Source organism: Notothenia rossii, assembly GCF_949606895.1.
Source record: "Notothenia rossii genome assembly, chromosome: 1".
Taxonomy (NCBI): domain Eukaryota; kingdom Metazoa; phylum Chordata; class Actinopteri; order Perciformes; family Nototheniidae; genus Notothenia; species Notothenia rossii.
Window position 1 is genome coordinate 70558983 of NC_136912.1, and position 72089 is coordinate 70631071.

The 72089-nt window shown below is 40.9% G+C and overlaps 3 protein-coding genes and 2 long non-coding RNA genes across 6 annotated transcripts in view; 3 read left to right on the forward strand and 2 right to left on the reverse strand.

Moving 5' to 3' along the window:
- Positions 1-398: 398 nt before the first annotated feature.
- On the reverse strand, positions 399-5918 carry fetub (fetuin B). The gene is made up of 7 exons (XM_079676777.1): positions 5652-5918; positions 4463-4576; positions 3508-3595; positions 3167-3333; positions 2688-2795; positions 2331-2417; positions 399-1640 (listed from the first exon to the last, which is right to left on the reverse strand). Exons 1-7 carry the CDS (start codon positions 5859-5861, stop codon positions 888-890), a joined length of 1527 nt encoding a protein of 508 aa, XP_079532903.1. The 5' UTR covers positions 5862-5918; the 3' UTR covers positions 399-887.
- Positions 5919-31116: 25198 nt separating this feature from the next.
- Positions 31117-34812, forward strand: LOC307042596 (uncharacterized protein). Its single transcript, XM_079686561.1, has 3 exons — positions 31117-31722; positions 32669-33921; positions 34191-34812. Exons 1-3 carry the CDS (start codon positions 31378-31380, stop codon positions 34591-34593), a joined length of 2001 nt encoding a protein of 666 aa, XP_079542687.1. The 5' UTR covers positions 31117-31377; the 3' UTR covers positions 34594-34812.
- Positions 33594-38748, reverse strand: LOC307042601. The gene is made up of 2 exons (XR_013809195.1): positions 38421-38748; positions 33594-34411 (listed from the first exon to the last, which is right to left on the reverse strand). It is a non-coding gene; the product is annotated as an uncharacterized lncRNA (long non-coding RNA).
- A 12419-nt stretch (positions 38749-51167) lies between these two features.
- Positions 51168-52805, forward strand: LOC307021750. Its single transcript, XR_013803238.1, has 3 exons — positions 51168-51554; positions 52077-52233; positions 52339-52805. It is a non-coding gene; the product is annotated as an uncharacterized lncRNA (long non-coding RNA).
- Positions 52806-65280: 12475 nt separating this feature from the next.
- The window catches only part of rgs4 (regulator of G protein signaling 4), an 8213-nt gene continuing 1404 nt past the window's right edge, over positions 65281-72089 (forward strand). Inside the window, exons 1-5 of one of the 2 annotated variants that reach the window (XM_079676931.1) lie at positions 65281-66942; positions 67217-67324; positions 69124-69188; positions 70593-70756; positions 71333-72089. The exon at positions 71333-72089 is cut by the window's right edge and continues 1403 nt beyond it. In XM_079676931.1, coding sequence (XP_079533057.1) covers positions 66899-66942; positions 67217-67324; positions 69124-69188; positions 70593-70756; positions 71333-71572 — 621 coding nt within the window. In that variant the 5' untranslated portion in view covers positions 65281-66898 and the 3' untranslated portion in view covers positions 71573-72089. Of the gene's footprint in view, positions 67325-69123; positions 69189-70592; positions 70757-71332 lie in introns of both variants that reach the window. The other variant, XM_079676930.1, reaches the window with a different exon arrangement.

Genomic DNA, 72089 nt, shown 5'->3' on the forward strand with positions numbered 1-72089 from the left:
TTTTTCTACAGGCCACTCGTGCCTTTATTGAAGAGAAAGAGTTGAAAGGGCGAGACATACTGTAGGGATGTCATGAGGAAAATTGTCCCAGGCCAGATTCAAACCTCAGTCCTCCGCACGGGGACCAAACTCCAGTAAATAGGCCGCCAGCACGTGAACTATACGGCAGCCCTATTTTCACTTGTTTTGTTGTACTTCAGTACATTTTAGCAAATTAACAAAATAGCCACCATGGGCAGTTAGTAACATGGCCAAAAACATTTTAGGATTATTTCATGCTGTTTCGTTTGAAGCCATTGACAGTGAGAGGTCAGTGACAGGAAACACAGCAATGCTGGGAGTCATCACAACATGGATTAACCTGGTCTTAAACAATACAAAAAACAAACACCAGATGGTTATCTGTGGAAGCATTTATTATGTTGTGCAGCCAAACACTGATATCAGTCAAATGTCATGTTTACCGGTTTGGTTAAACAGCGACTCATTATGAAGATCAATAACGTTGATGGTTCCCCTATGTAAATGTTGCCATTGTGTGGTCAGTTTCAACAATTTTGTCATCTTCAAGGATTGTAAACAGGAAATTACCAGTTTGCTGACTTTATTATTGATGACCATTTCCCACAAAAATGGGGGGAACATTGTGTTTTAACATGAACGTAGTGTTTTTTTATCCTCTTGCCATTTATCAGATGGTTGAACAAAAGAGAGACAGGAAATATTACATGTAATGTGCTTTTATCAAACCATCATGACGCCCAAAGAAGCTATAGTAAGCAGTCATGGCGTGTCTGAAGCAAATGTGTAAAATGTTTTTCTGTCTTCTCTTCAATCCATGTCTTTGTGTGATTTTTTCAGTTCCATTGTGAGTCCCAAGGGCCGACTTATGCGGATCTTTTGAACTGGGGGTCCTCAGCGAAGAGTTTCTCTGCCAGGGTTGTTCCAGCTGCTGCAGGGACGCACTGAGCCGAGAATGCGGTGGGATAGGCCTCGATGGTGGGCTCTGATTGTTCGGGGATCTGGGGGTCGGGCTTGAGGTTCAGGGTGACTCCCACCTCACCAGGGGGGACTTCGGGGAAAATAGGCAGGGTCATGGGCTGGTCCACTGCGGGAATCATCTTCACCATGCCCTCTGGGTGGTCGTGGGATGCATTCTCGTGCTGATGTTCGTGGTGATGGTGGTGGTGCTCATGCTCGTGCAGGTGGGCGTGCTTGTGGTCGTGATCCAGAGCCACCTCGTGGTCGTGCTCGTGGGTGTGCTCGCTGTCGGCGTGCTTGTAGTTGTGGTGCTGGTTGGGCACATCGTCGCTATGGTTGTGCGCCTTGCTGTGGTGAGTGTGCACGTGATCGTGGCCATGCCCGTGGTCGTGGGAGTGGGCGTGAGCGTGCCTGTGGCCGCCGTGGTCGTGTTCGTGGTCGTGCGTGTGGTGGTGGTCGCTGTTGTCTCCGTGCTGCTTGGTTTTGTCGTGATTGTCGTGGCTCTTGGTGTGGTCGTGGGCGTGGTCGTGTGTGTGTGCGTCGTCGACGACGACGTGGTCGACGGCGTGGTCATGGTCGTGGCTGTGTGGATGTTTGTCTGTGTGGCTGTGGTCGGTCTCTCCGCCCAGCTCATGGTGTTTCTTCTCTCTGTCAGCAGCCTTGAGAACACGTAAAAGATAAAATGAGTAATGTTGGGGACATAGAAAAAGTGGTAAATAAATTGGTGGAATTTAAGCTATATTCATATATTGTACAGTACATACTGTTTTTTTGCTGTATTTTTCACATTTTATCGGAATTTTCTTCAACTATGTCTTCTAAAGACCAAACATTAAGTTCATAATGCGAATTCATAGTTGTATTTTGATTCAAATTGTGAAGCAGAATTGGCATTTCAGTACAACTTGCATCTTATTTGTATAGGTTAAGTCATTGTGTCCATATGATATCATTGTTATCACTAGATGATTGTTATAGTCATAATTTTAAATAATATTATGTTATTATATAATTGAATGCCAAAACTATGAAAATCAGTTGTAATAACTGTCATGCTACTGCTGGCTAGTGCTCCAACACATTGGACATGATAGGCTAGAAGGTAAGCAATTGACCCATCATAACAGCGCTGCCCAGTGTACCAATCAGAGCAGACTGGGCTCTAGTTTCAGACAGATATAGAAATACAGACCCTTTTAAACATTAAATAAGAATATAAACCTGAAAATGAGCATAATAGGTCCCCTTTAAATCAAATAATCCATGCGTGCATTTTCCTTTTGCTACAGAAAGACTTTATAAAATGAAATCAATGTGACACTTTGTATTTGGTCCTGGCTTAATCTTACCTCTGGCTCATAGATCTCACAATCTTCACTTGGCAAAGCTTCCCCAGTGGGAGAATAAAAGAGGCTGGCCTTACAGTGTCCTTTGTGCTGAGGGGAGAATACCATGATAAATAAGTTAGAGAATTGTAATACTTTAAAAGAGAAGTTGTTGCACAAAAGGTACTGATCCAGAGATTTACATGAGAAAAGCAGAATTCATACTGGAGCATTTAAAATCTTTCAAATGAATCCTGATTTATTACAGGAATTCCAAAATAAAAACTTTATTTTAATTTAAAACAAAACAAATGAAATAAACAATCCATATAACTAAGTTGAAATGTTGTATGTTGAAAAATAAATGTTTTCATGACTCACAGCGAACTCGCAATCCATGAAGGGGCAGTCATCAGATGCTGCAGAGCTCCTGGGGCAGGTGGTCTCCTGGATGGTGTAGTCTGCATTGTAATACATCGACATGGCCATCTGGTGACAAACACACACATAACAAAAGAAGTTGGTCAACTCGCAAGTGAATGCATTACAATAAGATGATTGTTCAAAGCGGCGGTCGGTCATGGGGATAGAGAGGGAATTAGTGTATGTAGTCAGATTCTGGAAACCTTGATACTCTGGATGATTAGAGGATAATTTAATAATGGAAATTTGAATCAATTGGTGACATAAATCCAAGGTGTCAACAGGATTATGCTTTTACCCTCCCCCAAGGAGACAATGTCTGTTTCTCAGTAGGATTCATAAACCAAGGAAGGACCCATTACATTTTGGATCATGCATGCATTATTCAACTTTTTGAACATTACAACATAGGAAGTTTGGCCTCGTCTTAAACGTACCCCGGCTTTAGCGCGGTTGATTTTGAGCAGAGCGAAGCGATTGGACAGCCCGCTCATTTTGTTGAACTTCTCCAGTGAAAGAGACACAGTCTTCTTAATCTCAGCATGTTCCATGTCCGTAGGAGTAGGACAGTCAGGACATAGCTCTGCCACGCGAGCTGAAGGAACTGAGCAGAGAGAAAAATCACGAAATGTCAAAAGACTGTTTTGCACTGAACAAAATATCAGGCTCATTTTACCACATTTTGAGGCTTATAGGTTCACTTCTGCTTAGAAATCTGGCAAACTTATTAAGATTCAATTAAATAAAGTAGAACTTAACGGTTGTAAAAAATATTTACCTGGTCTGACGACACACTGGTATTTGTAGAGGCGCACCACCCTGTGCACCTTGCTGATGAAGATGACAACCTTGCATTGTCCATACACCTGCAGAGACCAATACAACAATAATTTATTATACTGGAAACATTAAATAGACTCGACTCATATTGAGATTTTTTTGTATTATAGTCATTTAAGGTTCATAATATAATAACTACTTTTTATGGAGCAACAGGAAAGTATAATGTGAGTCTTGACGTAACAAAACACTGATAAAACAAGGCTGGACAGCACACAACTTGCATACATGTGGAATTTTGTGTTATCCCTTTTCAGTGGTGGAAAGTAAATAAGTACATGTGCTCAAGTATTGTACTTAAGTACTTTTTTCACATATTTAAAATTTACCTAAGTATTTCCATTTATTTCTACTTAATACTTTTACTCCACCTAATTTTAGAGGTGAATATCATACTTTTTACTCCATTACATTTATTTTCACAGTTACTGTGGACATATTAACACGTACTGTATAAGCTGATGCGATATAATAAATAAATACTGTACTTTTAATGTACACAGTATCTAATTTGGTCCACATGAACCAACAGCAACACTAAAAATGCTTTTACATGTAAAATACAAATAATATAATACAGTGAAAAGATACATTCTGCCTAAAGAGTGCTTTACTTTGATACTTTAACTACATTTAGCTGATACTTTTTCTGTACTTTATATCATTCTGAAATGGGCCATTGTGCAGAATGAGTACTTTTACTTTTTGTACTCTGAATACATTTTTGTACCTGTACTAAAGTTACATTTTGTAATCACGACATTTGCTTGCATTTGAGAATTTTAAGACCATAGTGTTTGTACGTAAAGGATCAGATTACTTCTTTCAACACTGTCACTGTTTAGAGAGGGGTGTGCATGTAAAAGTGTGTGCGTCAACGAGTGTTTTCTGACCGGTGTGTCCTCGTCGGGGCGAGCCTCACAGGACTTCCAATCGCTCCTGCTCAGAACACTGCAGTTGGTCTCCACGACATCCAGAGTCAGGTAGAAAACCACGCCGGTCTCTCCCTGTAACACACACACAGACACACACAGAACTCATTATCAAAACGTCATTATGCAAATGATCTTCCAGTGGTTAGAAGGTTGGGTTATTGTGTGATAGTACACGTGGCTGGTGATAAATGAAGACCCTAAAAAAAGTTGTTCTTATCAGGTACCGATGCTTACATGACAAATGTATCCATCCAATAACTTTGGTATCACCTGATGTCTTTAACACAATCAATCTGTCTGCTACTACACAGCAGACACATCATTTATCTCTGGCTTAAATGTCTGATGTCTGAAATGTAATTGCTCTCATAACTTATTCATAATGAATATAAATACATAAGGAAAATTACAGATTCTTATCATCTGAGTCTTTTGTTAAGTGCTAGAGGTTATCAGATTTATGGGACCATACAGATGAGCTCCGGCAGACTGATTGATTGTTTTTCAAAAGAAATATCCCATGTAGTCATTTTCTTTTTATCATCTCTTTTGACTTTTTCTTGCCTCAGCATTTCCTTTATTTTCAATTATAATAAGCAATCTCTTAGCACATGTTTGAAGACAGTTTGAGATAAAAACCTTCTTTTTTTCAGGTTATATTCATTATTTAATTGTCAACTTAATTGTAGACAGACACTCTATTACCATTGCCATCCGACATGATTGCAACCTTATTTAAAGTATTAATTTCTAAGTTAAAACTACATTTAACATTTATATAGATATAATATATATTAATGTCACATTTTCATATATTTGAAAATAAATATTAAGAAGAAAATCTAGATTATTACATTTCAAATATTTTTGACATCGAAGCACTTTCGTGGATTCCAATTATGGAACACCAACTTGTACAAACAAAACATCATCCATATCATGTACAACAACATGTACATGTTAATGAGTTGCCTTGTTTTGGTATAAAACCAAATGTATAGAGGTTGCTTCTGATTGTGTCTCTACATTACATCTAAGAAATGTAGATGATGTTGATGGATTTTGTCCATGATAATATAATATAACAAATATAATAATAATATAACCTTCTGTTAACCTCACTTATTATATCTTCATATGGACTCACATGTTTGCTCATATGCACGTTGGACAGGCGGTGCAGAGCGAAGATGTAGCCCTCCTGCCGGTCCTGGTTGATTTTAGTGATGGCGAGTCCTGCAGCCCCCTTCGCAGATGCGTCTTCACACGATCCTTCCTCGATGCCAACAGTCTCCACTGGTGCAGCGCGGACGCATCCCAACGCCAACAGCAGCGACAACAACACACAGTGCTTCATGGTTAAAGGCCTGGTCAAAAAACACGCACAGGTTAGTGGGAAAGATGAGAGGAGGCCTTTTATATCCTGCTACTGTTCAATGTAAGAACACCCTCACTCCCACAAACACAAAACCACTGCCCCTTGTGTCATATCAGGTAAACATAACCATTGAACCCTTCCCTTAAACGCATGGTCATATCTTGGATCCTGCATCGGTTGATATATATCCCAACCAATCAGCTACTGTGGTGACTTGCACAGTGGAGCTTATCATGTTTGTTAGATAATGGGCCCTGCAGTCCCGCCACTTTGGATCAACAGGGACAGTGAGGGGGCTTAAAGTCCCTTGATACAATCTTGGCCCCCATTCCCTGTTCAATAACGCACTACAAACAAGATTGGATAACACAGTGGTCATCATCTAGAAGTTAATAATGATAAATAATCAAACTGAGTTGTTAGAAGTCCATTCAAACACATTCAACAGCTGTAGTAGATACTGTATCAGGTCACCATTGTCTTTAAATGCTTTCACACCTCAGGGGCAGATACGCCATGATTGTATCACAATATCATAGCCAGTCACATTGCTGTTGTCTTGCATCTCATAGCATCTCTAGCTCTGGTGTTTGGATCTAACTTTGAAAAGGGTGATGTTTATGTTTATTAAGGATCCCCATTAGCTTTTGGTCTCCACAAAAGCTACTCTTCCTGTGGTCCAGATGTTAGTTTCCCCTTTTTATGTTTTCATACAGCACACAAAAACAAACAGGTTTTGGACCAAACTTCTTCACAAAGACAGAAAAAAACATTTATGTACATAGAATATTTGGATATAAAAGGAGCTTCAAGAAGAAACACAACACATATTCTGCAGTACCACCAAGGTACAAGACAGCATATGACTTTATGAAGACTCCTGTACTTTTACTTAAGTAGGATTTTGAACACAGGAAATAATTGCTCATATTACTCATTAAAAAAAGTGTCTTTGCATTGATGTTTGATACTTTTAATCACAGTAAGTCAAGGATCTGAGTACTATAACTACACAAACCATCGTAATTTAATTATTTATTTACTTTTTGTTCAATGGCAACTTTCTTTGGACATGCAGCTATCTGCAGTATTGTGATGCCTCATTTTTCTCCTTGTCCTTTTTGAATATTTGAATACAAGCTGTCCCTACCTTTCCTTAGCTAACAGTTTTCAATTGTTTAGGATTAAGACTAAATATTTAAGAAATACTTTATAAATCTACAAGGGGAAATTACATTTGTCCTGACACTTTTCACTCTGTTGTTATTGACATGACATCACACACATACTTTAACCACACTCTATTCATGTTTTGGTAGCCAAGTGCATATACTGGTATGATAATTATATTCTGATTCTGATTCTGATAACTGTTTGTTTTAAAAAGAATCACATGATTGAATGTTAAACAGGGTTTTCAGTAATTAACACTTTGGTTTAAAGCATCATACTCATTCTAAACAACTTTTTAAACTATGTATTGGAAGCTGTGGGGAATTAAAGCAGAAGACATGAGCGGAGAAGTATTTTGTGTTGGCTCTTTCCTGAACTTCAGTTGTTAGTGCTCCCATATCAACTGCTGAACTGATGGTTAACTTTCTGCTGAGAAACATTTGACCTTTGTTATAACAAAATAAACAATCCATGGAATCACACGGCTACAAATCGATAGTTCTCTTGCAGCTGCTGTGTTGCAATAATCAGATACACTTACGTAAGATACAGAATTGTTGGGATACTAAAACCCATACCATACATGTCAATCTGAATTAAAAGCTTGAAATAACTGATAAAGATTACACAAGATGATAAGTGAAAAACAAGTTAAGGTTTAGCAGCCGAAAGAAGTGAAACTTACTTACAGAAATTTGTGTTCCAAACCAGAAGTCATCATGCCAATGGCAATGATCTTATTTTTGACTGATTCAACATGATGTTTTGTGTCCGAGAAAAACAAATATGACATGCTTCTGTTACACGTTGGTAGCTTAAATACAAATACAAAATATTTGAGATTATGCAAGGGAAGACCATGTGGCAAGACTGTCTATGTATGCAGTAGGGCGAGGTGACACTGACAACCGCTGTCATATTTAAAATGATTTGATCTTAAGGCAGTAGAGGTGTAATACTGTATTATTCAAAGTTAGGATCTTCACATATGAATTGCCAAAAGGACATTAAAGTTACTTTACAATGCTTTCAAGATGGAAAAATGGGCATGCATTGGGTTCATTTCGTAGATGATTAACGTAACATTGTGGAGCCTGGTGTATTTTGTTTTATTTGTGAGGCTCTGCTTAGTCAGTCAGTAATGACTTTGAGGGCATTGACCCAGATCACTGGAACTCAGCTAAAACTCAGTACACAGCTAAAGATGAGAACTAAGACGTGTGGATCTACAGTAAGAACCTTCATTGTTCTGGTTCTGAAGTATATAAATGTATATATTTTTGCATGGTAATTGCCTGTGATAAAGCAAACAGAGAACACACAGGCAGACTACTACAATAGTGTGCTTACAGGCTTCATTGGGGCAAGGGTGAAAATGTAGAAAGAGCCACCTCTACACTGTACAGGTTTGTGTAACCTTTAGGGTTAGGGTTCAACTTCAGCCACATTTATTCACAGACTGGGCTTAAGAACAATTCTGAACACTTTAAACTGCTTCTACGCCGCAAGATTTCAGAGAGAAATTAGACTTATACCATTTACTTGACAATTATATTTATGGGACAGATGTAGTAGTAGTAGTAGTAGTAGTATAGTAGAACCTTTATTTAGCCAGGAAATTCAATTAAGAACAAATTCTTATTTTCAATGATGACCTGACAGGAGGCAAAAGGCTTCCTGAGGGGATGGGGGTTGGGAGGAAGAAAATAAAAAGACAGACTCCGGGCAGTACAGAAGCCAGGAGACAACACAATGACACAGAGCAGAGATGACAGGTATAGCAGTTAAACATAACATCTCTAAAACAATACTGCTGGAGTTCATTCAGTCATTAAAATAATATAGAACATTCATCCATTCAAACATTCATTCATTCATCCATTCATTCCTTCATGGCAATGCATACTATATGAGAGGTCAAGACAGTGAGCATCAGGCAAAGCAGTTGCATGTGTGTACCAGGGTGTTTGTAATAGTGTCCCTGAAGGTGCGGGGGGAGATAAAGGTCTCCATCTGCAAGGTTTTTTGTATGATATTCCAGCTATCAGCTGCTGCAAACTGAAAGTCAGAGCGGCCAAAGGATGTATGGGCTTTGGAGATCTTTGGCAGGATGTTTATAGTTGACCGGGTGTTGTGCGTCGGGGGGAGTGGCATTTTCTCCTAGAGGCCAAGGGAAGCCAGGCTTCCCCTGATTTTTCGGATTGTAGTTATAATTTTAATAAATAAATAAAAACACTTCGTTTAGTTTCGGAAATTCTTCTTTGCTGTGTGTTGATGCCGGCCCGTCTCTCCCCCATTCTCATTGAGTATTTTACAAAGAGTGAAACAGCGCCCCTCTAGATGTTATGGTGAAACAGTAGATTGCACTCACTGTTGCGAGAGGAGGCTAGCCGAAATTGGCTTCCCTTGGTGAATTTTTTTTTAGGGATTGACCAATCAGACAAGGCCCACGTCATGCCCCTGCCAACCTGTGATTAGTCAGAGCCCTGGCAAGGGAAGCCAGAGGCGGCTGGCTTCCCTTGCCTCACAATCCAATCAAATCGCATCAACTTGGTGGTGCAGTGACACGTCACAGAGCAAGTGCAATTATGGAGGGTGGATATTTGGAGTATTTAATCAAACATAATTGTACTAAACTTAAATTTGGGGGGGCTCTTGGGAAAAAAGGTTGGGAACCCGTGCTGTAGGGGGCATTGGTGGAGAAGCGGATGGCGGAGTGATACAGAACGTCTAAATCAGGGGTCTTCAACTAAGGTCCAGTTAGAGAAAATCTCCCCATGCAAAGGTCCGGAACATCAAAATATCTAAGTTGCTTTATGAATTAGTGTGATATATATTGAATTAGCCTGTAGCTTTATCAACGTCTGCATGTAATCAACAACTGACTGCCAATCAAATAAAGAAAGTACAATTCAAAAACAACAACATTTATTGTCAATGAACATTGAACTTTACAGATATACAGTAAATACTGTGGATATGTTCTTGCCATATCCACTTAATATTCCTCTCGGGCTGCATTTAAAAATAAAATAGAGAAAATAAATAAAATGAAAATATGTGCATCTTAAAAGTGCTTAAGTTTAGATACATAAAATAAAGTGTAGCAGCAGCTTGCGTTTCTCTTTGTTAACCGTTTCACATCATGATTTAACAGGTTCAGACGATTATAGAACATATCAGTCTTTACACATCATAACAATTGAACACTTTCTCTTTCTTTCCCTCTTATATTGCAGTCCCTCACTCGCTTTTGTTTGGTTCAGTCTGAGAATTGAGCTCGAGCTTGTCCTGCCAGGATTTTAAATCTGGGCTGAAATGGTGTCAGGGCCATTCTCATACACACATGCAGGTTCTCATTGGTTAGCCTGGAACGATATTTTGTTTTAATAATGTTCATTGTGGAGAAAGCTGCCTCGCAGCTGTATGTGGAGCCAAACATGGTGAATATATATAGATCTACTTTCCTTAGACCTTTTCACTGGGAAAGCTGTCTCAGAGACTGTTTTGAGCCAGAAAGTGACAGGGTCAGTTCTTCCAAATTGCTCTTTCAGGGCCACGTCTGCTTGGAGATCAACCAGTTGCATCTGGAGAGGCCCAGCATTTGCCCACTTGAAGTGCTGTGTGACTTCCTTTGAGAACTCCCTGACATCTGTGATAAGAAATGGGTTCTGAATGAACATGGTGAGCTGCCGTCCAAAGCTGAAGCTGTCAAAACGTTTGCTGAAGTTTACAATCAGCTTATCTACAAAGCCAACAAAATAAGACACATTTCTCTGTCCCTGAAGCTGTTCCTGCACTGCTGGGAGGTGTTCACAGTCTCCCTGCAGATCTTCCTTGAACACTTCAAGTTTCCTCTGAAAGGAGCGGACAGCTGTCATCAATTCACAAATTGAATTGTCCTTTCCCTGTAGCTTCAAATTCAGTTCATTCAGATGCGAAGTGATGTCAACCAAAAAGGCCACATTATCCATCTTTTACTCATCTTCTAAAAAGAGAGAAAACTGTGTTGCCTTCTGACTTCCCATCTCTGCCAAGAAAGCTGCTACTTCCCTTCCTGATGGACCAAAAGCGCTCCAACACCCAGCCTTTGCCGAGCCATCTCACATTGTTGTGCAGCAAAAGATCATCAGCGTTTGCATCAACTTCTCTGAGGAATTCCCTGAGCATGCGATGCTGATAGGAAGAGGACGCTCTGAGGAAATTGATCATTTTCATCATTGTGTTCATCACCTCAGCATACTCATCTGACAGGGAGGAGCACAGGACAGATTGATGGATGATGCAATGGTAAGAGATGAGCTCAGGATTATCCTCTTTCATTCTTGACACAACTCCTTTCTCTCTCCCTATCATGGCAGGGGCTCCATCTGTGGTTATTGAAACGACTTGTTTTGGCTCTATTCCTCGCTTCGTTAACATCTCCTTAATGGCGAGGTAGATGTCCTCTCCTCTTGTACTGGTCTGAAGGGGACACACCTAACATGTCTTCTCAGAACACTTTGTTGAAGAACCTTACATAAATGAACAGCTGAGCATTGTCAGAAACATCAGTGGACTCATCTACAGCTAAGCTTACACAGGGTGCCTTATGAAGGGCTTCATCCAGCTGGGCTAGCACATCCTGGGTTAATACTTTACTCCTCTTTGTGGCTGATGATGCTGACAAAGGTATTTGCTTAATTTGTTCACAAAGCTCTTCTTTTTGTTTTCCCTCAAGCAAGGTTTGAGCTACTGCAATCATGCACTCCTTGACAACCTCTCCATCAGTAAATGTTTTTTTGTTTTGACCCAAAATCCAAGCCACTCTGAGGGAACATTCATTAGCACGTTGTTGGGCAGTGAATGAATGGGTCAGGATCCTGGTGGAATGATCATATTGGGCTCTCAGACTGCTTATTTTTTGTGACCTCAGTTCTGAGTTGAGAGGGAATGTTTGGTCAAACACTTTACGTTTGGTCTAGTGGCGTTTCACGTTGGCACTTTTAATGAGCGCCACGGTCTCTGAACAGATGAGACACACTGGTTTTGTGCTCCTAGTGGGCAGGATGAACATGAATGAGTCCGCCCACTCGTGGTTAAAAGCTCTGTTCTCACTGTCCACTTTCCTCTTCTTGGAGAGCGCGCCATGTGTAATTATATGTTTCTCCCTGTCTGCCGCTAACACGCCTGTTCACTCTCCTCTCCGCTTCTCTCCCTGTATCGCTGCTCTTCACTCAGTCTCCTCTCCCTGTCTGCCGCTGTCTTGTCTCGCTGTATCGCTAACTCTTTTCTTGACTCACTTTCCTCTTCTCTCACTGTATCGCTAACTCTTCTCTTCACTCACTTTCCTCTTCTCTCACTGTGTCGCTAACTCTTCTCTTGACTCACTTTCCTCTTCTCTCACTGAGTCGCTAACTCTTCTCTTCACTCACTTTCCTCTTCTCTCCCTGTATCGCTAACTCTTCTCTTCACTCACTTTCCTCTTCTCTCACTGTATCGCTAACTCTTCTCTTGACTCACTTTCCTCTTCTCTCACTGTATCGCTAACTCTTCTCTTCACTCACTTTCCTCTTCTCTCACTGTATCGCTAACTCTTCTCTTCACTCACTTTCCTCTTCTCTCACTGTATCGCTAACTCTTCTCTTGACTCACTTTCGTCTTCTCTCACTCAGGGCTGCCAACATTTGAGTTCAGCTTGGAGTGAGATTTTTTTTTGGTGAACCGAAAAAAGAAACGTTAATGTGTACAGTGTTACAAATGTATTGAACATGTACAGGTTTTCCCATTAATGTATCGGGCGCTACAGTGGAATGCGCACATACACAGTGTACCCGCAACTCATGTTATTTTATAAGTGGGGGGTTCCTCATCTCCTCTAGGGGGGTCCGGGGGCATGCTCCCCCGGGAAGATTTTTTTTAAGTTAAATGCATCAACCTGGTGCACTTTGAGAGCAAAATGAATTTATGGTAAACGAGTTTTCTTTTTCTTTATGGATATGTTACAAATCACTCACCTTTTAAACTGTATTCTTGTTTCACTGTCATATAGTATTTCATAACTGTTTTTCATTTATTCTCATAAATGGTGACCAAAAGGTATGAGACCCACTGAGATAACTAGACTAAAGTATCTAAACAGAGTCCCTTACCTCACTGAGCTGTAGTTATCTCTCAGTCTGACAGGACAGAGCTCTCCCTCTCATTGTTTTAGAAACAGCTTTTAATATCCGTTAAGCTAACCAGATGCTAACAACAACAATCCAAATAGTGAGTTTGGTAGAAATATACTGTATAATAGTAAAGTTATTTAAGATGATGCCATATTTATTGAAGATTTTACATTATAAATATTCTCCAAAATTATTCAAAAGCATATTCTTCCAAACTCCTTGCTGTAGTATGACACACAGGAGACTATTGATGTGTGTAGTGAGTTTGGTAGTAATAAGCTGTATAATAGTGATTGAATATTATTGTATTCTCTTTTTTCGGAGTTGCACTTTGCAGACAGTCCTTAAGACAGAGTGAGTCAGAAGTCCCTTAAGACTGTCCCTTAAAACAGTCCTTAATCTCTCTTTTATTCTCAAGTTCTCTTGTAGTCTCTTCCTGAGCACTCGTTTCTTCTCCGGCTGCGGATAGAGACCAATGTAATGTGCCCAGTTCGGGGGACGGCGCGTATTGGCTTTTTAAAAAAAAATCAAAATGTGATTGTAGTTCGTTGTCAACCTTACCACGGTACTTAGGAGATGTCATTTGTGTCTGAATAACGTTTTCATGAGTTATTGATCCGTGAAATCAGAATCTTCCAATATCGTTCCAACTTTACTGAATTAAGCCAGAAGACCGTCTCATTTCGTAGACCGCTCGGTTTGCTGTTCCTTCACTTTATTTTTATATTTATATACATTTATTTTGGACGAAAACTTAGCGTGAGGAAAGGCAAGTGTGGCGTGAGTGCGTGAGATATGGGTTAATTGCGTGACTCTCACGCTCAATGCGTGAGTGTTGGCAGCCCCGTCAAAAATGTAAATCCCCTATTAATGTATTGATTATAGGTCCGGGTCCGCATAGGTCGGCGTCTGGGTCCGGACCCGGACCGCGGTCCGCCTGTTGCCGACCCCTGGTCTAAATGATCTGTAGCGGTTAGACTATAGTTGCTTGGGTGCCAGTCCGGTCAGGCATGACAATTTATAGTTAAGATCAAGTCAAACCCTACAATGGGTGCATGTTACCGACGGGAAAAACACACAGCACATGCCCCTCTTAACCAGTACAATATTTCTGTATTTTCGATAGTAAATTAATACCTTTGAACAAAAACACACAACACATCTCTTTAAATGCAAACAAATACTATATTCAATAGTTCAAGAACAGTGAGTCCCATGTGAATGAAAAAGTATAATCCATATAGTTCATGAAAAATAGTCCAACAAAAACAATAATCCATATAGCGTATTAGTTTCAGTTCAGTTCACCAACCACAGAAAACAATTTTTCGTTTAACTTCCCCCCCATCCTCCTACACGACACTTTCAGATTACCCTGCTTCGTGTAGTCCGGTCTGAGTAGAAAGTCCAGGCCGGGTTATTCGCCTTTTACCCTGACTATACTCCCAACCCGGAAGTGTCAGCACCTGCCGGCGTTCTATTTACATTTCTGATGCGCTGCTCTCAGCAGCAGAGAAACAGCGATCCAACGGGGCCGAGCACCAGCTTCCGTGCAGCCAATAGAGGGTTTTTTCCCCCTGTGATGATCGTGCCGTCTGTCAGCTTCTCCGCTTCCTCAAAACCATCTCCTCCATTTTGTTTTGCTCGCCCTCTTTTATAGACCCACCTTCTCACAGCTGACGAGATATTTGTAATGGCTTGTGGAGGAGTGGGTGGTAGGTTTTGTATCACAGAAGGGATTGTGTGTGTTGGTATGACAGGCAGAATCGCTACAGATCGAGAGATCCTTTTCACGCCGTGCAGTAGATGTTATCACCGTAGTCGAACAGATGACAGTCATCTGGACAAGAGCAAGTTTAGCAGATGAAGTGAATGAGGAAAGATTCCTAAATAGAAAGCTGAGTCGAGCTTTAACCTTGGTCTGAATTTTGGAGAGATGTTCTGAGAATGACAGATTACTGTCAATCCAAAATCCCAGTTTTTATAAGATTTAACTATTTCAAGGTCCCGGCCATTGGCGGTCACAATAGTGCCAGTTTGGGAGGCACCACTGCGGCCAAGCCACATGATCTTGGTTTTAGTGGTGTTCAGGACCAGGCCAAGGGCAGAGAGATGTGACTGGATCCTCTGAAAACTATCCTGAAGAGTTTTCAGGACAGTATCTGGGGAAGGGCCAGCAGTGTACAGAATCGTGTCATCGGCATATAGGTGGATAGAGGAGTTGCCCACTGATTTCTCCATGTCATTTATATATATTGAGAATAGGATGGGTGCTAGGATAGTGCCTTGTGATACTCCCTTAGAGATGGATAGGGGCTGTGTCATCAGATTGTCAGATTTTACGCAGTGGTTGCGCATGGACAGGTAGCTTTCAAACCAGGCTATCGATTGGTCCCGGAAGCAGTTGGTGATCTACAGTGTCGAAGGCTTTGGCAAGATCGATGAAAATGGCAGCACAGTATTGTCTGGAGTCAAGGGCATTGATGATATCATTTAGGACTTTAAGAGTCGCCGTCTCACACCCATAACCTGCACAGAACCCAGACTGCATGTCAAATAGTATGTTGTAAGCCTTCAGAAACCATGTTAGCTGTTTGCAAACTAATTTTTGAAACACTTTCGCTATACAGGGTAGAATGGATATTGGACGATAGCAGTTGGGGTCAGCTTGGTTTCCCCCTTTAAACAAAGGTCGCACTGAGGCTGCCTTCCAGGCAGAAGGTAGCACTGCTGTCTGTATGGACAGATTACAAAGGTGGGAGATAGCTTCTGCAATAATTGGGTCTGCAACTTTAAAAAAGAAGGGGTCTAGCCCATCCAGACCTGCAGGTTTGTTGGGGCCAAGTTTACTAAGGACCTCCAGCACATCACTCTCACTAACTTCTTGCAGGCAGAAGCTGTGACGAGGGGCTGGGTGGCGGACTGTTGGTGGGGGGCTTAGGAGGCGCTATAGAATCAAATAGGTTCCCACATTTAACAAAGTGCTGGTTAAAGAGCTCTGCTATGCGCTCATTACCGGTGACTACTGTATCCTCAATAACGAGGGAGTTAGGCAGATGAGAAGATAGGGGTTTATTCTCCAGGGGTTTATTCTCCATCTCTTTCACTGTTTTCCAGAATGTCCTTGGATTGGATCCACAGATGTTGAATTGATTATGGAAGTAATCAACCTTGGCTTTTTGGATAGCCTGTATAGACTTATTTTCCTGAATGATAGCCAATCGTCGTGGGATTATGAGTGACGAGCCCTGCGCCAGGTGGAGTTCTTGAGGTGAAGCCGTTCAGCTAAATCCCAGTTGAACCAAGGACTGCATCGGTTTTTTATCCTCATTTTTTTTTTTAATGGGAGCGTGTTTATTGATTACCATAACAAAGGAGTCATAAAAGAAGGACCATGCAGCATCGATGTCAGGGATCAAGCTAATTCTGTCCCACTTGATAGCAGCCAGGTCGTAGAGGAAGGCTTGTTCGTCTAAATGTTTCAGTATTCGTCTGTGAGTGGTAAGGGCTGGCTGTTTAATTGTGCCGCCATTACGAATACAGCCAATAAGACAGTGGTAACTGATATCGCTACAGAAGATGCCAGTTTTGTACCAGTTTTTGTCAGGGTTATTTGTGAGGATGACATCATACCATGTAGGAGTGAGGATAATCTGCGAGAGATTAAGAGAGACCCATTGTTTTTGGACCTGCGCAGGAGGGTTGAGCATGTCCCAGTTTAGATCCCAGAAGCACAAACTCAGAATGAGTGTGGGGTGCCAGGAGGGTGCTGAGAGCAGGTAGGGTACATGCTGGGGCAGAGGGTGGGTGATATCAGCCAGCGACTGTAAGTGTAGAGCTATTTGCCAGTTTAATGTTTACGATAAGTAAACTGTAAAATATTACCATGATTTCACAATATTTAGCTGTAATATTTTACAATAAATTACTGTTTTACCACTTTACAGTCTTTACCTGTATAATGTTCACAATATACTGTAATTTTGAATTTCACAGTGAAATCAATACAGGCACAGTTAAGTACTCTGAATGTACAGGATACATTATTACCAGGATTTCACAACATGTTACTGTATTATTTCACAGTAAAATACTGTATTCAGACCATCCTCTGTGATAACACAACAAAATTAAGTGATTTTCTTGCTTTTATCGCTCTTGCTTGGCTTTAAATACACATTTCTTTCTTTGGTGCAGGTTTTACTTAAAGGTGACCTATCATGCAAAATGCATTTTTGTACGTCTTTTATACATGAATATGTGTCCCCGGTGTTCCAGGGAACTCACCAAGTGTCAGAAAACACAACCCTCTCTATTTTCCTCCATACCCAAATATCTTAAAAAGGGGCTGCAACGGATCTGATACAGACTGATCCAGATTTGAACACTTCTATGACATCACAGAAGTGGCGCTACGGCTACCAATCAGGAGGAGACAGCCACGGACATTGCCGTTCCAAAGCGCTGGAGACGCTGTAGTACATATGCCAGGCCTGTAGATGGTGCTGTTCTCCCGGAATCAGCCCATGCGAAGACAGTGTTAAATTGAGCGAAATGAGGAATGGCTAAAATGCATGATCTGTTTCGTATTTTGAAAAATAAAAAGTATAAATATGCCTTATAGAGGGTATGGTCCTACACTATATTATTCAAATATAGCATGATAGGTCCACTTTAAATTGAAAGGGGCTCCGCTGCATGTGCCTTAAAATAAACGATGCAACATATACATCTATGTAAAATTGAAATAGTTGTCTTGGCTTATTGTTTTCAGGTGCTTCCTGGGTTGCATTCTTCCTGAAGTCCACAACCATCTCCACTGTCTTGAGAGCGTTGAGCTCCGGGTGGTTTTCCCCACACCAGGTCACCAGATGGTCCATTTCCCACCTGTAGGCAGACTCGTCCCCACAAGAGATGAGTCCGATGAGGGTGGTGTCGTCTGAACTTCAGGAGCTTGACTGACTGGTGACTGGAGGTCCAGCTGTTGGTATACAGGAAGAAGAGCAGAGGGGAAAAAACGCAGCCATGAGGGGGACCGGTGCTGATGGTCCGGGGGTCAGAGACGTGTTTCCCCAGCCTCTCGTGCTGCTTCCTGTCAGACATGAAGTCTGTGATCCACCTGCAGGTGGAGTCGGGCACGTGCAGCTGGGAGAGCTTGTCCTGCAGCAGAGCCGGGATGATGGTGTTGAAGGCGGAGCTGAAGTCCACAAACAGGATCCTGGCGTAGTTTCCTGGTGTGTCCAGGTGCTGGAGGAGGAAGTGAAGGGCCATGTTGACAGCGTCGTCCACAGACCTGTTGGCTCTGTAGGCGAACTGCAGGGGGTCCAGGAGTGGGTCTGTGATGGATTTCAGGTGGGACAGGCGCTCAAAGGACTTCATAACCACAGAGGTCAGGGCGACGGGTCTGTAGTAATATAGTCCTGTGATCCTTGTTTTATTGGGAACTGGGATGATTGTTTAGGTTTTGAAGCATGCTGGGACATGGCATGTGGTGGAATGTACACACCGACCAGTATGAATGAGGAGAACTCTCGGGGGGAATAAAAGGGTTTGCAGTTGATGATAAAAGTTTCCAGAGTGGGAGAACAGTGCTGCAGAATCACTGTCACATCGTTGCACCAGCCAATGTGTAAAGCTGACCGTTGAGCGGCCCGACCAAGCAAGGAGGCAGAACGTTCAAATATAACCCGGTGTGGGCATTTATTACTCCTTGTGGTACATGACACAGCCTCAATCTTACTGTCTCATGTGAACACAGTCACCAGCAACAAGGATCTCCCACACTACCTGTCCACTGACAGGGAAAACAGAGCCTAAATACACACACACTAATCAGGCCAATAAGACACAGGTGAGGGGGTAGGAGACAACACAGGGCACCAGGTGAACACAATTAACAACAATTAAGCTACAACCCGTAACGGAGGGCGAGATCTATGGCCCCAGAGATCACCTCCGTGATATTTCCTTACCCCTCTCCCCCGGAAGCACAGTGTCTTAAAAATCTTGGCTTCCCTGCAAGGTTTCTGCTTCCCCTTGTGCAGCATGGTTTCCTCAGGGGGGGGCGTGAAGCCGGAAGGAAGCTTCCCTTTCTTCCTCTTCGGTATCTGATTCTTCCTCTCCCGGCGCTCCTGCTGGTTCTGCTGCATGACGCACTTTCTCTCCTGATGGATCTTCTCAGCCATTTTCACCCGCTCCTCCTCAGCTAGAAAAGCATCTTCCTCGTCTTTGATTTTCTTCTCCTCCCCCAGGCGTATCAGACGAGCCTCCTCCGCTATAAGCACATCTCCTCTTCCTCCCTCTGTAACCGGAGCTGCTCCTCTTTCTGCTCTTGCATTAATGCCTCAGCAGCAGAGTTAGTGGCCGTAGAGCCTTTAGCCAATCTGCCGTCTTGCCTCCTAGTCTCCGTTCCTCTTTTATTATGGATTCCTGTTCCTGTATCCGTGCGAACCGCTGCTCTCTGGCTGTCTGAGACTGCATGAGTGATCTCAAGAGTGCAATCACAGGTGATTCAGTCTTCTACAGTCCAGACTTTTCAAGGCCATTTACACTGCAGACTGCTGCTTCGGGTATTGGCATTAGAGCAGTGCTTCTGCAGAAAACTGGGGGAGAGCATGGTCCAGTGGTGTTCCTAAGCTGCAAGCTTCTGGACCGAGAGACAAGGTATTCAACAGTGGTGAAGGAATGCCTGGCCATGAAGTGGGCAATTGATTCGTTGAATTACTATTTGCTGGGACGTCACTTCCTCCTGGAAACTGATCGCGCTCTGCAGTGGCTGAACCGGATGAAGGACTCCAATACACGTCTCACAGGGTGGTGGTACCTGTCCCTGCAACCCTATGACTTTACAGTCCAGTAACGGGCCGGGAAAGCCAACCTGGTGGCAGACTGTCTATCCCGGGTACATGAAAATTGAGGTACTGTGCGCTTTAGGAGAAGAGGGGGGGCATGTAACGACGAGACGCCGTTACTAGAGCTCAAGTTGACATGTTGATATAATCATGGTACTGTATAGGGTATATTGACACAGTATTGGCACATGATTTAAACAGACTTTATTAATGTATAAATATGTTTATTGACAGTTGATTGAATTGCATTGTTGTGTGGGTGAGTGTCGTGCGGCATGGACGCCGGGCCGTTCCTGCTCGCCGTAGTAAAGAAATGGATACGGTTTAAGATGCGCATATTCATACATTGCTAACAGTACGGGTAGCGAGGGATTGTTCATGAAGCAAACGTGAGAATTAGTGATTGATTGTGTGATGATTAAACTTACCTCTGTCTGTTCTCTCTCCCAGGGTGTTCGGGCAAAAGAGTTCCCCCGGGCCCGCACACCTCTAAATATAGTTCCGGGAGGGAAACTGCAAGTGGTAGTCTCCAGGGGGGAGTTCGACATTTTTGCACATAGATATATTTATTTAATGTATATTGTCATAGCTTTATTCATGTGTATATTATTGGTAAATTGGTGGGGAAATATTTTGTAAATGTGTATATATAGTTGTAGTAAATTGTTTGCTTAGATAAAAATAATGGTATGTGCCAGCCAATGAAGATCTGAGGCCTCCTATAAAAGGCAGTCAGTGTTGTTGAGAAGGGTGTTGTATACTGTGTGGGTGATGGAGGACAGCCATGTGGTCACAGAGGACGGACAAATAAAACAGTTTTCTGTGGAAAAACACCAACTTGCCTGCTTCTCCTATTTTTCCTCCATGGCCGCTCGGGGATTCTGTTTGTGTAAACACATATTCCTCCACCTTTTGATTTGCCAGAGAGCTCCGTGTCACGATCCGCTCTGAGCAGCTGGAAGCCTCCCAGCTGCAGCGCCAACTCCGGAATCGATCCACACAGCCAGGTCTCAGAGAAGCACAAAACACAAGATGAAGGAAAGTAGCTGTTTCTACTAACCAGTAGCTGAAGCTCGTCCAGTTTATTGCTTATGGAACGCACGTTGGAGAGAAATATTCAGGGTAGCGGCGTACGAAGCCCGCGGCTGCGGAGGCGCACGAGTGTCCCGGCCCTTTTCCCTCTCCTGTGGCGTTTGAGCGATTGGATGCAGGTGAGGCAGGGCCAGATTGGGACAATAAATCAGGCCGGGAATTGTACACCCAGCCAGGCCACTACCAGTTTTTTGTGGCATGCTCCCCCGGTAAGATTTTTTTTTAAATGTTGGACTTAAATGCATCCATCTGGTGCACTTTGAGGGGGAAATAAAGAAACTACACCCATATGAAACAGAACTGTATACATTTAAATAATAATAAAATCATAAGAACATGGCCATAACCAATAACATACCATATCCAATATGAAAAAAACATTGAAACTTGTATATTTATTTGTTTTTGGTTCATTTATATGTGTGAGTGTGTCCGGGCTCCTGAATCAGCCTCTCCTGTCTTCTTCCTCTCCCCCTTGCTCCTCTTTGAGGCAGCAGCAAATTAGCTCTCAGCTAGTTTTAAAAGTGTATCTTACCTTTTTTCACCTAGTTAACATTTTATTTGTATTAATCATGCATAGTTTACTAATCACTCCCCCCTCAAATGGAAATATGTGTTTACATAAATGGTGACCAAACAGTTTGAGACCCACTGAGATAACTTGGATCAGGGTGTATCAAATCCAAATCTTAAAAAAGGTCCAACATTTTTTTTTCAATAAGACAAAGGTCCGTTTATTATGGTCATTCAAACAATTGCAACAAGATTCTTAACACAAGGTTGCAAAAACAAAAATAATCTGTATGCAGCAGTTTTCATTGTTATTGTATCTGCTTGATCCCTCAGAGTCGCAGTGTAAGAGCTGCACAGTTATGAATAAAGGCAGCTGCACCCTCTTTCATTCAGCATTCCCATTGTTGCTTTATAAACGTCTTGCCCCCTTGTGTCCACTGAGGTTCGTCAGGCCCAACACATCTTCAACAAACTCCCCCTTTGCCTCATCATAAAAACTCACAAACACCAGCAACTGAGCATTGTCAGTGGTGTCAGTGGACTCATCCACAGCCAAGGAAATCCACTGTGAATTTTTTATTCCATCACAAAGCTGATTAATCAAATCACCAGCCAGTATTTAGGTTCTTCTGGTTGCTGTGGAATCTGAGAGGGGGATTTGCTTGATTTGACCTGTTATTTCCTCTTTTTGTTTGCCTTCAAACATGGTCTCCATCACTTCAGTCATGCATTCTTTTATACTTCAGTTATTATCCAGTGGAATGTCCTTACTGGCCTAGTTAAATCAAAGTGGTTACTTTTTTTTGGCTGGGCAGCGTAGTTTTACACACCTTCTTATTTGACTTTCTCAGGACTTAAAACAGTTTTTTGGGGGCAGTTCCCACAAAGAAAAAAATATATTTACACATGTAAGGTCATCATCTTAACAGTTTTGTATGCTCATCCGTGAGCAGAGCATCAAGTTGAGATATCTACAGCTGAATGCGGCGATTACCATTTTGTTCAGCAAAACGCCTCACAAAATTAGTAACATCAACAGCTTTAGTGCGTTTTAATTCAATGCTGAGTACAGCCAAACTTGACAGTCTCTTCTCTGTCATTGTAGACCGCAAATACCTCATTCCTTCAGTACTTGGGTCCGAATGCTTCTCGTTTTGCGCCGTTCAAATGAAATCGCCGCCAATCAGGGGGGGTTACAAGACGTGCGTCTTGTGCTGCATCCACTTGCACTCGGACATTAGAGACTTTCTCTCATAAATGTCCGATGAGCCACAACTTTTCTTTCAAAACAAAGCTGCCAACTGGGGTGGCAGCTGGGGTGGCAAGGCCTATTTTTAGGGTGGCAGTTGCCACCCCAGTAGGTGAATCTAGGCTACTAGCTACAGCATATGTACCTACCAACCCCTACCGATTTGGGCGGTAGTCTACCGCTTTTGACATGTTTCTACCGCCTACCGACTTAGCTGGCTTTCCCTACCGATTTTCAATCTTCCCAAACTATAACAAATAAAAATGACACTCCATAGACACTGGACTCGACTTTTGGTGGACACCGTTTGCAGCGTGTCTGTGATCGCATCATACAAACAGTCCTCTGTGTTTCTAAAAGAGAAACAACGTGCAGACCGGGGTAACGCTGCCTTTCCTCTGCACCCCCGGGGATACTCCCAAATGAGTGAGGGAACAGAGACGAGGCATTTGGGTCCTGCAGGATTTCCCCGTTAATATCAGTGTCTCGAAAACACATGTTGGTGACTGAAAGACATCCAGTGTTTGGTATTTTCCTGTAGCATCCTTCACCTACAGTGTCTCAACTGAAAGAGGACCACAAACACACACACACAATTTTGAGATATTTATCTCCCATTCTTTCACTTTTTCAACACCAAACATGTCGTTAATGTCTGTTTAGTGAACTACAGCAATCTGAAAGCCTGTACATTATTTATATCACACTTTATCAATAGAACAATGCAGGAAATGACTTTTTTAAATGCAGTATTTTCTGATATATGGCGCAACACAAAGATATTTCGCTCTGTGAAAACCTTTGACTCTAATATGTCAACAACATCAAACAAGAAGCGTTTGTGCACCGTTTTGAAATGCCGCTCCTAAATTACCCTTCTTCGGTAAAGCCACGCTCGCATTGCAGATGAGACAGATGGACTTTGAATTGGAATAGATAACAAAATAATCATCCTCCCACTCTGAGTTAAAATTATATATTTTGGGCTTTTTTCCTTCTGCCATAATTGCGGTCTTGTGTGTGTGTGCGGACTGTCACTCCTGTTTACATGGACTACGTCAGCGAACTAGTGCACTGCCCACCAGCCACGCCCCGACACATGGGGTCACGCCAGCCAATCACAAAGCTTTGATGCGTTCAAGTACATTATTCTGGCACAGGAAGATTATGTTATAGGACATTAACGATAAAACAGAATATTGTTGTTCTATTTTTAGACACATCTCGCGATCGACTGGGAATCTCCCCGCGATCGACCGGTCAACCGCGATCGACTGGTTGGGCACCCCTGATCTACACTGTCTCAACTGAAAGAGGACCATAAACACATAAAAAATATAATAAAATGTGGAGACTTTGGGATATTTATCTCCCATTCTTTTACTTTTCGTGCATTTTACAGACCAGACATGTTGCTGATGTCACTGTTTACCAAACTACCACTCTTTCTGAAAAATGCATAAAATGATGCAATATATGTTAAATACATGGTTTATACATGTAATGACTGGGGTTCCATTTCTTCTGATTACCTAATTTGGACTAGGGATTCCGCATTTTTCCCACCCGCTTTCCGCGAACACCCGCCCTACTGTGCCTCTGATTCGCAGACTGTTGGTGGGGGGAAAAAACGCTGACGGGATGCTGAATGTGATTGGACCAATGCGTTGACAGACACATACAGACAGTGGAACAGTCGGACATGCATAGCGCTGTTTGCAGTGGACATAGGGGGAACTGGGGATTTCTTATCTGACGTTAACCTCATTTCATTTCAAACCTTTATTTAGACAGATTAGTCCCTTGAGATCATCGATCTCATTTACAAGGGAGACCTGCATCATTTAGTTCCACATGAAACATAAAAACAACATACAAACAACAGAGGATATCATATTTACATATTCAACATTTACAACTACCCAGAGTGTCAGAAAGCATTTCATTTAGACATGCCTTAAATACATTCAAAGAAATAAAAATGCTCAATTTCAATTTTGCCTGTAGACTGTTCCAAGCAAGTGGAGCTGCGCACATAAAAGCTGTCTTACCTAAGACAGTCCTTACTCTTGGCACATCTAACAAGACTATATCCTGTGATCGCAGACAATAGCTGCTTGCAACTTTCTGCTTTATCAATGAACAGATATAATACGGGAGTTTGCCCAACATAGCTTTATAGATAAAAGTGTACCAGTGACTGAGCCTCCGTACAGTGAGTGATGGTAAACCTGCCTTGGTATACAGTGTACAGTGATGAGTAAGTGCTTTACAGTTAGTGACAAATCTCAGAGCACTATGATACGCAGCATCTAGTTTGCTTAGGTAGTTGGCAGGTGCATTCATATACAGCAGATCACCATAGTCCAGCACAGGTAAAAAGGTCACAGTGACTAGCCTTTTCCTGGCCTCAAGCGAGAAACAGGACTTATTCCTGAAAAAGAAACCTAGCCTAACCCTCAGTTTTTTAAGCAGGTTATTGACATGAAGTTTAAAAGAGAGACAGTCATCAAGCAAGATACCAAGGTATTTGTAACAGGCAACAACTTCAAGTTTTGTTCCTTGCGTTGATACAATATCTAAAACAGGCTCTGGTGACTTTTTAGCTTTTGAAAAGAGCATTATCTTGGTTTTATCCACATTTAAAAGAAGCTTTAGTTCAGAGAGCTGAGTCTGAATAATGTTAAAAACAGCCTGTAATTTAACAACCGCCTCCTGAATGGAGGGACCTGCACAATACATCACGGTATCGTCCGCATAAAAATGTAAAGTAGCTTCATCCACATTTTCACCTAAACTGTTGATATATATGGAGAATAAAAGTGGACCTAAAACAGAACCTTGAGGAACACCATTAGCAATGTTTAACCACTCAGAAGACAGCCCATCAAAGTGAACACATTGGGACCTTTCAGAGAGGTAGTTCACAAACCACCCCACTGCATGGCTGGATATGCCAGTACTGAGTAGCCTCTGTTTTAAGACACGATGATCAACGGTGTCAAACGCTTTGGAAAGGTCAATAAACAGAGCTGCACAACTCTGTTTATTATCTAGCATACTAGTAATATCATTTACCACTTTCATTGTTGCAGTGATGGTGCTATGTTTCTTCCTGAAGCCTGACTGATGTTTAGACAGGATATCATTATACATAAAAACTCCTTTACTTGTTAAACCTGCTGCATGGAACTCCGAGGGCTCGTCTTGTGGGCAAATTGAAACTCTTTTCTCGTGACAATTAGTAACTTATTTTTGAAGCCCTGAACTGTACAGCACCGCCAAAACTATCACGGGCGGACTGCTATACCACCGGTTCCGAGGCACTGTGATTCGTGTGGGACCCTCGAACAAACTGGACCACCGTGGTTAGTGCTTTGCGGCAGCTAGCAACCTGCTAAACCTGGTGTGGCTAGCCTTTAGCCTGGATCCGGGCGGGTAGGTCGCTGAAGAGCTGTAATGCTGTGATCCTCTACAGCCGGGACACTATATAGGACCACCGACCGTGAGCCCAGCCTGCCCTTCGGTACAGAGTAAGGACGTGCCAAGAGGGAACCCAAAGGAGGCTAACGTAGCTAACTGGAGTTAGCGTCAAACTCACGGTAACCAAGCAACCATGCCGTCGAGAGGAGAGGACAACGTCAGCCTGTCACAGGTGCGTGAACTGTTAAAACAACAACAGGATGTATACGGGCAGCTACTAACGCAGCAAGAAAACAATTAAAAAAGTTTCATCCAAATCTTGGTTTGATTCCACCAACAAGAGAATGGATGATATGAATAGGGAGGCTCAGGACCTTCAGAACAGTCTACAGTTCTCCCAAAAAGAAGTGGATGAACTAAAATAGACTTGTAAGGAGTTGAAGAAGAAGAGCCAAGAAGCACGCACAGACATTAGTACTGTGCGTGAATCTGTTATGACAATGAGTGGAAAATCAGACTATCTAGAGGGCCAATCGAAACGCTATAACTTAATTATTGATGGAATCCCAGAGTCTTCAGGGGAGATTTGGGAGGAATCGGAGTACAAGGTCCGGCAGCTGCTCAAAACAGAACTACAGATGGATGAGGAGAGGATCGAGGTGGAGAGGGCACATCGAATGGGAAACGGCAGGGGCGCAGACAAGCCTAGGCAGATTGTTTTGAAGTTCCTGCGTTTGAAGGACAAGACGGCTGTGATGGGGAGACGAAACAGGTTGAAAGGAACGAACATCTTCCTCAATGAGGATTATCCTGAAACCGTACGCCAGAAGAGAAAGGAACTCATCCCTGCCATGAAGGCCGAAAGGAGCAAAGGGAACATTGCTTACATTAGGTACGACAGACTAATTGTTTATCCTCCGCAAACCCCCACCCATCCCCCGATCCCCCCCTCCCGAAGGGCTGTGAGAATGGACTCACGTCACTCATCTCAGAGGACTGAAAAAAGGGACTAAAGAGACAGAAGGGGTTCGTAGCTTGGTGCATGCATATACACACGCACACACAAGGGATGCACACAAACATGCACTTTAACATCAGGACTGTAATGGACATTGTGCTTAATTTGCTGTTAGTCTATCTCTATTTATGTCAGTGAATGCTAAACTACCTAAGAAAGGGCTAAAGATCGCTCACTTGAATATCTGCAGCCTTAGAAATAAGGGTCAGTGTGTTCAGGATATGTTGATATCAAATAATATTCATATTTTGGCCATCTCTGAAACTCACTGAGATGACTCGTTTGAGGACGGTGCAATATCAATACAGGGGTACAATTTTTACAGAAAGGATAGAAACTGCAATGGGGGAGGAGTGGCTTTTTATGTACAAAGTCACATTCCTCTGAAGTATAGGGAGGATTTGATGTTAAGTGAGGTAGAGATGGTATGGCTGCAGGTTCACCTGCCCCATTTAAAACCTATGTTGCTGGGATGTTGCTATAGAACACCAAGCTCTGATAGTAATTATCTAGATTAATTGTGTGAAATGATTGAGAAGGTATAGTGATGAAAACAGGGAGATATAGTTATTGGGTGACGTGAATATTGACTTTCTGTCATCAGACTGTTTATTGAAAAACAAATTGATGACGGTAACAACTGCATGTAACCTAGATCAGATGATCAATCAACCAACCAGGGTAATTACCAATAGCTCTGGAGTAACATCATCCAAATGCATTGATCACATATACACAAACGCGAGTGAACTGTGCTCAAAAGCGGTGTCAGTACCAATTTGCTTCAGCGATCATAACCTTGTAGCAATATGTAGGAAAGCCAAAGTCCCAAAAGCAGGACCGAAAATATTGCTGAAGAGATCATATAAAGGGTTTTGCTGTGATTCATATGTGGAGGATGTTAAGGGAGTATGTTGGTCTAATGTTTTTAAAGAGAGTGACCCAGATGTGGCACTGGATGTTTTCATGAAATTGTTGTTACCAGTAATGGATAAACATGCACCTGTTAAGAAGTTAACCGTTAAAACAGTAAAGGCACCATTGACGAGGAGCTAAAGAAATGTATGGCTGATAGAGACAGAACAAAAAGGGCAGCAATAAATTCCGGCAATCATTCTGAGTGGCAGTTATATTGCAAAATAAGAAATAATGTGACAAAACTGAACAGAAAGAAGAAGAAAATGTATTATGAGATTAAGATAAATGATATAAAGCATGATGGAAAAAAGCTCTGGGGTACCTTGAATACCATCATGGGTAGGAAAAAAAACTCAACACCACCCTTTATAGAATCAGAGGGGGCATACGTCACTAGACCACTAGATATTGCCAATTATTTTAATAACTATTTCATTTTTAAAGTGGAGAAGCTGAGGCAGGGAATGCCAAAATCTAGCTGCGAGTCGTCCTATGTTAATATTAGAGAACGTATTATGAAAAATAAAAATTGCACCTTTGAGCTGGGTAAAGTTAGTACAGAAGAGGTGGAAAAGTTATTGTTGGCAATCAATAATGATAAACCACCAGTTATTGATAACTTAGACAGTCAGCTATTAAAGAATGTAGCCAAGTTCATTGCTGCACCCAACTGTCATATTTTTAACATGAGTCTGAAAGGTACATGCCCGCAAATCTGGAAAGTAGCTAAAGTTATTCCACTCCCTAAAAATGCAAAGAATGCCTTCACTGGCTCTAACAGCAGACCAATAAGCCTGTCAGCTGTTCTAAACAAACTACTAGAAAAAATTGTATTCAATCAAATACAATGCTATTTTTCTGTTAACAGTCTGATGAGTGAGTATCAACATGCGTATAGAGAGGGTCACTCAACAGCCACAGCACTAACACAAATGACAGTTCAATGGATGAAAGAGATTGATGTGAAGAAAATGGTGGGAGCAGTACTATTAGATTATAGCGCTGCCTTTGATTTGATAGACCATAGAATTTTACTTGACAAATTGGAGTGCTATGGTTTTGCCCCAAAGGCGATATCATGGCTAGAAAGCTATCTATATAACAGAACTCAAAGTGTATACTTTAATGGCAGTATCTCTAGTGCTAGATGTGTTGCAAGTGGAATTCCACAAGGAAGTTCACTAGGTCCTTTACTCTTCTCAATCTTTACAAATGATTTTCCATTAGCTCTTGAAAAAGCACAAGTCTCTATGTACTCGGATGACACGACAATATATACACAGGCTCCCACAATCGGTGAGATTCTGATATTTTGAACAAAGAACTGAAAACAGTAATGGAATGGGTGACCAGCAACAAATTAGTGCTCAACATTCAAAAAACAAAAAGTATTGTATTTGGCACAAATTACGTACTAAGGTCTAAACCGCAGTTGAATCTGATGCTGAATAATGTAGAGGTTGAGCAGGTGGAGGAAACAAAGCTCCTGGGACTCATCCTAGTGAACAATTTATCATTGACGAAACACATAGATTCAGTGGTGGCAAAGATGGGGAGGAATATATCTGTCATCAAGAGGTGCTCAGTGTTTTTACCACCGCAACTGACAAAACAAGTCATTGAGACTCTAGTCCTTTCAAAACTGGACTACTGCTCAATGATCTGGTCAGGGGCAAACAAGAGGGACCTGGGAAAGCTGCAACTGGTTCAAAACAGAGCAGCTCGGCTTGCCCTTTGGTGTACACCAAGACATAATGTAAACAAAATGCATGTCAAGCTCTCCTGGACATTAGTCACGGAGAGGCTGATGGTATCACTCCTTGTCTTTTTGAGAAACATAAATGAGCTGAAACATCCAACCTGTCTATATAAGCAACTTACACCTAGCTCTAAAATCCATACATATAAAACGAGACATGCCACAAGAGGTTGCCATCAAATCCCTAAAGCCAAAACAGAGTCTATGAAGAGCACAGTGCTGTATAGAGCCATGGCTGCATGGAACACACTGCCAGATCAGATTTCTAAAGAAACAACTAAAGCAAGCTTCAAAAGACGATTGAAGAGGCATCTAGCAGCCCAAAGATTGTAAATTACACAAGCAGCAGACAGGTCATGGTAAACATACAGCAGCACACCGATTCATATAGGTTTTTTAAACACATGCAGGAATATGGGACTTTCGCTAACACAGACACACACACAGCCTTTCACAGTTATGATTAGGACTGTATTTGTTTAGTTTGTTTTTACTCTAAAAGAAGCGAAGGGAGACATTTGTAAAATTATTATTATTAAAAAAAAAATTTCATTCCAAGGAAATGGGGAATCAGAAAATAAGCTGTATGTAATGGTTGATATGAAAGTCACTGTTTGAAGGAAAATTGACGCCGTACACGATTTGTATCATTGTCTTGTAATGTACTGTCGAATGTCATGTTTTATGTTATTTGTGGACCACAGGAAGATTAGCTGTTGTTATGCACCAGCTAATGGGGATCCTAATAAACTCATAGCTGATCATTTTTACTCGTTGCGTTGTGGCAATGTCTCACAGATAACACATATGAAAAGTATAATTTGCTCAGAGTCCAGAGACAGTTGTGGTTCGGTCCGGATCCGGACCGGAGTCCGGACTTTGAGGATGCCTGACTTAGACTAAATTAACTATCTAAACACTCAGAGAGTCCTTTACCTCAGCTGAGCTGTAGCTATCAGCCTCTCAGTCTGACAGCAGAGGACTCTCCCCTAGGGTTGCCAACTGTCCCGTAAAATACGGGATTGTCCCGTTTTTGGAAACGTAAGTACCTGTCCCGTAATGAACTGATACGGGACACACCTTGTCCCGTATTTTGGGGTGGTGGAAGAATGACCGCTCGTTATGGTGATTCTCAGTCATTCGCTCTCTTGAGGACTGCGTGCGCACCTCTCAGAGCCACACACACACAAGCAGGGGGGGCTATCTTGAGCTGTGGGAGCAGCAGCATGCACGCTCAGCTCATTGGTCAATACTCATAGTCATGCAGCAGAGGAGCCAATCACTATAACGTATCGTATCTTAGCAACCGTTTCACCTCCATGCTGCTCGTCCTGCCCAACATGGAAGATGCTGCCGACGACAAGCACAAACAAAACTACCTCCTCAGAGTCCGAAAGTGATGCAAAAAACAACTTTTCTCCTCCTCCTCCGCCGAAGAAAAAGACGAAAAGAAAGAGTTACTACAGAACTGAGTGGGAAAAAGAATACGTGTGGCTAGAAAGCGTAAGGGACGATGTGCACAAGGCAAATTGTACTGTCTGCCGCCGACAATTTTCAGTTAGTCACGGAGGACTAACTGACGTTAAACAACATGCTGCAGGTGAAAACCACATGAAAACAGAGAAGCAAAGGAGAAGCCAGGGAGCCTTGACACAGTTCCTCGTTCGTCCAGCAACTCCAGAGGCTAACTTGGTATGTCAAATAAGGATGTTAATTTTGTATATGAATTTAAATTAAACCTACATTTACAAACATTTTGTTTGGTCAATTTCATACTGCTAAATGTTCAATGTAATTAAGTACCCCAACACTGATACACTGTGATATTTTTTAAACAATATATGATCAACTTAATCATATAATGATGCAAGTAGATGTAATGACTAATATTTATTCATAATCAGAGGTGGTAGAGTAGCCAAAAGTGTACTCAAGTAAGAGTATTGTTGTTTTAAAACAATATTACTCAAGTAAAAGTAAGAAGTATTTTTCATTAAAACTACTATTCACCTCCGGAGACCCAGAAATTAATTGTGTCCACTATAGAGGACACCAAGGGAAAGGAAGGACTGAAGGATGGAGGGAGGAGTGAAGGGAGGTCAGAAGGAGCTAGGGAAAGAAGGAAGGAAGGAGGAAAGATTGAAGGAAGGAAATAAGCAAGTAAGGTAGGAAGGAAGGAGTGGAAGATGGAAAGAAGTAAGGAGGGAAAGAAGGAAAGAGGGGGAAGGATGGAAGTAAAGAAGGAATGAATGAAGTACAGATTTAAGAAAGGAAAGAAGCAAGGAGGGAGGGAAGGAATATATATATATATATATATATATATTGTATTCAAGAGGTGGGTAGAGCAGCCAACCGTATTCTTATTTTAGAACAATATTACTTAAGTAAAAGTAAAAAGTATTTTTCATTAAAACTACTCTTCAAAGTACAATTTATCCAAAAAGCTACTCAAGTAAATGTAACTCATTACTACCCACCTCTGTTCATAATAAAAAATAATGCATACTATATACAACCTATACACACTCAAACAGCTAGTATATACATGTGTAATACATATCAGGTAGTATTTGATATTATATATAATATAATATTACAATGATTATATGTATAGTGATATTTTCTTTTTCTTTTACAGGTAACTGCTGCTGAGGTAGCCCATGTTTATCACACGGTCAAACATAATTTGAGCTATAACTCATCTGATTGTGCATTCAAATTGACCCTGCAAACACTAAGTGACTCCTCAATCGCAAAAAAGATGTCGTGTGGGAAGACAAAAGCTGAGGCAGTGGTCACTGATGTCCTGGCACCAAAGGCAGTTGAAGAGGTACTCAGCCATTTGAAGAGTGAAGTGAAGCCGCTCCAGTTTTCTCTACAAACTGATGCCTCAAATAGAGGCAATCGTAAGATGTTTCCCTTGGCTGTGCAGTTTTTCACTCCAGAGAAGGGCATTGTTAAAAGGCTGATCGACTTTGTTGAAAATGCAGATGAGTCTGCTGCAGGGATAGCCAGTTCAATCCAAAGTTCTCTGGACAAAATGGGTCTAACTTTGGATCATGTGTCTGCATTCAGTGCAGACAATGCAAATGTCAATTATGGCATCCATAACTCTGTCTTCACAAAATTGAAGGAGTCCAACAGCGAGATCCTCCGTGGCAACTGCCATGCACATGTGGTCCATAACACCGTGAAACATGCCTTGGATAAGCTGTCAATTGATGTGGAAAATATTGTCCTGAAGGTGTACGGTCACTTTTCCATCTCTGCCAAAAGGAGAGAGACCCTGAAGGAGTTCTGTGAGTTTCTGGATGTAGAGTTCCATGACATTCTGCGCCATGTGGTGACCAGATGGCTGTCACTCAACCCTGCAATCAGCCGCTTGTTGGAGAACTGGACTGCGCTGAAGTCATATTTCATCAGCCTCGGTGATGAATGTCCAAGGCGGCTGCGAGAGTTGCTGAGGTTGCCTGAAGATGCAGCTGGGGTTGAAGAGGAGGCTGATCTTGCAGAGGTGTATCTCCTCTTCTGCAACAATGTCCTGATGCTTTTTGAAGAGTCGGTCAAAAAACTGGAGAGGGATGCCACCACATCTGCTGACCTATATGCCATCATGGACTCTTTTCTGAGAAAACTAATCAAGAGAAGAGATGATCAGTTCTATGGCTACCTCACCAAACAAAAGCTTCGGCGTCTCATTCCATCTGAAGCTAACCTTGCCAGGGAAGAGTTTACAGCCTTCTTAAACACTGCCATCACTTATCTGCAGAAGTGGTTCACATTCTCTCAGGAAAACTGGCTCTTTTACCTGCAGCCACTCTGTCTGACATCTGGGAACATCTCATATGAAGACATGGAAAAGATCATTGAGAAGCTACACCTAGTTGCCAGGTATGTAACTCACACACTGTACCACTTTGTACTTATTCCCTTTATACTGGCATATTATGCACACCACTTTTGTCTTGTATTAATAAAAAACAAAATTATACATAAATACTTCTCATCATACAAATCATGTCTTATTTAAATGCAAACAAATGCACGGGGCTTTTATGTGTTGTTTTTAATATAACATTTTATCAAATGAATTCAACAAGTGTCTCAGTAGTTTTTAATAATGCTACTGAACTGAATTCCAGTTTCATCTCTATTCGCAGGCTCAACCTCTCCATGGATGAGCTCTTTGATGAGTGTGTTACGGCAAACAGCCTCCTCGATCACCTCACAAAGTCAAAGGATGATTGGGAGCTGAAGGGAACAGCTGAGAGGTGGGTAGCAGTTCTCAGGGGCCGGGCAGCTGACCTTTCAAACATTCTGGCTGTGGTGTCCTTTGTCCTCAGCATCCCTTCCTCTACTGGGTACGTGGAGAGGGTCTTTTCTTTGATGAAAAATAAATGGTCAGATGTGCGGAACAGATGCTCTGTTGAACTAATTAAGAGTGAGCTGATTGTCACTCTCAATTATGAAGAGTCTTGCTCAGAGTTTTACACTGCATCTCTGGTGGATAGACAACTCCTTGCTGCTGCAAAAGGCCAACAAAAATACAAGTGGAAGAAATAGGGTTGTGTGACATCGTCTCTGGTTGTTCCATAGGCAGTTTTGGGGTTTGCCAATAGTATTTTTTTTCTGCTTTAATGTGCACACACACACACACACACACACACACACACACACACACACACACACACACACACACACACACACACACACACACACACACACACACACACACACACACACACACACACACACACACACACACACACACACACACACACACACACACACACACACACACACACACACACACACACACACACACACACACACACACACACACACACACACACACACACACACACACACACACACACACACACACACACACAGGTGGTGTGTTTTTCTTTAGTTTACGATTTTGCACTAATCTACTTTTTTCTTTCAAAGAGGCCAAATATGTTTGCACTACATCTCAAACACACTGTTTTTTGTTCAGAAGGTTTATATTTATGTGTTTTGTTCAGAAGGTGTATATTTATGTTTTTGTTCAGAAGGTGTGTTTTGCACTGATTTATTTAGTTATTTAAAGACAACTGTTTTGCACATTTGAAAAAATAAATGATTGAACGATAATCTGTTTCTCATGTCTCATGTCTATAACCTAACTATAACCTCACACTTTGGGTGTTTGACACAAAATTTAGACTGGAATTGAGGGGTTTAACCCAAAAATGGGGGGTTTTGCCGCGCTGCCAAGATGTGTCCCTTATTTGAAACTCTGGGAGTTGGCAACCCTACTCTCCCCCCACCTTGTTGTTGAAACAGCTCCTTATATCAGTTAGCGCAGCTAGCTAGCACCAGATACTAACAACAACAATACACGTAACCGGTGTGCATGCTTTCTCTCTTGCTCGCTCGCTCGCGCCACACATACACACTAGTGATGGGCATTTCGATTCCCTTCGGGGACACAAATCTTTTGATTCAGTTCACTTTAAAGATTTGTTCACTGATTCGTTCACCGGTTCGCGAACGACTTCTGGTGATTCGCGAACGATTAGTCTTTGTACTTAATTCGTTCAGTGAGTCTTCACTACTGCCGAAGTCCGTACAAGAAGTTTGCTGGCGTAAAATGTATGATTTTAAAAACACATTTTACACCTCACCTTGTTGCCCCATGAATTATGCTTTGGGAATAGGCTACATATTATTTAAGAAATATAATTGGCCATTGTTAAATCTCATGCATTTGTGCCTGACTATACAATGTATTACAGCAGGCTAGCACGTTATACTTTCAAACCCATGCACGTACTATGTGGCCTAACTTAAATCCCAAAGCATTAAACTCCATTTGGCCGAGTTCAAAGTGAATAAAAAAATATATCCTCTACATCGGTATCGATTTATCCATATTCTATGTACCCATCTATGTTTACCTTTAGCTAGCGGCTAAGCTAGTGGGACGCTACGGAGCCCAGCTATCCGCTCTCTGAAGCTTTTAGGGCCGACAGGGGGAGGAGAATGTCCCGCTAACGCTGTGGGTGTGTGTTTCACATTAGCGGGACGCTATGGAGCTCAGGTATCCGCTCTCTGCAGCTTTTGGGCCGACTGGGGGAGGAGAATACAGCACTGTGTGTATTTATCGCTAAGCTAGCGGCTAAGCTAGCTGGAAGCTACGGTTCAGGTATCCGTCCTCTGAAGCTTTTAGGGCCGACAGGGGGAGGAGAATACAACGCTGTGTGTATTTATCGCTAAGCTAGCGGCTAAGCTAGCTGGATGCTAAGGTTCAGGTATCCGTCCTCTGAGGCATTTATGGCGGACAGGTTGAGGAGGATGTCCCGCTCCTGTGTGTGTGTGTAACGGAGCTCAGATGAGAGGGCTCTGATTACAGTTTTAATCCTCTGTCAAACTGCATGTTTTCTGCCATATTTGATGAGAGATAAAATGATTTTCTGCAACAGGAGTTTGACAGAGAATAACTGAAAAAGTACACAGTAAAATAACTTTATAGTAGCCTACTTGTGGTAGAAGTCCAACTAGTACTGAGTCCAACAGTAAAGTACTTCATTGTATTTGTGGTAGTTGTCTAACTGAGTCCAACTCTGTGTAGATGGAACATCCAGTATTTCGGAGGGGCCCTAACGGGACCCTCCTCTTGAAAGAAAGGGATATAAGATAAAAGAACTGTAGGAAACAGTTCTGAACTGTTTCTGCCAGTTCTTTAAGTTCGTCATTCGCGAACAGCTTCTCTTTAGCTTTTGGCGGAAGGCGGAGACTCAAACAAACGAATCGTTTTGTGTGAGGAATCAGTTCATCTCGTTCACTTCAAAGATTCTTTCAAAAAGAACGAATCGTTTGCGAACGACCCATCACTAATACACACACACCCTCCCGAGCTTGAATGACACACAGAGGCCAATCGAGGGCATTATTGTATGATCTGTATGAAAATGGCCATGTCAGCAGGCCACATCATGTAGACAGCCAGTCACCCTCTATGAGGCAGAGTCAGACCCACATTTGTGCAGCGTTGTGTTCACAATACATACGTAAAAAAATCCTCAGGCCAGCAAGCTACTTAACAGGCCAGGCCATCGGGAAACCTCCCGGTCCTCCCGATGGCCAGTCTAGGCCTGAGGGGAGGCTAACCTTTTACGAGAATGTCCAGTAATTCCACGGAAGAACAGAGAAAAGTGGGAAAGTAATCCGCTGAAGTTGTTTCTCTAATGTTTAGGAGCTCTTCCCTAGTGAAAGAGTTCGGTGTACAGTATGTAAACACTGAATTAACGCGCAAAACAAGACAAAACAGACCAGAACATTGAAGCAGCCATCCGTGGTGCCATCTTTACATTTGTATATTTACAGTAAATTACTGGCTACTGTGTTGCATTACTTCTACAGTAATAGTGTGAAAATACAGGTAATAACTGTAATTTATTTACAGCAAGGTACCATAATACCACAGCTCTGTACTGCTATATCAAAGTAATTCCATGGGCATGGCAACTGTAAAGTCACAGTATTTAGTTGTACTTTTATTCTAATTTACTGTAAAATATCTACAGTAAATTAATGTGAAATATTTACAGTCAATTACTGTGAAATATTTACAGTAAAATACTCTGAAATCCATGCAACTAGTAGCCAGTAATTTACTGTAATTTTACAGCCAAACATTTTACAGTGTAGGTCAAATTGTTTGGGGGCAGATTTACTAGTGGCGATAGAACACTGGAGGTGTTCCTTTGTGAATATAACTACTCCACCAGCTTTAGATGATCTATCCTGCCTAAACACATTATAACCAGCGATGCCGATGTCAGAGTCTGGGATATTCTTCTTCAGCCAAGACTCAGTGATGACAAGTACCTCCGGATTTGAGCTGTGAACGAGTACTTTTATCTGGTCCATTTTTGGCAGTAAGCTTCTAGCATTTACATGTAACCTAAAGCTTTATGAGAGCAAAAGTCAGGGAAACTCAGATCATTGTGACAAACATTGACATCAGGGCACAGGTCCGAACTGGGGCTACATACAATAGAAGGTCCAGGATGAACATGCACATTGCCCGATATCATCAGTAGTGAGTTTCTCAATCGCGAGGATACTGGCTTGGTAGTCGCATACTTCCAAGTCAATTCTTTCAGAAACGAAGCAAGTATACTTCCAAGCCACGGCTTCGGAAAACAAAGAAGAATGGAACAGGCCAACACGTGTGCCACTCTTTCTAACAGTTTCAACATAAACTGTACCGAAAATAAATACCTCACGATGTATATCTAATTATGAACTTGCTTTACTTTCACGGAACACATTTTTGGTGATAACAAATGCAACAAAGTAACATATTTACCAACACATGTTCTACGCCACTACATACTTACATTTAAATGTGTGCTGTGCTGCGTCGGTTCAGCCATTCTCTGCAAGGGTTTTTGAAATTGGTCCGTGCACAAAGCATTGTGGGGATTTGAAGGACGCGAAGTCTGCCCATGTGCAGCCTCGAAATTACCCCCAAGCCAAGGACGTGGCCTCGGTGGAATTCCAAGTATGCTGGAGATTGGAACAGTCCTTCGGCGGCACTCGATGACGTAGTATCCTTGAAATATTGTCTTGGAAGCCAGTTTCCTCGCGATTGAGAACCGGCCAGTGTCTCCGGCGTTAGGATAGGCGAGACATCCTTCTCCTCCAGCTTCTCTTTATACACACTAATTTGGAACACCTGGGCAGAGGCGGAGCCAGGGGCAGACCAGGTGCACCTGGGCAGAGGCGGAGCCAGGGAGACAGAAAAGAAAACAAGGAGGGGAGCACTTAACACATGTCTACACAGACATCGACTCAAAGTCAACAATTTTTCTGAAGAATGTGCTGACATGGGGGTTTGAATTGCCATGCCTCTTTTTGTCTTTCGAGCCCGTCTCAGGGTTAATGCCCAGGAAGCACCTGAAAACACTAAGCCAAGACAACAATTTCAATTTTACATAGATTTATATGTTGCATCGTTTATTTTAAGGCACATGCAGTGGTGCCCCTTTCAATTAAAGTAAAACCTGCACCAAAGAAAGAAATTAGTATTTAAAGCCAGCAAGAGCGATAAAAGCAAGAAAATCCCTTAATTTGTTGAGTTATCACAGAGGATGGTCTGAATACAGTATTTTACTGTGAAATAATACAGTAGCATGTTGTGAAATCCTGGTAATCATTTATCCTGTACATTCATAGTAATGAACTGTGCCTGTATTGATTTCACTGTGAAATTCTAAATTACAGTGTTATATTGTGAACATTGCAGGTAAAGACTCTAAAGTGGTAAAACAGTAATTTATTGTAAAATATCACTGCTAAATATTGTGAAATCATGGTCATATTTTACAGTGTAGCAGTGAGTCACAATGCCCTGTTTGTTTGGTGCGCACATTGACAGTGGAATGTAGCGTAATCATCTTGTGTAGAGACCTCATAATCACACATGGGGCGAAGCCTGCGAGCTAGTTCAGGCAGTCGACTCGAGCACTTATGCTGTATTCATACATAACGCCCCTTGCCACTCTACAACCAACCAAACAGAGTTCTCCTAATACGCCGCTCTATTTAACCTGCCAGATCTCTCTCTATGCATTGCTTGTTGCTGCTTTGCTGCAGCTACTCTACGTCGCTGCTGCTTGCCTGTCCCACCACCAGCCCAGCTTCCACCCCAGCTTCAACCTGTAGGCTCTGGGGGTTAGTTATTTAATCATCACTCATCGTGCTATGTATATCTGTAGAGTGATGAGACCCGAGCCTAGACACCGAACTCAACTATATGCTGCTTCTAATAAACATGTTAAAGAAACACGTGAGTTGTCTGACTGAAATGATAGTAGTGGCATTGTGTCAGAGTTTATGTTTGGCGTTAGCCCAAGAGACCTGAATATCAACAACGGTTCATAGTCTCTGCCTCCTGTATGGATACAGATAAGGAAAAGCCTCTGCTGCTTGCTGAATACTTTAAACACTTGAATAATTTTCATATCACTACTTATCAACAACCTTTGTATGGTTTTTTAAATGTTGTATTTAGCTTCACAACATTTTAAACAATTCCACTTGTCCTGCACTTCAGTTCATGACAGGATACCAGTTAAAGGTAATCATTAAATTCCCTAGTTCAGGCTTGAAGTAAAATGCTATTTTGCAGAGGTCCTAGCATGATACCATGTTATTGTTTTGAACGTTAAAGATACAAAGCCCCAATTGTCCACCAAATTAAAAAAGAAGTCCCAGGAATTGCTGTTTTGCCTCTACAGGCAGTTATGTAATATCCCCTATAGTAACAAGTGCATTCAACATCTACAGGAAGACGAATATATGTCACCATTTAATGAGATAATAACTCAGGCGACTTCCTTTAAGGAACTTTGCCTCTCTGATTTGTTAGCCTGCATAGCATGAACAAAACATGCTAAACACTCTTACATGTACTTCCAACATTAGGATGTTATAAAATGTAACAGCATGTAATTTAGCTTTTTGTCCACAAAGCAGTAAGTTCTTAAGGATAGCAAAGCAGTTGGGCTTACTAAGTGTTGCTCAAAGACAAGTCGTGGTGGAAAATATGTTAGAAAAGGACTTTGACACTCAGAGGCGTTTGTGGTAAACCTCTATCATCTTTTCAAGATAAAGAAAGAAGTAAGCATTATGTATTTGTGTTGAAACCAAGAAAGCATATTGCTTGGCCGTTGAGTGCACCATCAGCTGATCAGCAGATCCATTTACGAATACATGTGTATACATAAATATAACAATGTATGACAAGTACATGAAAATAAAGATAATAAACCAGGTGAAAAACTGATTGAGGGATTTCCTTTTGGTACACTTTCATACTTAAAACACAAGGGGGTGCTACAGTATATTTTATCAGACCAACAACTTGCTTCACTCAAACTGACATTTTTAATATGTTCTTTTCAAGTCTGATGTAATGCTACAATGGAAGTTGCCTCAGCACAGGATTATTCCAGTCTCACTTGTTATGATTTACATAGTGCCAAAGACTGGTCAATTATCCAAAGATGAAAGAAGAATACACAAACTGTTTCGTATTTGGTTAATCATCATTTACTCTCCTGCCCAGTTTGGCTATGATCAATAAGTGTGTGATCTTTAAATATTATTTGACTTGGCCCAAAATGTAAATGAGGTAATAGACTGATAAAAGTAGAGAGAAACATGTGACTAATATTAGGAAATTCTACTTGTTTTTTTTCCTATTAATTTAAGTACTTCAATTACATTGTATACATTGTAATACCCAAAACAGGTGTATTGCTCATCTGTTTCTATATATTTTGATGCTAATACTTGAGTACTTGAGTAACATTTTGGGTGCAGGACTTTGACTTGAAACAGAGTATTCCTAAACTCTGCAACTTATACTTTTACTCAAGTACAAGATCTGAGTACTTCTTACACCTCTGTAGTTAAGCATCAGCAGACTACCATTACTACAGGTAAATTATGACGCATGATGAGGTGCAGACATTAATGGACGAAATGGAGGTAAAGTAAAACATCAGTTTTTTTTCTTTCTAAGTTAAGAACACTTAAAGTACACAGTTACAAATATATGACATACCAAAACAATTGTAAAGTAATCTTTATTTTATCGGTTTAGATTGTTAGTGATGAATAGTGTCTGATAGACCTACCCACGATTTGTGATAATAAATAATATTGGGTTAATGTTAGTTTATTTTTTAATAAACTGAGCTTTACATTAGATTACACGCTGATGTTTCCCATCACCGCTCTGTGCTGTTGACCCTCTGGGATCAAATGTTCACTGTGCTGGTGGGCTAATCCTCCCTCGAGTACATACAGCACAGTTCACTCTCTACAGTATGTCAAAACCATTTACACGTATGCATGTACGCACACAGCGCTTATGGGTGGTCCTTTCTTTTTTGTGTGAGGGAAAAAATGTCATGCTACATCTTCCATTAGCTCTCAATATCAAAACAACTGCTTTGACATTTAATATTTAACCAAACATAAAGGTACTTGTACTACAATTTGTAAACTACATTTCTAAAGTTCAGAAACCAATTTGGTTTTTTTACCCTACTACATTTATGTGATGAACGACCATGAACAATTCAATAATGTAGCTGTAGTTGCATTACAAACATATTTTAAATAGGGAACTTTACAAGAACAACCAAAACACTTTTGTATGATTTAATTTCACCAATCATATGAACCTGTTTACAGTAAAAGCAGGCAGACCAAAACCAGAGCTAAAGGAGTGAATATTTGACTCATCACCAGTTAAACATATTCAGGTTTTTGTCCCCTAGTGGCCAAATACTGATCAATGCTATTTTAACATGTTAAAAGTAAACTCCTGCAGATGTAATTTCCTATATTAAAAACGTCTTAAATTAACATTAAAACATTGTATTTATAATAGTTATTCACTTTAAAAGCACCAACAATTAAATGAAACACCGCAAGACAAGGGAAAGTGCTGCATTTAAAATGTTCTTCATTTAATCAAGGATTGATTCAAGGATTTATTTGAGTTTTTTTCACATTTAAATATTTCAAACCATAAAAGTCAGTGAAGCTGCAGTTTCTGCCACATTGAATTCCCTTTAAATTATATAACTGCTGATGTGCCAGACAGATTGTAATGAACCTTGTAAAAAAAGGAGAGTACATTTTGTTACCAACTGCCAGAGCCTGAATAATTCATTGGGGTTGGCAATTGTGCTTGTTGACTCAAAACAAAGACATCAAATTGTCCTTCCTCAAATATCATTTTGAGCAATTCTTAGGTGCCTGCCCGAATATGAAGGCCTACATTTTGAATCTGAACACTGTCATTATTTTGTTAAAAGTACTGTTAATAAAGTCATAGGGAAATTGAATTATCAAGTATTAACAAAATTGCTTTCGCCTATCCTGTGCTGCTGTGCGGTAGAGGATTTTCCCCAAAAACATCACGGTTGCTGTGCTGGTCTGGGAATATGGCCCTCATCGTGATTCTGCTGTGCCTGCTGGCTGTTTTGGACAGTGAGTGAGAAGTTCTTTCATCATCTCGAGAAGTCGTCTGGATTCAGGTCTGTTCTGCCGCCCACAGTGGGCATCCCCTGCAAAGGATCGGTGTTACGTGAACAATTGCCGGTTGCCTTGTCACAGACAATCAGTTCAGCAAAATATGTTTGTCTTTTTGTGACGACCCCTCCACACCACGTGGGTGCCGTCTGTTTGTGTGTGTGTGGGTTGTGTGTGTGGTTTGTGGGTGTTCGCAGGTTCAGGTGCTGATGAGCCGCACCTGTGGGAGGATCGCTACCTGATGAGCTACACCTGATTAAGCGGGATAAAGGAGGAGCCCAGCCGGTTGGTCCGCTCTCACTCCTCTGGTCACTTTCTCTGCGTCAGTTTCGGGGACCTGATGCTGGTGTCTATTTAGTTTGTTGTGTTTAAACAATAAACTACATTATTCTTACCTCTCGTCTCGCCTCCCTGTTTTATGTTACAGCCCACGAGCCGGGTTGTAACACTTTTGTATTTGCCTTGTAGCTCTTTTCACGACACATACAGGTCGGTTCTTTAAAACGGGCGTTTATTTCTTGGAGTTTTCATCCTGTAGCCTCCCCTCTTCCGTTACGCCGTGAGAACTACAACACCGAATGACACGTATACATAAGCCTCATCCCAATACCCCTCCTCGACTCCTCTCTTCCCCTCCTCCGGGACTTGACCCGGAAATCGATCAAGACACGCCATTTTGAAGGACGTCCCAATAGCTGAAATGCACACGGAGGAGTCGAGGAGGGGTGCGGGAGGAGACGAAAGGGAGGATACACGCGAGCAGTCTACGCGGAAGTGTTTTGAGGAAAACAGACAACTGGAAGATGAGTGGAAAAGCGTCACATAAATATATAAGTGCTCACAGCGTGGGAATTATTATGTGCAATTCATTTCTAAAAGGCTTTCACATTACTATAATTATATTTGTATTTAAATGTAGGCTACATTTTACACCAAAACGGAACACAAAAGCAGGACCAACCATCATACATTGAATTCCTTGACTAACAAGAGAAAGATTCAATCATTTAAATAAATATTTAACCAGAAATGGGCCGGTACTAAAGGGTTAATCAGCTAAGCCCGGTGAGAGGGGATACAGCTGTGCATATGTCTTCATTAAGAGACGTCGTTTAAGAGTGACGTTTGAGTGAACGAGGACATCCCAATGAATACCTGAGGACTCCTCTGTCCTCGCTCACATCTTACGGAAGTGGAGCTCAGCTGCAAGGAAGGGACGCGAGTGAGGGAAAGGAGGAGTCGAGGAGGGGTATTGGGATGAGGCTATAGCCAAACATATTAGCATAATGTGCTACACATATGAATGGAATTAAGAAAATGAAAACATAAAACAAATACCTCGTTGGCCGCTTGTCGTGAAAGGAGATTAATCTAGTTCCTTCTGTATAACTTTGTCACATTCAACTTTGTCACAGACTCCAGCAGAGCTTTAAAAAAAAGGGGTTTCTCAATACTCTAATTTCCCCTCCTCGACTCCTCGGTCCTCCGGTAGTGATCCGGAAATGAATTTCAGCGCGCCATGTTGAAGGACATCTCATTTCTCTAAATGCACATCGAGGACCGAGCACCGAGCATCGAGGAGGCTCTCTGAAGGAGCTCTAACCGAGGAGACAGGTGTGTATCACCTTTAGCTTGACAATACATAGATGTATCTTTTTTATTATCTATTAAATAAATAGACAGACAGACATGTACTTTATTAATCCCAAGTCGGGAAATTATTTTACAGCAGTGTGTTCAGGTATTAAAATATTTAAACTTGGAATAAAGTATAAACTACACAACACAAGTATAATGCACAGCAATCCATAGAAGTCCGATATTCTCATCATGAAAACTCCCCAGGAGACACCGACACTAACGTGGCCGAGTGGACTCCGGAGTTTGCTGCATGAGTTGCACTGTATGATCTGTGGTGTAGTGAGCTGTCACTCAAAAACTGAGTAGCCAATGGGGACGCACCCCTGAAAGTACCGCCCACCTGGGAGGTTTGTGTCAAAATCGAAAACAAAAAATGAGGGAGCATAAACGAGAGAAACAAAACTAATCCCATAATTACAGACCCCCCTCAGCTGTCAAGGACTCCTTTTCTTCATTGGCAAAACTTTTATCTCAACTTGACTTCAAAGAAATAGTGCTACTTGGTGATTTTAACTGGGACTGGTTAATACAGTGTCAGAGGATTTAAAAAACCTTTGCACCTCCTTAAATGTTACTCAGATTATAGACAGTCCTACTCGCCCTAACATTAAGTCGGCAAATAAATCCTCCTTAATTGATCTAATTTGAACTAATGTTCCCTATAAATAATCATCTGTGGGAGTATTTGCTAATGATTTGAGTGATCACTGTGTTGTAGCAACAATTAGGGACACAAAGGTCCAAAAGGGTAAACCTCGTATTATCAGTAAGAGAGACACAAAACATTTTGTGGAGCAGGGTTTTGTACATCACCTGTTTGATTTTTTATTGGGGTCAAATCGATCTGTGTGCTGATATAGAAACTGCATGCTCTTATTTTTATCTTGGTTTTATGGAAATTATTGATAGACATGCACCCCTGCGTAAATTTAGAGTGAAGGGATGAGACAATCCTTGGTTTTCTGATGAATTGTCTAGTCTCCTACATGAGAGAAACAAGGCCTGGGCAAGGGCTAGGAAATTAGGCTTAGAGGTAGAATGGCTTAATTTTAGGCATAGCTTCACATCACATATCAAAAGTGCTAAGTCTAAGTATTATCAGTTACCACAAAGAACCTGAATAATCCTGGAACATTTTGGAAAGCCATACAATTGTTATCCACCGGTGAAATCCGTAATTAGCTACCTCCGTGCCTTACCACAGCATCTGGCACTATATCGGACAGGGCCAATATATATTAAATTGTTTTAATGTGCATTTTGTGTCCTGTGGCTCTCTGTTTGATTTAACTCTGCTACTGTGAACACCACAGTCTGTGACTCTGAAAAACGTGGTTTGGAAAACCCTTTCAGTTTTTCTCATTTTTTGATTAAAGTCGTTCATGAAGCGTTAACGAAGTTAGATCCTAAAAAAACGGCTGGTCCAGACAACGTAGAACCTTTCTTCTTATAGATAGCTGCAGATTTTATTGCACCATGCACCTCTTACTTCTCTTTTTAACCTCTCCCTCAGCATGAACACAATTCCAAATATGGAAGTCAGCTTATGTCCTTCCTCTAGTAAAAAGTGGGGAGGCTACTTTATTAAATAATGATAGGCTCATCTCTAAATTATCAGTTCTGGCCAAGGTTCTTGAAAGCCTAGTGAGTGAACAGGTAAAGAAGTTTTTATGTAAAAATGACATCCTATGTAAACATCAGTCAGGTTTCAGAAAGCAACATAGTACCATCACTGCGGCAATGAAAGTGGTAAATGATATTGCTTATCTTACACAAAAAGCAGAGTTATGCAGCTCTGTTTATTGATCTTTCCAAAGCTTTCAAACCGTCGATCATCATATCTTGAAGCAGAGGCTGGCCAGCATTGGCATTTCCAGACATGCAGTGGGGAGGTTTGTGAGCTCTCTGAAAGGTCCCAATGTGTTAATTTTGATGGGCTCACTTCTGAGTGGTTAAACATTACAAATGGTGTATGTTTTAGGTCCACTTTTATTCTCCATCTATATCAACAGCTTTAGTCAAAATGTGGATGAAGAGACTTTACATTTTTATGCTGATGATACCGTGCAGATCCCTCCATTAAGGAGGCTGTTGTTAAATTACATGCTGTTTTTAATATTATTCAGACGCAGCTCTCTGAGCTTAAGCTTCTTTTAAATGTAGATAAAACTAAGGTAATGTTAGTTTCAAAAGCCAAAAAGACCCCGGAGATAACTTTGGATATTGTTACTACGCAAGGAAAAGTACTTGAAGTGGTTACCTGTTATAAATGCCTTGGTATCTGGCTTGATGATTGTCTCTCTTTTAAACCTCAGGTCAATAATCTGCTTAGAAAGCTATAGGGTGAAGCTAGGTTTCTTTTTCAGAAACAAGTCCTGTTTCTCGCTTGAGGCCAGGAAAAGGCTAGTCTCTGTGACCTTTTTACCTGTGCTGGACTATGGTGATTTGATATATGTGAATGCACCATTACCTGATCAAGTTAAATGCCGCCTATAACACTGCGCTGAGATTTGTTACAAACTGTAAAGCACTTACTCATCACTCTACCCTGTATGCCAGGGCAAGTCTGCCATCACTTACAGTACTGTTTGGAGACTCAGTCATTTATAAAGCCATGCTGGGTAAACTAACACCTTACATCTGCTCACTGATATCACAGAGTCGCAAGTAGCTCTTGCCTCAGATCCCAGGATGTGTTTTTAGTACCAAGTGCTAGGACTGTTTTAGGCACAACAGCTTTTATGTGCGCAACTCCTCTAGCATGGAACATTCTGCAATACATATTGAAAATGAGCATTTTGGTTCCCCTGCATCTTTTTAAAGCACAGATTGATGAATTGATAATTGATACTCCTGGTACCTGTCTTTGTGAATACGTTTGTAAATTGTACCCCTGTCATTATGTTGTATGTGTCCTTTTTGTTTTCTGTTACATGTGTAATGCCAGGTTACGTATTGTAACCCTTGTTATATTAACACAGGCGAGATGCGCGCGCATTCAGGTAGGCCCGCCCCAAGGCCGGTGTCGGTACCAGATGTGTTCGGGGTACCATATGTGTTCGGGGTCCGTCTCTTACCAGTGACGTCACGACGTCACGACGTCACGACGTCACGCATTGTGATTGGCTCTACGGTAATTTACCCACGCTGTCTAGAGTATAGAGGGGTTTTTTGATCATTACATTACATTGTATTTAGCTGACGCTTAAGTGCATTCGACCAACAAGATAAAAACTTGAAGAAATACAATAAAACTTGAAGAAAAACAAAGACGAATGAGGAGAAGAACAAGAGAAATCGAAGGTAAGAAGTATAAAACGTAATATGGTAGGTAATATGTAATATGTTCAGTGCCGTTGGTACGTTAGTTCAAACAGTAACAACGGACTATTTTTCTTAGCGTATAGATGTCAATTTAAATCAATACATACAACTATTTCACATGTACAATATTTTCTTAGCCCTAATACTTAATACTACTTATTTCGTTTTGATTGTTATATTTGATTATATTATATATTATCAATAAATTATATATTATATATCAATATGATATACTTTTCTATATAATAGATTATCAAAAAAAGTATTTATTAAGTAAGGGATAATGTGCAGCAATCACAATCAAGTCCACAATCGAATCCATAAAGACAAAGTAAATCTGTTTACAGTTGTTTCATATGGATGTTGAGAGGTATCCATATATCTCTTCATTTTGCTCTCAAAGTGCACCAGATTGATGCATTTAACTTCAATATTTAAAAAAAATCACTCCAAAGGGAGTGCTTGTTCTTCCTTCTGTCTGTCTGAATCTGTGTATTCTCATGTTCCGATTAACCCAGCCAAATTTTTCTTCTTTTGTGTCTTGATGTGATCTTGAGTCGAGGCTGATCCTCTTGCTGTGGTCCCGCATCCTGGATCCTCTATCCTGAGTTCTGGATTAAGTCGTGGACTTCGGGTCGTGGCTGAACCTGTCTCTGCGGTCCTGCCTGGGTCTCGTCGCGCTGCCTCCCTGAAGGCTCCCACAGGATTGTTGACATCTTCGTGGATTCATCCTATTATTATAGACGCATGCATTTCCTAACATTTGGTCTACCTATGTTGCAAATGTATTATCTCCTCGATTTACACACGGCATCTATTGCACGTCTGTCCGTCCTGGGAGAGGGATCCCTCTTCTGTTGCTCTCCCCGAGGTTTCTCCCATTTTTCCCTTTAAACTGTGGGTTTTCTCTTGAAGTTTTTCCTTGTACGATGTGAGGGTCTAAGGACAAAGGGTGTCGTTTTCTTCTCATACTGATATTCTGAACAAACTGCTGTTGTATTAGCTGTAAAATGTCTTTACTGTAGGGTATTTTTTATTATTTGTACAGCACTTTGGCTCGACCAAAAATCGTTTATACATGTGCTATATAAATAAAACTTGATTTGATTGATTTGATTTGAAAGGGTGTGCGCCAAGGTTCCATATTAGGACTAATAATTTCACCATATACTGTATGTAAATAATCTTGAATAATCTTTCAAATGCTGCTTTCCATTTTTATGCAGATGATACTGTCTATTGTTCATCCTCTTCTATAGAGCAAGTCTTGATTTCCTCCAGTCTGCCTTTGATGTTATTCCATCCCATTTATCTCAACTCAAGTTAGTATTAAATGCAGACAACTCCAAACTCATGATATTCTCAAATCGCAAAAAGTTAACTTATTTTCTCCCCAACATTTGTACTGTTCAAGGGACTGACATTGACATTGAAAGGGTCACTACATACACATATCTAGGTTTTATTATTGATCAGAACTTATCTTTCAAGTCACACACTGAAAATGTTGTTTTAAAATTAGGTTTCTCCTTTCAGACAAGGAAACATTTGATCTCTGCAACGTTTTTACCAGTATTGGATTCTGGTGATCTGCTTTACATGAATGCCTCTGACCAGTGCCTAAAGAGTTTGGATACTGTGTACCATTGTGCATTATGTTTTATTACATATATATATATTGTCAGTTTGGAATAAATATGCACTTCATGAAAATTATTAGTTGGTTACTGTAAGGTTAATACTGGATGTTTGTTACACTTGGATATGTTTTCTGTAACACTTGTAACATAATTATTCTCCAGTTTATGCATTTGAGTGACTTGCAGTTAATGCTCGACATTCAATTCAAAACCTTTATTTATCCAGGTAAAATCCTATTGAGATCAATGATCTATTTTTCAAGGGAGACCTGCAGCAGTAGGTTCCACATGAAGACATAAAAACATAAACAACAGAACAACAAAAGGACATCATACAGCAAAAAATACAGGGATTACAATTTACATATCTATCCACATGTACAGGTACCAACAGCATCTGACTGTGGAGCATCCAACCGAGCTTTAAAAACATGTAGTGGTACCAGCTTGGTAATTTTACATTCTTTTTGCAGACTGTTCCAAATTAGTGGAGCTGCACATCTAAAAGCTTTCTTCCCTAAGACAGTCCTAGCACTTGGCACATTTAATAAAACCACAGCATGAGATCTCAGGCAATAAGTACTTTCAATTTGCCGAGAGATCAGGGAGCAGATATAAGATGGTACTTTATCCAACATGGCTTTGTAAATGAAAATGTACCAGTGACTGAGCCTCAGTACAGTAAGTGATGGCAAAACCGCCTTGGTTTACAGTGTACAGTGATGCGTAAGTGCTTTACAGTTTGTCACAAATCTCAGTGCACTGTGATAGTAAAACCTTATTGTGGTGTAATTATATATCCAAAGCAGTAAGAAGTCATTAAATCTTTAGTGATGTTTAACCACTCAGAAGACAGCCCATCAAAATGAACACATTGGGACCTTTCAGAGAGGTAGTTCATCTTCTACATATAATAACGGACAAAGTAAAGAATGAAGTGTAGGCTATGTTTAAATGTTCGGAATTTGATCGTGTATGATGGTCCTCTTGAGTTGCCGTACAGCCAATGGCGTACAGCCATTGCTCCGTTTTCATGTTTTTTTAACATGTTTTTCACAAACATTTTCACACGCTAGGAGCATAGGAATAATTCAATTCGGTTCGTCATGATCTGTAGATGTGATTTGCCCCCGAGCACCCCTGGGTAAATTACCGTACAGCCAATCACAATGCGTACAAGGCGTGACGTCATTGGTAAGAGACGGCCCCCGAACACATATGGTACCCCGAACACATCTGGTACCGACACCGGCTACGTCTATAGAAATCTCAGTAGGTGAATGCTTGCATAGAGGGTAGTACCCATAGAGTCCAGTAGAGGGCGGAGCCTGTGAGAGATATAACCAATGTGCGGCAGGTCTCCCTTGTAAACAGAGCTGCCAAGTCTCACCCTTTGAGAGTGAGAGTCACGCAATTTAACCTCTTCACACGCCTCACGCCACACTTGCCATTTCACACGCTTTTTTCCCCCTCTCACTACTTTATATATATATATTTTATTTAATCACATATTTCCATAACTTTTTGCTTGAGGCCTGCCGTAGTTCGAGTCAGGGACAGGGTGAGCCCGCCCTATTCTGCCCCCGATTGGATGACCGAGATATGTGATAACCAATCATCAGCCCTCGAGGTTAAATCTAACCAACCAAACGAAAGGCACCACGTATACAAACCAATCAGAGGCAGCTTAGGGCGGGTCATTGCGTCTGTATCCTATGAAGACAACAACAACAACACTTATGGCGGAGAAATCGAAAAGTAAACGTGACTATAATGCCGTGACTGACATTTTCATCTGTAGCGGGAGATCAAGCGGTAAGTAACCACACATTATTTTGACAAATATCTTTATTTTGATGAAGTCAACGGTGGGTCTGACTACGTGAGACTTAACGTCACACAGGCTGCTGGTGAGCAGTGTGGTAGGTTGCTGCGGTGGGTTTAACAACAAACAACCGTGACTAATAGCAGTGTTAGTTAAATCATCACGTATTTGCGTGTGTGAGCTAATGGATATTTACTATGAGCTAAGAGAATTTACAGTACTGTACCTGTGCTGTTTGCATTTCTGTCTTATAAAATATTCAATCAATCAAACAGTAACATGTAGCTATCTTTTGAGACTGGATCATTCATTCCTTAATTGTATACTTCGATTTCTGTCTGATGTTTGTCTGTTAGTTTGAAAGTCTGAAAGATGTCAGGTAGACTCTTGGCTCTTGTCACATTTTCTTAACATTTTCTTAATAGATTGTAAAGTTTAATGACCACATCTGAAAAACAACCCGTTTCAGCTACATTACTTTACCAGATCAGTGCACATTGTGTTCTTTTTAGGTTTCCTAAACTTCTCCCATACAACGGACCTGACGAGCGTGACGAACTGAGTGAGGAGTTTCTGGACGGTCAGTCCATGGACATTGCCATGCCCAAAGACCCAGACACATTCGACATTGAGAGCTTTTGGGGGAACATGGCATCAATGAAGAATAAGGTAAGAATTATTCTGCCCCCTTTGAAATACCCATTGACGTAATCAACTTAATTCTATACAAAAATACTTGAGAGTAATTAGGCTTCCTATGTACATTTTTCAAAGGTGACCGGTATGAGCAGATTTGGGAGGCTCTCTCGTATTGCCAAGTTGGTGTTGGTACTTCCACATTCAAATGCTGATGCTGAACAAGTGTTCTCTGTGGTGGGACTGAACAAAACCGAAACAGTTTGGCTCTTGATGGAACTCTATCATCCATCATGACTGTGAAGATGGCAAACCTTGAGCCACAGTGTTTCAAATGGGAGCCCCCTCCCTCTGTCATCAAGGCATCACAATCTGCCACAAACACCTACAACATGAGACATGTCATGTAAACCAAAACACACAAACAAAGACATGCACTTTGTTTATAATATATATTATATATATATATATTATTCTGGTTCTAATTTTGTTACACCTAAAAAAAAAATGCACTAAAGGAAAAGGCTGCTATTGTTTCTTAAAAGGCTGCTATGTTTTCTTTATATTGACATTTTATAAATAAATGTATTTTATTTGTCAAAGTTTTTCTTGTTAAAATTGCTTTCATTTCTACTTGTGCTGGTCAATTATTAACACTGTATAAGCATGAGGAGGCCGACAGTGCAGGGAGAGCAGCTGGCATGGGGGTGAAGAGACATCACAACAGTCTTAATGTTAATTTGAATTGAGATATTCCTCTAAATCGACGTTAAAAAAGGCCAAAATAAATTTGCCGCCGACCTTTGGTCGGTGGTCGGACGCATCTTACCCCGAAAGTCTCACTCCTACTTTTTACTGAAACTTGGCAGCCCTGCTTGTAAAAGAGATTTTTACCTGGATAAATAAAGGCTACAAACAAAACAAACATGTTCACAAAGCTTTATTCTGCAGCACACAGTTAGGATGTCTCAGTAATTCTAGGATAAAGACAGTGTTTAAAAATATTGAGGGGGTCATATTGATTTCTTTAGGTGTACTCTCAAAATGTACGTCCAAATTAAGTTTAAACTGTTGTCCTTGTGCGTAAGCGTAAGGATGGACAACTGTTCGGAGGAAAAGAGGTATAAGGATTTTCCGTGACAAAATCACTGAGTGAGGTCTAATGTCCTACATCACACACCTCATGGCTGGCTAATGGAGGACATTGTGTGACAGTTTCTTAATGGCAGGGAACGGACAGACGACACAAATGTGCTCTTTGGCACATGTGCACGTCAACACACTGCAGTTATTGTCCCATTAGTGACAGTGACTGCAGGTTGTTCACCAACTGGCCCTGAGAGTAGCAACTAAGCTTCTAGCACTTCCCTATCTGTGAAGTCGCATTAATGGACCTTGATTTGCTATTTCCTGTTGAGACCTTACCTACTTAAGAATCCTGCTTTTGAAAAACCTTGAAAAGTATGGAATTGGAAAATGACCTTCCCAGGATAGTAGAAATAGTCAATCATGAACGAGAACATTCAATTGTGTCACCAAATAAGCTTCCAAATGAGACTGGAACATACAAAACATACCTAATCTTTTGACTATTACACACACTGTTCTTTAACATTCTTAGATTTCCTTCCCAAACTAATATTCTTTTGGTATTTTTCTGGCCTGATTAGTTGCAGCTTAGATAGAAATATAGGGTCAGACAGTTTCTCTGCCAATATTAAAAACACGTTGGATGTGTAATGAACCATAATGAACCATATGGACTGAGACATGATTACAATAAGCACATTTTCCCTTTTCTCCTGTCTTATGAGCCCCTAACTCTGCTATTGCACAGACCATCCTCCGGCACAACAGGTGTGGCCTGTGGCTACGACATTATGACAAACAAAAACACTTACAGCCTTAAAGTCTGTCTCTAGAGGGGTCTGTGGTCCATCTGTTATGGTTAGTGCTTATATGACAAGACCACAGAATTAATGATATTTATGGAAATGTGCATGTGTCTGTATATATGTTTACTTGTACAACTCTATACAGCAGTGACTTCTTTATGAACTGGCTAGCGATTCTGACCAGCAGAGCTCGATTTTTGAAATTCAATAATGCAATCATGCCTTCATTATTATGGCAGGTGGAAAATCACTAACGAAAAATAATTGATGTGCAAGTATCTTTATTTGTGATACCCAAAACACATGCTGGGAGCAATTTCAGGTTTTAATATTGGCGTTCTTGGGTGGTAATTCTGACATTTTAATTACTGATAAAAGGCGTTGTGGTAAAAGCACTAATCAGTAACAACAACAGTGAAAAGCTTTCAGGAGCCAATTCAATAAAAGATTTGCAGGCAGCCTGTCATTATTCAGAATGAAGAGGAATGATTTGAAAGTCCAAATAATTTGATTTACAAATAGGGCATGGGACAAGGTTAACATCATGAGGAATTAAATTACGTTTTTTTTAAGTCTGCTTCGTTTCAATTTACCTATTTCTGCATTAATCTAGGCAGTAATACCTTATCAATCATCAGATTTGTTTTGATATTCTGGCAACAGAAACGACAGCGGCTTGGCATTTGTAAGGCTGAGGTATTCCTTTGAATTCAACAATCAAGCCAGAAAAAGGAAAAGCCTTGCATTGTGTGCAGGCATCCATCAGTGTGCCATCATTTGTAACACAGTCTCCCATTAAACCAGGTGTTCAGGACTTCTAGACAAGGACACAACACATTATGGTGCATGTAATCCCCTTCCATGACCACACAAAAGGGGAAAAGCACATAAACATGAAACAGATTGAAGCAAACACACACAACATCGGATCAAAGCTGTGAATGTGGCCACCAAGCTAAAGCAGTTCCGATTAAATCTAAACCTGCATGTTGTTCCACACGTAGCCTCATCACAGCTCATTATGTGCCGCCGTGACCGGCTCACTGCAGAGGCCAATAAACAACCACCTCCTCTCTTCCTCGGCACAAGCACCATGATTGCTTCTCCACGGATCATTAAGCTGAAGCTGGAAAAGTCTTCATGTTTGTTTGGGTTCGATACGCTAATTGTCACAGCTGAGGGCGCGTAATGAAAGCGTTCTTCCCGGTGATCCCAGAGCAACCCTTTGTTAGCCTGCCAGTGTTTAAAACTGTCATGCCAGACCAGAGGTTGCGCAAGACTTTTTCGATGCCTGTCAATTTGACGGACAGGATTGTAACATTTCCATCAAAATCCCCGTTGGTCTGTACACAACTGACGGGGGGGGAAGAACACGCTCGTGAACTGTCAACGGGGCCGGTGTTTCTAAATGAAACGGTTATACCTTAAAACGATGCTTAAAACGAAAAGTAAACGTCCAGGGTTTTTTTAATGGTAATTTTCAGATTGTGAGTCGTTTAGTGGTAGCTGGTCCCCCGGTTCATGTCGTCCCCTCGGGCCACCTGTGCGTCAACAAATAATGTCCCCCTGACCAACGTATATTATTGCAACACCCCTGTCACTAACCGATCTGCAGCTCTGCCTGATCTGCAGTGCGCATGTGCGAGATGGTGCGCCATATTGGACAACTCCAGACGGCAACCCAAGTAGGACACTTGACACAGTGCCTTTTGGCAAATCACAAAAAGCAAACGCGAGAGAGATGGTTTATTGTTATTACAACGTGACTTCACTATTATTTAACTCTTTTTATTGGGTTCTTTTATTTGGGGTTAAGTACATTGTTAGAATAAGAGAGAAATAGATTTAAATTCTGTTAGACAGCTATCATACTGAATAAATATTTACTGTGAATGTATGCAAAAAATTGCATATAGCTAAGGCGGACCATCTTGCACATGCACACTGCAGATCGGGCAGAGCTGCAGATCGGGTAGTGACAACCCCAACCATCAAAATACGGAGCGAAAAGTTTAAACACAAGAATTAAGACTATATGAGCCAAAGACAATTTCCTTTGGAGGACCATGAAGTCAATCTAATAGAATGTTTTTGCTACAAGTTTTATTGCCCACCACAGCCTGCACATTTAATATGAACTATGAGAAGTTAGTCGCCAGCTTCCAATGACCAGTACAATCACATGTCTTCTTTGTTCTTTTCTATTTGTCATCCAAAGGAAGCTAAAAGCGTGGGCTATGGGAAGATGTATTGATTGTGTAAATAGTGGAGATGTCATCCTGAGGCACAGAGGAGTTGTGCGTCCTACCTGCTGAGTCATACATAGGAGGACAGCAGAGGTGAATGGATTACACCGTCCTATTCCAAATGGCCAAATGGAGGTCATATCTTAAATGTAAACATTGCGATGAAAGTGCAGTGAGGCAGCTGTGAAGTAAATTATGAAAACTGCCGAGCCAAAATAGAATAGTCATGTCTGACTGACACCACTAGCTGCCCTCCTTTTAATTCAACATCCTGCCTGACAGATCTTCCCGTCACATTGAGTGTCTCTCACAATGACAGCCACAGCTCTTCACACTATGAAAGATGCCACTATCCTTTGCTAGCTGTCGTCTGCTTTACCGATGGGATTGTAGAAGTAGATGGCTTACCGAGGGCACTGTCTTTCTTCCTCTGAGGAGCTGTGAGATCAGAGGAGATGAGGAGAGGCATGAGCCGGATAATTTATTGAGACTAAGCCACTTTATGAAGCCTATTCCCTGTCACCTCATGTGTTTTATGAGGGTCCATATGCGTATCTCTGATGCTGCCTTGTTTCATCTTGACCTTTGGATCCATAAAAGATTTTGTACACACACATTCATGCATTGAATCCACTATATTTTAAGCTCTGATGATTACATTCATATTGGCCTGTTAGCTGCAATAAACAAGAAATGCTGCCAATCTCATCAGGTACCTTATTTTGGTCAGAGCAACATGTCGGAATCCGTTATCAGCTGGGATGTTGTGCTTTGGAAACAACATGCTGAAAACCTCCAAAACAAAAAAAGGAGGATTTTTTTTTTGCATCTATATAAATGTCATCAACACTTGAGGCTAATTCCCATACCATGAGCTACAGCCGAGGGCTTTCCGAAGTATCAATTAAAGATGCACTCTTCTCAGGTGTTTATACTAACACTGGACAGTATGACAAGGTGTACAGTAATTGCTGACTTTCAAATACTCATATTGTATGTAATGTAAGTCAATCTGTTACAGTAGTTTGATCTTCTGATCACTTTATTTTGGCTCTTAGATTATTGAGCTTCTCGATTATTAAGCTTCGCCATTACACCCATGAGGTAAACTTGCTGTTTTACAACTTTTGTCAATTTCCTCTGACATTCCATCTTCAATTTTGTTCTGAAATTCCCCCGTGAGCACTTTGGTTGTAATTGAAATTTTTTCAAAATTGAAATAAAATACATTTTGGATGGGTATAATGAAACACTTCTCTCTTGCTAACCACCATGTGCTCCAAGTTGCCACATTTGACAAAAATATGGAAGTAGTTAGATTTTAAAGTTGGCCCTTTTCAGTACCTGTGAGGGCTAATAATGCTATGATCATGGAACACCTACTGGACAATAAATGCAAATTAAGGTTGCAGTTTTGAACACTAGTTAATGTTGTGAATTAATTAAATAAACTGAAACAAAATAGGTTATTTATAGTAAAATGGTCATGATTTGCCCAAAGTCAGCATTTGTTACGTTACAAAAATACAATGTTATAAGCTGAATTATGATTATAAATATATTTGTGATTTGTGATTTGTGTGAAAAAATATGTTTCCTTCGTGAAATGCTTATATTTTGCAGTTTTTATGATTAAGTCATTTTTGATAGGCCAGGCTAGGTTTTCGGACTTTAAACATTACTGACTTGAGCCCCTGAGTTTCCCTCCAACATCGCTGCGTTCTATAAGGTTTCTCAGTCAAACAATTTAGGTAATCACATTTTTCAGAAAACCATTTGTACGACACCACATCCTTTAAAATACATTGTGGACATGATACCAGATATATTGTACTTTAATTATAAGTAAGTATCCTGTTATATTTGCTGTCTCCAATGAGTTTAAATCTTGATAGTATCTCATTTTTTAAATCTTAATCTTAGATAGGTTCAACCGTTTTTCCGTACATATGTTGCTGTCCATCAACAGGTCTAACATACACCTGCATATATTTACCAGCGGATGCAAGGAGGGAATGGGTTTAGGGAAAGTCCTGTTGAAGGATCCGGAAGGTTTCTCAGGTGTGATGGGAATATATTGAAAACACACATATGCATCATCACCTTGCTGCTGTGTGAGCCTTGTGTCTGGTGCTCTAATCAGATCCTGCTGTCTGGAGGAGCTCTGCTCAGCAACAGGAGAATGCGAGGCTACATTTGTAATCCCTTTAACCCTTGTTGACAGGAACCAAATAAACCTACCACACTGTTGAAAGTCCAACAGAAACCCATTTTTATTCTGATACAGCATACCTAAGAGGAAAACCATTTGCCAAATGATGACCTTTTCTCTGATTGTATCCATTTCTCTTTGAGATTGGCCACATGGTTAGAATTAATTCTTCCTTGAAAGGGGACATTGGGTTGCAATCCATGGTTTAACTACTTGCATATGTTGGATACAAATCAAAAAGGTGCATTTTTGCCTCAGCTGCTCTTTGATCACTTTGAGAAAAGATTCCCAGCTGCTTCTATAAAAGGAAATCTGTTCTGGGCTGCAGATTTAAATATGATGTCCTGAGACAGCGAAGTAAAGAGGGAGGAAATGCTTATTTTCATGCTGGCATTTATCAGAGGCTGCAATCTCATGTGTTTATTACCTGGGAGTGGGGCTGAAGATGTTGAATCAGTTTGTTCTCTCCAGTCAAGATGAATGAGCAGATTAAAGCAATCTGCAATGGTCGTTTTCACTAAGAGGCCTCACAGTCTGTCAATGCTTATGTTACAAAAAAGTGACAAGGCATGATGATCTGAGCACATATCTCAAGCTGTAGGTCTAAATTGTCTTTGTTATGTGCGTAAAGCTGCAAAGCTATGGAACTACACAGTATATTAGACAGTGGAAAACATGTAATTTGTTGATATTTCACAGTACTTTATGATGCTTGAGTTTCATAACTTAGTAAAAAGGACCTCATACCAATTCAACAAGATGCTGGACTTATATGCACTTTTAAAAATAATTATGTGTCAGTGCCTCTTACAAAGATGATTTAGTGTGTATTCAAGCCCATTTTCTTTTGCATTGATTTTGCATTGGGCTGTAATTGCTGCCCAAAGCCCTTTAGTGACACTATTCAAACAAGCATAAAGCAAATATAAAAATGTATTTTTCATCTGCAAGTATCTTCGTATTGTTTATTTAAAAGTTAAATATTTGTACATCCCAATGTCACTTGACAAGTATTTGTGTTCGACCATACTTGTGAAAGTTAGAGAAAACAATCAAATTAAAGTCTTCCTTTGCGGATGGAGTTTACTCAGTTGCCATGGTGTAGGTTCAGTTGTCCTCAACTAGCTTATGTCCGCTGATGAAAATTTAGCAGACTGATGAAGGCAGTTGCAAGGTCCAAACAAAGCCTAGAAGTGATCCTTGAATTAATAGTTGCTTTTTTTCAACTCGCATAACATGCTTTTAATTTCCAAAGGGCCCACCTATCTTTTGAAAATGTGTCATACAATTTGAACCACTTAATGAGGTGGTAAAGGGAAATGAGACCCTGAAAAGGTTCCGTAGTGATCCATCGTTGTGTCTGACCAGAGTGCAATCACTCAATACTTTGTCATACCAAGTCTGACTTTTAAACACACACTTTTCTGTATGAGTACCATCTACCATTATTGTTTGGGTGATGGTAAAGTAATTTAGGCCTCTTCAGAATCTACTTTAAAAAAAGACAGGACAGGCCTTGCTGTGTCGTTGCTCCTGGTGCTTGTTTTGAGCTGTCGAGGTCAGAATATTCTTCATCACATTGTGATTTCTTGGAAAGAGGAGGAGGGGATTCTGCCAGACATCCAGACGACTGAACTGTGGTGCTGGATATTTGGATCACCGCTAACTGTTGCTCAGCAGCAGATACATTTCTCTTCTTTGTAAACTGCTTTGCCATACCATCATTCTTCTTCATTTTATTATTTGGTGTCTTCAACCCACTTTAATTAATTTCCTTTTTTATTATGAAACTTGGTCGGAAATGACAAGATCATGTGAACATAATGGACATTTATTATATGACAGTCTTCTAAAGAAAATTCAGAAATACCAAAAACATCATCATCCTCATCATCAATGTTCTGCTGCTACAGAATTGGAGCATTGTCCCATATAGAACAAACTCATTCTATGGGTAACACTTTATATTAAGGTACACAAATTAACCATCAACTAGTTGTTCATTAACATGCATATTAGCAGTATATTGGCTCTTTATTAGTCATTATAAAACACTTATTGATGCCTTATTCTAGGTGACCATATTCTATAGGCCTTAGTCGAGAGTTTTTCCTCAATAACCCTCTAATTGGTGCTTATTTATTGCAAGTAAATAAGTTGTTGTACATGAGTTTTGGTCTTAATATGCTCTGCTCAATATGGGCCTAATAAGGCAGTAGTACCACAAGAATAGTAATTCTCCCATATTAACACTTAACAAATATGATCTATTCTTATGTAACAAGACATTAAAGGAGAGGTGTCATGGCCATTTTCACTGATCATAATTCCATTGTTGAGGTATACTAAAATAGAAAAATACTGTGCAATTTTCTAAACTCACATTGGTTTCGCATACAGCATCACTGTAAAGTATGTGTATTCAGCAGTATTCACTTTCTCCACTAAACGGCTCGCTGCAGCTCCCCCCCCCACCCACCCGCCCCCTTTGAGCCCAGTGTGCTCTGATTGGTCGGTACGGTGTGAATCGCGCTCCGTGGAGGTGTGCTTTCCTTGTTTAGCGATACACAGCCAAACACAGCCAAACTCAACCTGAATACAAACAAAGTCACAGCCGAAATAAAAACAATAAGTGTGGCTTGATATTGAGTAAGAAAAAGGTTTATAGGTTGATAAACGCTGTGAGAATGGGTCTGCAGAGAGAATTTCGCCGCGATCCCAACTGTCTGTTATCAGCCTGCAGCCAGGGAGGAGAAATCAGCAGAGCTGCTTGCACTGAGTGTGTGTGTGGATTGGTCAATTTGGACCAATTAGCGGGGGCTTAACCTAACGGCTCCGCGGACGTAACGTAACGGCTCCACGGATTGGCCCATTTAGTTCCGGGTACGTGCTTACGAAAGCACGTACCCGGAAGAATCAAATGGATGATGACGTTTCACCAACGAGGCGTTTTGGGGAGGTATTTTCTGTCTTAGAGTTTTACTCGCTACAGGGTGTACTTTAAGGGTTTTGACTCTGCACACCGTTTACATGCAGAAAAACTTTCATAACACGCAAGGGGACGGGTAATAACCAGAAAAGCATGACATGTCACCGTTAAACTATAAGTGTTAACTGTGTCTAAATAACTAAAAATGAGGTATTTCTATCTATGAACGTTCTCCCTTTTTTAAAAGTGAAGTCTTCTTCATAACCAATAAGCTACTAGTTTGACTCCAATGGACCTGAACAGGTTCCCTATTCTAAAGTTGCCTCCTCTTCACTGCAAATACACTATAGCACACAACTACTGAAATTAACCTCAACAGTACATGAACAAAGTAGGCACACGTTGAAATATGTTTTATTACTGAACCACTAAAGAGAGGTTCAGACATACCAAAACATGTCAAGTTTCTCCAAGGCTGAGAACACATGTAGCCTGTACTTTTTAATAAAAACTGATTTTTAACAGATTTTATGTATTTGTCATCATACTGTGTGACCTTCTTGTATGTTCTTACACAAGAAAGGTGTACTGTTCTCTCTATGTGTTGTACTGTTTCAGTGTGAACATAGATTAAACAGCCAGCCAAACTCTTTTGAGAGCCAGGGAATGAGTAGCATGCTCTTTTATTGACTTATTTGCAGTCCACTGACATTCAAACGGAGTGAAACTATAAAAAAAGAAGTTACAAGGCACTTAATGATCTCATACAAGCAAGTGTAACATACACATATTAACACATAGGACCGCTAAGTGTAAACAAGGTAAATATAGCTAATGCTAGCTGTGCAATAAGCATGTATACAGGCTAGTATGGCTAGCGCTAACGCATTTTCTCATTGTGTAAACATCTCAATGTCATCACATAAACACAATACATGTTTCCAGTGCTTAATTTGTAAATCATAAGGTGCCGGAACGCAAAGTACATATGACAGCACGGTACGTCTACACTACAGGCATCAAAAAATGCTTTCAACGCTTCGCCCATTCACTTGAATGGGGTGACGTAGAAGATTTTGAATCTTCGCCGAACTGCATTGTGGGGAGCATGGCATGGCTTTGCAAGCATCACGAGCATCTATCGGCATCAAAAGTTGAACAATGTTCAACTTTTGAGGCTCGATGCTTGGCATCAGCCAATGAAATCCCGTTTATGCAAATCCCGCCAGTGCAAGCGCAGCCAATCAAACCGCGTGCAAGCTGGGAGAGCCAGACCGCAGTTCATTTCCTCATATTCCAAACGAGATATTACGGTAGCAAATCACCCGGTTCTTTACGACCGGAACTATTTACCGGGATACAAACCGGAGGAACCAGGCATGGAGGGAGGTGGCAGAGACAGTGGGTGAAACTGGTCGTTTTTTCGCCTGTTTGGAGAGTTTATATCCAGTTTACTTCGTTTTAACATGGCTATTGCTTTGTATGTCGGGGGCGGGAGATTCATGTGATTGGTTGCTTGCAAAAAATCGCCAAGCTTCAGACACGCCCAGCTCCAAGATTTTTTCATGCCTGTAGTGTAGACGGGCCGGGATGACGAGACGCGTACAGGTCCCGGAACGTATACAGAAAAGGTGCTGAAAACAACATGAAAATGTCCACTTGCAACGCTGTGGGACTTACAAGCCTCAATTTCAAATAGTATCCATGGTATAAATGTTATGACGATAATTTATAATTGTTTAGGCTAGTACGCACAACATAGGCAAATGCCCACATCACTACAGGTGGGACTTCAGTATACAGCCAGCAATTAATTTCTCAACAGGTTTAACGTGTAAAAAAAATATTTATTAGGCCTATTCAAAGATTGGCACGGCGGCCTATTAATAGACAGTATGTTTGCTCACCATATTTAGTTGTTTAAAACACCCCACATCACGAGCATGTCCGGATTGTCCTCTATCTCTTTTTTCCTGCTTTTACTGCGTGTGTCTGTGGCAGTTCTGTGTCCTTTGGCCACCCAGGACCTCACGTACGGGACTGGATTGAATTTAGCCAGGGGGGGTCCAACAAGATTTAGGAAGAGTAAAGATGACATGGTGGATGTGAGCAAAGAGCTACGGTTGGGAGTGCAAATCAAGTTCATTTGAGAAAATCCGCGCTCACATTCAGCACTTGCAATGGGAATGCTGTTGACAGCAACAAGTAACTCCATCAGCTCATCGGGGGTGTCTTTACCATCTGAGTCTCTGTACGTTCTGTAGGCCCGTATGACTGCGCGCGGGTTGGCAATGTTGAAGCGCTGACACAGTGACTCGACCTCAGTCTCTCCATACAGCGCACCTGCGTCCTCGGGCCAGTATTGTGCGTAAAGCACCTTCAACTCCTCAATGAACTTGTTATATCCAGTTTTATCTGGCATCCGGCCTCCTTGAGATAACATACGGTCCTCCAAGTTCTTGGCCACAGTTAGAAAAAACTGACCTGTCGCTGGACGTCCCACACTCTTCTACGCTCAATGCGCTCTCCTCTCCTACTGAATCTTCCTGCTGTAAGCCAGCTGATGTCGCGGTTCCGCTCGCCTCTTGCTCCGGCTGTTGTACCGGGGTAGTTGATGCCAGGGTACCCACCCGTTGCTGTTGGTGGTCCACCTGGCTGACGGTAGCTGGCTCCTGTTCCGGCTGGCGGTGAACCTGACCCGCTGCCCGGGCTTGGCTAGCTGTCGGTTAGCTAGCTGGCTAGCTGTTGCGGCGCTAACCTCCTCCTGGTTTTGACCATCAACATGACCGCTGCAGCTGCCCTCGTCGCTGCTTGTGGAGGCTTTTCTGACTCGTTTTGAAGTGTCTATTACCTCTTCCTTCTTTTTGAAGAAAGACAGTCAATTTAACTGTCTTTTTGACATGCTTGCATTGAATCACCGTTTCTTCCTCTCTGCGACGTGCTCCTCATGTGGCGAATTTCAAAAGTGAAAGACGTTTGTCCGTTGGTCCAGCTTTTCAGTGCGTCAACACAGATCTCCGACTCTTTCAAATCTTAATCTTAATAAACGACATGAAATTCTTGGGATTTTTTCTGTAAATTAATATCTGCATATTTTATTTCATTTTAACCATTTACATTTTTATTTTTTGTGAGAGGTACCGGATCTGCCCAAATAGGTGCCGGAACACAGGGTGGCCAAAATGAAGAGGTGCCGAATCCTGTTCCGGCAGGATCCGGCTCAAATTAACCACTGGATGTTACTAATCCGTACAGTGTAAGGCACACTTACGGTCATTGCTTTCTGACGGACTTGGCCCTTTTACTCTTCAGGTTGCAGGGAAAATGTGTAGTAGCCTACTGCGATGCTATTCAGTTAACTTTCTCCTACTTCCTGTACCCGGTTTCCTGTCTAACCTTCATTATACATTTCACAAAAATATAAATTTGCAAATATGAAACATACAGGTCAATATCACCTTGCTAGTGGTAGCTGCACTCTCAATACGCCAAAACAAATTCTTGGATATAAATAACACATTTTGAGTTATTTAGAAACAATTAATACTTATAGTTTCACGTCTTGTTACATAAGAATAGATCATATTTGTTAAGTGTTATTATGGGGGAATTACTATTCTTGTGGTACTACTGCCTTATTAGGCCCATATTGAGCGGAGCATAATAAGACCAAAACTCATGTAGGCCTACATATACAACAACTTCCTTACTTGCAATAAATAAGCACTAATTAGAGGGCTATTGAGGAAAAACTCTCAACTAATGGCCTATTACTTGTAGAATATGGTCATGTAGAATAAGGCATTAATAAGTGTTTTATAATGACTAATAAAGAGCCAATATACTGCTAATATTAGACCCTCCAGAAAAACGCGATTCTGCGATCGTAGAATTTACCGCATAATCAGCAAAATGGCGCAGATTTTTAAAAGGCCGCATATTTATCAAAAGGCCGCATAATCCCCGCATTTTTCCACACAAAGTTGAGAAAAAAAAAAGTTAACTCGTCTTGACGTGACGTCATCAGCTCGCGCATCACAGAATGTAAACAACACTGTATAGAGTGAACGTGTGGAGCTCACACGATAGAGAAAACACCAAGATGAACAAATCTAATCCATCTCATTTACCGACGAACATTTCTACTAAAGACCGGGCAAAAAGTGGGGGGAAACTATTCTGCACCCCGTGCAACTGTGTGTTGGAGCATAAGAGAAAATCGACGGTGGCGACCCACTTTGATTCATTCAAACATTCGAAAATGCTTTCTGCTGCTGCGGACAAGAAAGCCAAACAACTCACGTTCACCGAGGCATCAACATCCAAAACCCTTTCGAGGGCTACAAGAAACGAAGTGAGTAGCCTACAAGATTGAAGCTGGTCAGATAACGAACGAGTAAATGAAAACAGAATGAGGCGGAGAAGTGTGTGTGTATGTGTGTGGGGGGTGTGTGTGTGTGTGTGATTAAAATAGCCCCATTGCTTTTACAATAAATAAACATTGAATGTGTTTAATTGAATAGTAAAGGGGTTTAACGTTAGTGGCAGGTTGTGTGTGAGAGAGAATAAATAAGACAGCCCAATATTTAAAAAAATTGTTATTATTTTTTCCCGCATATTTCACATATTTCCGCATATTTCGCAACTTCCCGTAATTTCACCGCATAAAATCACATAAAAACCCTGTATGTTTAATCGCATAATCAAGGATTTTAGCCCGCATAATCAAGGAATTTTGCCCGCGTTTTTCTGGAGGGTCTATAATATGCATGTTAATTAACAACTAGTTGATGGTTAATTTGTGTACCTTAATATAAAGTGAACTAATTATCACAAATGAGGAGGGAATGGTTGAGGATCTAAGCAATGAAGCACCACTAGGAAAAAGTCACCATGACTGCCTGTCTTTCAAATTTCTATGCTACCATGAGATATGCGATAATCCAAACCGCAAGAAACAAGATGTTTTATTTGGGGCACAACTTTCAAGTCTCAGAATTCCCACAATGCACTACCATTCTCTTGAATGCCCTAACAATCACATACTGATGTTCTGGATTAGATTTTTAACTGAGTTTGATGAAACTACACCTGTGTTTTTCCACACCAAGATGGCTTTGGTCGTCATCAGTAGAAAACACCTTTTGATTTGGTTACAAAGACCTGCAGTACATTTCCCCCGATGTCCCTCCCTCCCTCCCCCACTCTCAGTTTAGTATCCCTCTCTCTTCCTGTCTCCTCTGATTGGTCTGTTTGGTGTCAGTGGTAGCATCCTGGAGGTATAAAGCTACTTCTGGGGGTGGAGACAGCAGCTGTCTGCCGTCTCATATTGAAAACTCTGCTGCTTGAATTCACACCGGCTGTGCTGTCGTCATTCAAAACAACAGAGCTCACTTTGGATCAGTAACATTCCAACATGTGTAGAGGACTTGCTACGCTTCCTGCAACATGCTTAAAAAGGTAAGACAAATAAAGTCTAAGCAATAGGTTGATAGGAGTGTTAGTATATTTTTTGTGATATAGGAACTTCATACACTGTATATTCTATATTTTTGGTATCTTATATAAAATGTCACTTTAGCCGAGTAATTAAAACAATAGTTCAAAAATGAAACCTGTTGCTTATTATTTGTTTACATAAGCAGATACTATATGCAGATGTGTATTTATGCAAATAAATGGAAATCTTCTCAAATGCATTTCACTCACTTTCCTCTCGTCCATCTCCCCACAGCGCCAAAGACATCAAACATAAAATATCCTTCTTACTCCAGAAGCCGGATCACCACACATCTCATCAGAGTCAGATAAAAGAGAAAAATTATGCTGCAGCTGCTAAGAGGTCAGAGGGACTTTCTATTTGTTCAAATCGTGAAGCTTTTAAAATATATGTTTGTTTTTGTATTCTTCACATCTCACATCAAACTGCTCATCCTGGAGTGTGTATTTTCTTATGAATACTAACACAGGGATTATAACTGAAGCAGACAATGCTTGATTAAATCTTGAGAGATTAATATTATTTTGTTAAAAAGTGCTCATGGACTGCATTTCTAGTTAGAAGCACTAAACAGGGAAATACTTGATGAAGGGCACAACAGGAGGATTCATGTCCTCGGTTATAGAAGAATAATACTGCTTTATGACATATGTGTTCGAGTTATTCTAGGATCACCGTGGGAGTTAATATTGTCAGTTTCAGGGCAATTTTATAGACCTTAAAACTGTATCCACCTTGATTATTAAGAAGAGTAAAAGATGTTGACTACACGTGAGCTTTCATAGACCAGGTGAAAAAGGGAAATTGAGAACAGGCACTTGTTTTGTGTTGAGCCCCTCCTTCATCTTTTCATATGTGTAATTCCAGAGCTGGTCCTTGTTACCATGGGCAGCATTTATAAGGGTTAATATTACTTTGACATACTAGTACTATGTTTATGTGTTTGCATTTTGAAATGCATTTACATTACTTTGGAGAAAACATGTTTTTTCTTTTTTCTCAATCTCGCCTATAGCCTTTTTCTATCGCTTCTTCATCAGGAAGCCTCCTACCGTCCTTTATGAGCGACACACAAACCCTGACCTTTTTTTCAGCAACATTTAACCCTTTCAGCGACAGCTCTGGAAGAAAAATATTGATTATCCATAATGACATAACACTAGTTTCATTCCCAACACAAAAGCACGTTAGAGCTTCAGTGGCAAGCAGTATTCAAGTGGTGTAACAATAAAGATAACAGTTTTCAAATCAGGGATAGCTGGTGTGATTACATGTTCTGCTGTTATTTATCAGTTTATTGATGCAGTAGGAAGACCTTCCTCCAAAGCTGCCTTACTGTAAAGAAGATTATTATGGCTAGCATTAGAGAAAATACATTTGAATTATGTTTATCTGCTAAAATCTGAACCCATTAAAAATGTGACATTTATACTTCAAATTCAGCTACATTCTCGAATAAGAAATAAAAAATGTAAATATTTGTTATAGTTTTATTGAGTGTCACAGGGGTGATTCATTTTTGTAGGCTAACAAGTCAGCATTGCAATGGTCAATGCTTGATGACGCTTAGTTTTATTTAGCCACATGTAACAACTGCCGTTTAAAGACAAAATATAATATATTCATGAGGTATTTCATTAAGTATTTTAGGTGGAAACAACCGTCTAGGTTATCTTTGGCTTTTGGCCACAACTGCCATATTTCAACCATCTAACCATAACTGATGAAACTAAACAAATGAGGGAACCGAAGAGATCAAGGCTAAATCATTTGGCTGTTTCAGGACACATTCTTGCACCAATATATTGTATACTCTTTTATATAATTGTTATGGACATGCTTCTGATACAACATTTTGCATTCAGTTTTTTGTATTTGTTTGAGTTGAATGCCAGGAATCCAGTAGGATGGTTTCTTAACCTTTTCAAACAGTGCTCTACAGTAAGTACATTATTAAAACGTATTTATGTCCACAATGGATATGGTTTAATGTAAAATTCAGACCCTGAACACAATCCGTGTAATTTAATTCCGTCTTTTTTTTACAGTGAAATTGCTACATTCATGTCGCAAGTTGAATTTAAAAACACTCAAAAAGTATTTGCAACCTTTTTAAATAAGACCCTCCATTTGTGTTTTAGTGGGCCAACTGCAGCTGAGGTGAAGAAATGGAAGGAATCTTTCAACCATGTGATTACCAGTGAGAGTAAGTATAACACTGTTGCTTCATGCCTCTTTAACCTGAAGTAGAACCTAAAACTTCCTAACTAGGTTATGTTTATGTCCAAAGCAAACCCAAAGAACTTCCGCCCTCCTTGCTCATCGTCTGTCACCAACAATACGGACAATTACTGCCATGCGGGTGCTTGACTCATTGGTTTTACCAGCAGTATCTCTCTAAGGGCTTACAAAAAAAACTTAAAACCTAAACACTATCATTCTCGCGTGACATGATTGTGCTGTTATCCTGGGAAAATGATCAGGCAAGTCCTTCAAATTCCTTGCCAATGGCTGCTAGTAAAGTTTTGGCAGGTCAAAAGGGATCGCTTTCTTGACTCTTTGTATGGCATAAATTGGAAATGAAATACATTTAGTAAAGCAAATATGTTGGTTTGGCAGCGTTTATTAGGTAGCAACAGATCATGATGATAATCGACATTGAAGGACACTTGGTCACACAAACATGGAAATTGAACAGACGCAAACAGGCGCTCTCCAACGCATTCTCATGCTCTGCTCCTCTGCTACGTGTCTCTAGGCACAACTCAACGGCCCCTCAGGGCATGCTGAGTGCAGAGTGTACAAGTGTTTGTGTGTGTATGTACAAGCCCACTGAGAATTACACTGTGAGTACGCAAACACAAAAAGGGAGCAATGGCCTTCCAAGAACCCGCTGGGTTCTGACCTGCTCCGTTCCATGACCTCATCCACTGACCTCCCAAAGTCGTCATGTCCTCCTTCTGCTTTTATTGGTTCTATTTTGGTTCCGTTTATCTTATCCTGGCCTCAATGGTCTCCGCGCTGTCATCGTAGTGCTGAGGGTTTGAGGTTTTGCCTTCCATTGATTATTGGAAAAAACTAGGAAAGATAGGATGCAATTATTGCCGCCAGGACTCAATGATCTTTCGGTGAGATGTTATAACTCAGTATAATTACGCTGCTGTCACGTAAAGTGCTTATTTTCTCTTGATGAGGAAGATTTTAAGTGACTGTTTCAGCCAGTGCTAAATTATATAAATGTTCTATTGCCACAAGGTTCCACTCAGTTAGCAAGGGGAGACAATTTTCCTATTTGATTTCACGCACCTCACAAGCAATTTAAACTAATAAATAGCTTTCGGATTGGGAAATGGAAGTTGGAAGCATTTTGGCAAACATTGGCACCTTAAATTGTACCACTGATTCTGATTCTTCAACACAAATATGGGCATTTACCATTTAGATCATTTTAATATCCATATGTCAAGGCTGTATTTTCTTTTTAGTTAAAAGGATCTTCAATATATAACATACCCTCTATTAATGATACTTCAGCTTTGCAAATGTGCATACTCATGTGTCTGTAAGGTGCATTGGATATTAAAAGATCCTTTTTCCCCCTCTGTGTTAGTGGGTCGTACCGTCTTCGGCAACTTCCTGAAGTCAGAGTTTAGCAAGGAAAATCTGGACTTCTGGGTCGCCTGCGAAGTATACAAGAAGTCTGCTCCTTCTAAGATGGCCAACAGATCCAAGCAGATCTACCAGCAACATGTTGAGGCCGATGCCACCAATGAGGTAATCATTTTTATCAAAGAATGTAAGATATAAAATGTCAATTAGAGAGCTTCATCAGTATGTTATGTTATGACGAAAAATGTAAAAGCACCTTAGCTTATTTTGCCAGGAAGTATTCTAGAGAGAGAAGCGGAAAACAAAAATGTAGATGAATTAATATTGTTTCAAACACACCGCACAGGCATTAGATACATCCTATGAATGCAGCTGCACATCTCCTTCAGGAAAGTGAATAATTGAAGCTGATGTGACTGCAGAGCTATGAATATATTCAGTCACAATACTGCTATACCAAAAAGCCTTCAAGCACTTTGAAACTCTCAGAATGAATGAGGGAATTTAAGAACACTTCAGTTCAGTCATATGGGTTGACTGAAAACATTTGAAAAGTTGGTAAAAATAAACTGAGAAGATAAATGTGCAAATGCTTTGTTCTTTCCTCTAAGCTTTTCTTTTGCCATAGGACAATATTTTTGAGATCTTTTGTTTTAACTATAGCAATATAGTATGTCATAATACAAGTTTATGCTCTTGAAATCCTGATAAATCTCAACCCTCTCTTTCCATTTATTAAAGGTGAACTTAGACGCGGCCACCAGAGAGGAAACAAAGAAAAACGTAGAGAACCCCTGCCCGTGTTGTTTCGACGAGGCCCAGCAGATGATCTACACCTTGATGGAGAAAGACTCCTACAGGCGCTTCCTCAACTCCAAACTGATCCAGGATCTGACAGGGACCACTGCTGCTCAGGAGAAGAAGGAACGGAAAATCTCTGAAGGTGCCAAGAACGGGCAGGCCTTAACGGGTGGCGCCTAAACAGAAGAGTGAACACTGAAGACTAGAAGAAGAATGTGCCAAAGACTGAAAAAGTACTGGAAAGTTAACACTGGTAAAGAACAGTTGGTTTTTGTCTTAAATATGTATTGAGTAGAAAAAAGTGGTTTTGAATGTGACATTTGTTGAAGACTTTATTTCTGTTTCATACTTTGAAGGTCCAATTTACGAAGGTGGATCAATATTTTATATTTTAACAACTATGTTTAAATGTTTGCAGCCTGCTATTCAAGTCATGGCCAGGTCATATAGATACTCACAACAGAAAACAATCTACCTCCACCCAACAGACACACCTTCAAACAACAACTGCCAGTGGACCCTTTTGTGAGAGAGGTTTATTTTCTTTGAGAAATAACACACTTTTAGTTCTTTAACTGACCCAATTTAACTTTAAAGATGAGCATAGAGACCACGATCACACTGAGCAATATTCTGTGAAAGCTCTATAAAAGTGAGGATGATTAAACCATCAGTGCTTTTATTTATTTTATTTGTA

Bases quoted from the DNA above. Each gene is read 5' to 3' on its own strand.
- fetub (XM_079676777.1), bottom strand. From the start codon at position 5,861: ATGAAGCACTGTGTGTTGTTGTCGCTGCTGTTGGCGTTGGGATGCGTC. The intron at 3,334-3,507 runs GTAAATATTTTT...CTCTCTGCTCAG, and splicing joins CCAGTGTGTCGTCAGACCAG to TTCCTTCAGCTCGCGTGGCA. The intron at 1,641-2,330 runs GTAAGATTAAGC...CGTGTTCTCAAG, and splicing joins GTGAGATCTATGAGCCAGAG to GCTGCTGACAGAGAGAAGAA.
- LOC307042596 (XM_079686561.1), top strand. From the start codon at position 31,378: ATGCTGCCGACGACAAGCACAAACAAAACTACCTCCTCAGAGTCCGAA. The intron at 31,723-32,668 runs GTATGTCAAATA...TTTCTTTTACAG, and splicing joins CAACTCCAGAGGCTAACTTG to GTAACTGCTGCTGAGGTAGC. The intron at 33,922-34,190 runs GTATGTAACTCA...CTCTATTCGCAG, and splicing joins AAGCTACACCTAGTTGCCAG to GCTCAACCTCTCCATGGATG.